The sequence below is a fragment of the Dermacentor variabilis genome, chromosome 8 (genome assembly GCF_050947875.1).
Source record: "Dermacentor variabilis isolate Ectoservices chromosome 8, ASM5094787v1, whole genome shotgun sequence".
Lineage (NCBI taxonomy): Eukaryota > Metazoa > Arthropoda > Arachnida > Ixodida > Ixodidae > Dermacentor > Dermacentor variabilis.
The window spans coordinates 45842990-45915078 of NC_134575.1; the positions used below are offsets into that span (position 1 = coordinate 45842990).

Below are 72089 nucleotides of genomic sequence, written 5' to 3' on the forward strand. Positions count from 1 at the left end.
TACATACTGTAGGAGTATCATTCCTGCTTTCCATCAAAACGGCGTTCTTGTTCCGAGAGACAGGAATTTTCGCCTGGTCTACTATGTGCTAAGAGCAGCTGCTGTAGGTGAGTGTACGAAATGCCACACAACCCCCACAGCGGCAGCGCTGTGACGTTAAGCTTATGCAATAAAAAATATGAGGGAAAGAAGGACCAGTTTGTTAGTCGAGCCGCGGCCGCTCAGCAACGGCTGCCAACGGTACAGCCGAGCATGCAAGAGGCTAAGGTACAGCGACAGCATAAGCGGCGGCTATGAGCTCGCAAGAAAACGAAAACACACACTGACACGCAGGCGTTCCTTTGAGGAGGTGTCAGTCGTCTGGCGCGCGGAATAAATGTTGCGCGCAAGTTAGGCGTGCTGTGGAGAACGCTTGCCAACAGCTGTTTTCTGGCAGACCCTCTCAAGAGTGGAGGGAAGCCAAGAGGCGCGCACGGGCGAGTTCCGAATCGTGCCTCAGAGCTACTGCGATCTGGATTCTGGAGACAAGAGACAGAAAGAGAGCGAGAGAGAGAGGAAAAGAACAGAACATAACGAAGTCCGACAGACGCGGGCAGACGACAAACAAAGTGCGATAAACAAGCGCGAACTATTTGCTTGCTCGCGCGTAGGAATACACACTATAGCAGACGATTCTCGCCTTGAGAAACACGCGAGCAGACGATAGAATTTTTTAAAAATCTCCAGCTGTGTATCCATTTTACGTGGTGCGGCTGCTTTTGGCGAATTCTTCAACTGTTGAAAAATAACTGCGGTCATTCCTGAGCTCGGTTCAGGGCTCAGCGGTGTATTTTGCTACGCCTTCGCTAAAGCCGACCTTTTCTGTTTCCGTAAACTTCCATTTTCCTCGCCTTCTTGCCCACGTAGCATATTTAACCCGTTCTCATTACGCGCTCAAGCCATCGTCACGGTGCCAAGAAGAGTTCTTCGCAATTTACCTCGGCCACAGCGCCTACGCCTTTGCAGTAAATGACGAATTAGTCCCGTTTTTTAAAAAAAACAAGCGCGAACTATATCCCAGCGCGCGCGCACGCGCGCGCTCTCGCGCGGAGGGATACGTTTCGGAGCAGACGATCTCGCACCGTATAAAGCCCTGGCCCGCGGCTCCGCGCGATTCAGCGCCGGGCTCAACGGCTCCCCGCCGGTGCGAGCTAGCGCGCAGCTAGCTGGCGCCATCCGTTAGGAGCTGGGACTCGTTCGCCAAAAAAGCCCACTCGAAGGAACACACAACAGTCTCCGCTGCTGCCCAGACCTCTCTTTTTGTACTCCGGCGACGACGTTCCGCCGTGCTTTCATTTTTTTGCCACCGGTGTTTCGCTGCCACGCCAGTTCGTGTTTGTATTCTTCCCCGTAAGAAACTCTGTTACCGTTCTCTTTTGTACCCCCTTCGTCTGGCTCTATTTACGGTGCGCCCGCGAAGAGAAGACGTCGGTTCATTTGTCTACTCGTGTAAGCCAGTTTATATATCTATATAACGCTAGTCGGGTTCTTCAACCGCCTTGTCTTCTGTCTCTGCTCAACGGCCAAGCAAGCGAATTGCGTCTCATCGCCGCCGCCGCCGCCGACTGCCAGCTGTGTTTCCTGCGACCTCTAGGCAAGCTAGCCGCTGTCGCCGGACTCCTGTGACACACTTCGTCTCTGGATGCATTCCGGTGAGTCGGTGCTCTTCCTTTATTTTTTGATAAAAAATTTGCACGTCGTTTATCTCGGCAGCGCTCGTTCGTTATCGGTGTTTGTAAACAATCCTGTCGTGACAACAATAACCAACCCCTCTTTCCCTCCTTCGCTACCCTTGCTCGCTCGAACCTCCTCGCAACTCGCTCCATATCGGCGTTTCGGAGGGGGGGGGGGGGGTAATGCGGTGACCTTGAATAGTTTTTCCCGCTTCAGGTTATCGGTTTTACCGTGCCACTGACAGATTACGTTGGGTGCCAGGCTGCGTGAGGATTAGGCTTACCGTTTTTATTTGGGACTCTCGGGGAAGTCCGCGGAGAACAACGCATCAGGGGGACTTTAACCATCGTTGGTGTCGTGGCCAACTGATGACGTAGCTCACAGCTCTTATCGCCGAGTGATATTCGTACAGTAGGCCAACGATAGTACCTTTCTTCACTGAGCCTACCATCAAACCTGCAGGACATGAGCAACAAAAAAGAAAAGGGTTACATTAGGGATCAACTGCTTACAGCTGTTAACACTCGAAGCACTTGTTCTGCCATGATCGAGTTGGAGGGGCTTCACGTTCTTTTTCCCTAGTTATTTCGTTAAATAGTCCCCTGTTGGGAGGGGACCTTGAAAATGGAGAGACGCGGGCTGGACGGCGCTCCTTTATACTTCATCTCTTTGCTATCTCGGCTCGCTGGCTCCAATCCTCGACCACATATAGAGCTATCGATCTTGACGTTCCTCCAATGGCAGTTGCCGGGACAAAAACAGAGCGCGGTGGGCGCCGATGCTGCAGTTCTGCCTGTGTTTGGAACGTCCTAAAATAAAGCGAGCAAACAGGGGAGGGGAGCGAAGTAGGATACGACGCCTTCGTCTTATCCCTCTCGCCCTTATCTTTCTCTCGGGATTCTCGTACGCGAGTAGACACTTCGATAGTGCGCTCTCTGCTGCCTGTGTTTTAGGAGCGTTCGACAAAGAAGCAAACATGTGAAGGAAGAGGGCTAGATAGGATAGCGCCTTATCTTACTCATCTCGTTCTTATCTTATCTCTGCGTCTCCATATGATTGTGTGCATGTAAATAGAATAATATTTTGCTGTTACATCTTTCGTTCTGGAAGGTTCAAGAAATAAAAGAAAGCCCCCGCATAAAGGAGGGAAGTGAGCTAGGAGAGCACTTTATCTTCTCTATCTCACTATTTTCTTATCTTTGTGCTTCGGGATGTTCGCGTGCGAGCAGATGCTTCAATATTGTACCCTTGGAGAGTGTGTTTCGGAATGTTGGAGAAAGAAGCAAATAATGGAGAAAGGGAAATAACCAGGACAGCAGCTTATCTTATCTTATCCATGTCATCCTTACTTCTGTGCCTCCGTATGCTCGTGAGCGAGCAAATACTTTAACAACTTGCTCTTGCGACTTTTGTTTAGGGACGTTCGAGAAAGAAACATATAAACAAAAAAAGCGTAGATGGTACTTTATCTTGTCTCTCTCACTCTTATCTTTGTCTCGCGCTTTTTACTGTATATTTGCCTCCTGAGATTCTCATCCGATTACAGGGATACTTTGATAGAGGATTGATAAAAAGCACATCACGGGCTCCTCCTGTCTATGTTTTGGATCATTAAAAACGAACAATTAGAACTCAAACGGTGTTGCAACTTATCTGTATTGTGCTAATTTTATCTTGGTCTTTATAGAAGCTTGTCGGCAAACAGAAATACATTTATTATGGTTTGACAGAAAATTTAGCGTGTTCCTGGAGGCTTTAGTTTTCAACTGGAGAGCAAACGACAAAAAATGAAATGGGAGGCGCTAGTCGCGCTTTATCTTCTCCATCTCTTATATATCTTTCTCAAGATTCCGCTTTGTCAATCGAGAGAGTGGCCGAGAGCTGATAAAAAAGTGGCGTTGGAGCAGCTTATCTTAACCAAACAAGACAAATGAAAACAAAACACGAGTTCTCTTTGTCTTGAAAACAATCGCCTGCAAATCGGACTCGTTTAATTGTGGCTTGATTGGTCAAGGTGTGCTGGTGGAGCACCCATCTGCAACTTTAGAGAACCAAGCAAACACGTGAAACTTGAGAGACAGCTTATGTGATCTTTTTCTTAGCATACTGACCTAATAATCGTCAAACTTCCATTCAGGCTAGGTAAAGACATTGTTCATTCGCCCAATATGTTGTAAAACATTGAAGAACGAAAGAATAAATAAACTAACACGAATGAAGAATCCAGTGTAATCTCTATCGATAAGACTCCTGACCTAGAGCGAAATAAATGTTTACCTCTCTCTCTATCGATATGTTCTTCTCCGAGAATCAAGAGACTGAATGAACTTTGTTGATTGCTTAGGTCATGTGACGGCGTGAATTGAGGAACCGAGCGAATACGCGAAGCGCCGTGACATGCGCTGATTCGGTTCTTATCTTTTTTAGACGTGTTTGCGAATTGTGGGGCTCACTGAGGCTTCACAATGGTGCAAAGTGTAGCGCATACTTTGGTATTGGAACATTCGAAAGCCAAAACGAAAGAAAAAAGAAGGAAAGGAGAGGGGTTGCTTAGGCTTACGTCACTATCTGAATAATTCAAAGTTTTGGATTGACTCTCCATGTATATATATGGACAGACAATATACATGTGATTCTTCAGCCGGAGGATACAATGTCTGGAGACGGAAGGGGAAGCCTAAAGGCAGTTCGCGCTTCTCATATCGCTCCCGAAATTCTCAATCAATCGCCATACGTTCAACGACGCACTACTTCGAAGGCCAACTGTTGTCCGTCATTTTTGCCTATTATCATGATTTTTCTTACACTTAGTTGCAGTTCTCACGTTTCTTATTTTCTCTTCACACTTTATATTTGGTTGTGGTCTTCATTGTTGCCATTGTTACCAGGGCTGTGCCCAAATTCGTACTTGGCCAAACAACCATGCTTTCTGTTTTGTAAAGGAAACGATGTGCACGATAGGGCACTTTAGTGACGTCACTGACTTGGCAGCGTCACCAATAAATCGGCACAAACACGTGAGCTTACACGAAACGACAGCTGCAAACTCCCCTCGACAATATGTAAAGAAAGAACACTTACTGAGAAAACTTAGCATGTCCTGGAGATATCTTTAGGCTGTTGGTGCGTCACTATCCCCATCACCGCTGACGCATTTACAGGTCATCAACCAAGGTAAAAAAAATGGCGCCGCGACGCATCGGAACAGACGTTGATATAACCGACATGCTGTCACTTTTTTTTTTTAAACATTCGTCGGAGGTCTGCTTCTCTCTTAAGCCATAGCTTTCAGAGCTCTCACCCGACCTGGGACAACGTTCCATCGAGCTGCCCTTGGGCCTCAACGCAGCCGCAGGCAGTGGCGTAGCAACAGGGGGGGCCGGGGGGCCGTGGGCCCCGGGTGCAAGGGGCCAGTAGAGGGGGGGGGCAGGGGTGTCATATACGTCTGAAGACACCCCTCTTTCTGCCGGCTACACCCGGGGAGGGGGGTGACAGAAGACCTATGGGCCCCGGGTGCCAGACGACCTAGCTACGCCACTGGCCGCAGGTGTTCGGCAGCCCCTAATCGAGCGAGGGATCGGAGCTCGCTGACGACCGCGAAGGTCGCCCGAGTGAGACCGCGGGGCTCGACTTCGCGGGAACGTGTCACGTGTGTTAACGCTCCGAACGCGAGCGATCGCCTGCACCCCGGGGCCTCTTTTCCCGGCGTCCTGTCGACCGAGCCGCTACGCGGCAGCCTGGGCTGCTATAAATACGCGAGAAAAATAAAACGCCCTCTGCCACGGCGTCGGCGGTCCACAACGGCTCCGTGTCGGGTGTCCCGCAAGAAGGTCTTCAACACGTCCCTGTAAACCCACCCCGGCGAACGCAGCTTTCGAAAAACAACAACAACAAAAGACAGCGTAGTTGCTGTTGTCAGGAGGGCACGTGAGAAGGACCCTGCTGTTATACGCAAATGTGCTCGTCCTTTGTCTGTTTAACGACAGCTGCTGCTCCAACGTAAAAAAAAAGTAAAATAAGATAGACCAGACCAGTCTGTAGACTCTTCGTTGACAACTTTGTGGTCTTTCGGACATCTTCTAGACCTACGTTACTTATTTCGGCTGTACACTGAAACTACGTCATAGAAAGATGTTTAGGCTTCTCTTTGACGATATACTTCGTTTCGGGAAAGGTTACTAGCAGAGTCTATACGGGTTGCTCAAGGAGATGCATGAGCTCATAAGTTTCGCAGGATAACTGTGATGCTGCAGAACAAAGTTTTAAGAGTTCTTTTTTTTTTCACAGCCTGTATAAGTGATCCTTTATGAAGCTTAGCCACGTTACTCACGTCGCCACATAGTTAAAAGGCTCGGCGACGCTAATGTTGGATTTTATATAACAGCTCTTGCACCTTAGTCAAGCCAAAATTAAATCAGTAAATGCATTTCTTTCAGTCGTAGGCTGCTTTGTCATCGACGTCTCTTTAGCATACTTTAGCCATTTTGGACAATTCGCATCGACTGTCATACGAATAAGTCGTTAATGCATCTCCTATCCGTCTACCTACTCGCGGGTCAACAGACGTAGAAAGTTGTTTTCAGAGTCCACAGACTGCTCAAGAAAGCGTGCGAGGTCTTGAGTTCGTAGCCTGTCTCTTGAGAATAAATAGACCACGGAATGACGACTTAGGTGGACTTTCCACCGACCGATTAAATTAAGTGGCGGAAGAGTATAAGATCGTGGCATTGACATCACCGTAGGGAATGTCCCCGAAAACTTGGACTTCGTTGTTTTTTTTTTAATGCGAAAACAATATACGTCCCATCACGCGAAAATACGGCGTCGCAGTCGGCGGCGTGACCGACCGATGGTACCGAAAATGGCCGACGGCACAAACAGTAAGAACACGCTAACAAAATGACCGGATTGACGTGAAATTTCTCAAGGAGGTTGCTGTAAAACGAAGTAAGTTGATGCCTTCGAAAAGAAAATTTCGTAGATTTCGGTCTTTGGTGGGAATCGAACCCGGACCTCCGGGTTGCGAGACGATCCGCGCTTCCCCCTACGCCATGGCAGCTCCACGGTCCAGGTTGACTAAAGGCGTGGCCTAGTGCGCGCGTCATTGAACACGTCACGCCGCAGACATCTGCCTGACTGAAGGCGTGGTCTAGTGCCTGCGTCATCGGGCACGTGACGGCGCAGCCAATGGGGGAGGAGATGGCGCCTCGTCATGAGTGTGTGAAATGAGTGTACGGCCCGAGCTCTATAACTGCCAAGGAGCTGCGAGCCGAAAGCGTGGACGCGGTGAACATTTCCGCGTGGCTCACGTCACTGTCCCCATTTGACTTGGTGCATCGTCGGTTCGTCAGCGTGACGTCACGAGTGTCTAAGAGTGCAAAATTCCTTGTGTATAGCTACGTGATATGTTCCAAGCCGGCGCTTGATTATGTGTACCGGCCGATCATCCCATGTTCTCACCGTAGTGCAGGGCCAATTGGGTCTTGTCAGGCTGTAGATTGTCGGGCAAAGCACTGTTTCTTCTAGGCTGAAGATAAATTCTGCAGGCTGTCCTCATGCTTCTAGATGTAACTTGTCAAACAGTTTTGCCAATGGAGACATGGATACCAATATCATTAATAAAAAATGTTATTGTTACTGTGACCCATGAAAGCTACTAACAAATCCGTCTCTATTCCGAACGCTTAGCGGTTGTGAGACAGACTACCGATATTTCTTGTCAAAAAGGTAAAACTGTTAGCCTATGGCCTTCTTCGAGAGGGCCTATGCAGTCTTCAAAGAAAAACGTTTACACATTTCCTGCAGACTGTCTCGGTGATTACTTCCGAGGGCGCACCCTTTGCAAAAGTTATAACAAAATTTCCTTTGTCATCCTGTCCGACTTTTTGTTGCCTTCCGTAACCATTCTGTCCAGATGCAACTGAATGTCAGGGATATATATACATTGCGAGACAGCAGACGCGATCGAACGAGCTTGAGATGACGAGAGGAGAGGGGAAGGGGAGAAACAGCTGGGCAGGGGCGAGGGTGGTAGCGGTGGTGGGGAGGGGGAGCGAGGTGCGTTGCAGGGCTTCTTAGAGAAATAAGCGGCCGGCCTCGGAGAAGACAGCTGTTCGCAGCCTGCTCTGCTCTTTCAAACGCGCAACGCAGGCTTATTGTGCCTGCTTGGTTTCTTTATTATTTTTTTGTGATATTTTGTTTTCTGCTAATCGTGACCCCACCCATATCTCATTTAGCCTCGCCGTGTGCGTTCTCAGAGTACGCAGAGTTGGCTATCTTGCCTTGCACTGACGCGTGTCAGCGGCAAAGGTAGCCAGCCGTTCGCTGCTCAGCGCTTGCGAGGTTGTGGGTTCGTGCCCCGCCTACGGAGAGGCGTCAGAACTGTGATGGAAGAGGGGTGCAAAAGAAAAAAAGCTTATATGCGAAAAGCGCAGGTTTTTGAAATTTGGCTTTATTTTCAGTTAGACCAGATGGTAGAAAAAGGAGAAATGATCCCGCGCCACTGCGCCAACGCAGAAACATCAAAACACAATCAACCAATCAATCAATCAATCAATCAATCAATCAATCAATCAATCAATCAATCAATCAATCAATCAATCAATCAATCAATCAATCAATCAATCAATCAATCAATCAATCAATCTGTAGTGCTCCAGCCTTGTGTTGACGTAAGTGAAGGCACACTTACACCTTCAAATATCAGAAAGAAAAGAAAGTCATCGGTGTTGGTACAGAGAGGTGTCGGCAATAATTTTAATAATTAATAGGAATTAACGCCCCCAAGTTGTACGCATATGCTGCGATTGGACGCTGCATGAAGTGCACTGGTTCAAATCAAATTGGACATCACGAGTCTTGATGAAGTGTAGTCCGCCTGTTCGAGTAATCCAGCTGATGGGACAGAATTGCGATAACTAATGCAATAGATTTTAATAAGTGTCGTTTCAATAAAATTAATAACCAGGTTTGCGTTACATGTAGCCCACGTCAATTTTTTTTACCTTCGTTTATTTCACTAAAGTCCCTTAATATAACAGGCTAGCACAGTGCATTTTTTCAATACTACGTAGTGAGGCCACTGCCAGTGACTACGTTCAGATGACGTTGCCACAAACCACTACCTATTTCCCAATAGGAGCATTCCAAAGTAAAAACTATTTAATTTTGAAGCGCTCGCTAGGCGCCATTGCCATGTACGAGGGGCTGGTTTCCACTTCCCGTTATTCTCTAGAGAGGTGACGTCATTTGTTTTCTTTATTTTTCTGTTCTTCTTTTCGTTTTCGTGTCTATTACAGAGCGCACTACAACAGACGCTTACTGCCGTAGATACAATACCGCGTTGTGTGCAAAATAGAGAAGTCGTATGCTTATAGAGACTGCGAAAACATCGTGAACAAGTTGCTCTGATGGTGCAGGTGGCTTAGTATTTATACTAAGTCACCTGCACAAAGTCGTTATACCAAGTTGTATTAAGACAAGACGCAGTTACATGTTCACGTATGTACGGCACACGGTGTCAGAGTCTTTTCGGGGGTAAGAAAGCATCCTTGTGCGTGCGAATACGACCCAGAGTACTAGTTTTACGATTGCGCTACGACTTCTTCGCAAAAAATAAGCGTGGTGTTCGCGCACCGACTCAAGATGGCGCCTTTCATGGGCGCGTGTTCTCGCCAGTTCTCGCAGCCTGACGGCAACGTGTCTCGTCTGTCAGGAAACGCGATACGAGTTTTTTTCGCTCTCGACACACGGACGTTTCTTGTTAACGAAGATGACGTCACCCGCTGCGGGGAAGAAAATAAAAATCAAGTTTAATGGTGCAAAAAAATAAGAAATAAGAAGATAAATGAAAGGAAGAGAAAATGCGAATTATTTGCGCGGAGTTTTTCACGCGAAAGTAACGAATAATCTTAGTGAGAGGAGGAAACGGGACAGCTGCTTTAGAGTCGGGACATTGGGGACGCCATAAAACGCGGCCGGAAAAGTCGGAAAAGCAAAATAAAATTCACGACGAGGTTCAACGAGAAAGTTAGCTCTGTCGCGCACCTTGAACGTGGTCCTTTTGACGCGCACGCAGGAAGAAGCCTTTCCGTATGGCATCGCGATGTATGATGCCGTATGTTCTCGTGCGTATTTAGCGTGTAATTAAGGCATTTTGTTTTTTTTTTTGTTTTTTTCCTGTGGAGCCTCGTCCGTAGTTTTCGCTTTGATCTCCGTAGACAGAAATATAGGCGAAAATGTAGAAAGCGAGTAAAATTTGTACCACACCAAGGATTTACCGTAACCGTTCCCAAGTCTGTTAGCCATATTACTTTTGGAGGACGTGAAAGACGGTTTACGATTCTTGGAGGGCTTTGCATATTGGCTTTTTGCTATTTCTGAGGCGAGTGTGGGATCTGAACTACTTCAGTGGCAACGCTAGAAATACTCCGAATGCAGTTCTTAGCCTCATTACACAGAAAGCCGGTATTTCACGGTGCAACATGCCTGTCCCTTTTCGCTGTTCTTTATTGGCTCACAACTCCATCTCACTCATCTTTATTTCGGCCACATAGTTGTAACGTCATAATATACACGGAATAGGTGCCGTCTCACCTTGCAGTAAAAAGAGTTCTTTTTCTTTTACGGTTACCACGTCGAAATAAATGATGGGCACCGTTTGTTATTACACACGTGGAGTTCGGTTATATAGCACCGTCGGAATTCAGCTCTCGAGCGCGGCTGCTGGCAGCTCGCGCAGCTGGATTCAATCACAGAGCCGCTGCCAGAGTCCCAATAAGAGGCCGGCTAACAGCAGGCGACACGTAGCCCCACGCGAGCAGACGAAACCGCATAGTAGCAGACGGCACAACGGGGGGAGCGCCGCGCAGCAAAAGAAAAGGGCGGCAGCAGACGACGCGTGGGCGGAAGCACGCCGTGGCCGATAGGGGCCGCTGCGAGCTGCCCAGCAGAGAGAGAGAGATAATGAGAGAGTAAAACAGGGACAGGTGGGAAAGAGGGGAACGAGAGGAAGATGAGGATGAAGAAGACGAAGGGCGCGATTGATGCGCAGAGGAGAAAAAAAAAAGGAACAGGGCCGAGAAGGGTGTTCTTCCTTCTCTCTTTCTGTGCGGCCGAATGGCGGTTCCCCTCCCGAAAACTAGGGCAAATCGATGCGGGGCTCGCTGTGGAACAAGGTCGCATGGAGGTCAGGCCGCACAGAGCCTGAGCCGCCGCTCTCCGCTGCCTGCGCACTGTGTACTGTCAACATTGTTCCAATCAGCGCGCCCACCGCTCACCGCTATTCTGGTGACGTCAGCAAAAGGAACGCGCCCTGTCGCACGCGCGCTTCGGCGCGTTTGAAGCGTCGCCGCGAAATCGGGGAGCGCGCTTTTTTGCCTTTGGTTGCTCTTTTAACTCCGACCGGTCTGCAGCACCGGTAGCCTTACAAAATTTTATTTAGACGATCTGTATAAAACACCTGGCCCCTTCAGCCGTCCATTAATTCCGCCCATTGAAAACTTAGTTTAAACTCCGCTTCTTGCGTCGTAAGAATGATGTAAAGCTTACGGCTGCAGCTTTTAGGCTGGTGCACTTCGCACTTCCTGCAACAAAAAAAAAAAGTGTGTTGGCTTTGAGAGGTGTTCATTCAGTTCGACCAAGTTAGGTTTAACTGATCCGCATGAAATGAATCAAATTTTGCGTGTCGAAGTGGAAAATTGCAGTAATTTTTGTAGGTGGACCTTGTCACACGACCTGGTTCAGTGGCTCTCGGCATCAGGTTCTCACAAATTGCACAGCAGCTTTTTCACGTTTTGCATGCACTCTCGCTGTTTAAAGTGCTAGCGGTTTTTTTTTTCACAGTTCAGGAGCCCTGGAATGTGAAACTTTCGCCTATCAAAACTTTGCACAAAAGCTTACTTTCTGTGCACCAGAGAGAGAGCGAGATAAACGGGATGGGAAAGGCAGGGAGGTTAACCGGATAAAACTCTGGTTTGCTACCCAAGGATTACCAAGGATACAAGGCAGCTTATGCAATAGAATATAAAACAGCCTTTTCGGCCAAGCGACAGGTTCTGCCAGTTCAAAACCTGCCTTTTATTATTCACTTTTATTTTTTTTCCTCCCTCTGTATGTAGTGCGTAGGCCATATAAAAATAGGCCTGTTCTATAGCACCTTGGTCCCACAGAAGGCGTAACATTGGACGAGAAGCGAGCTGAATATGCGAACCTCAGTGGCTATGGTGTTAGGCTGCTGAGCACGAGGTCGCGGGATCGAATCCCGGCCACGGCGGCTGCATTTCGATGGGGGCGAAATGCGAAAACACCCGTGTACTTAGATTTAGGTGCACGTTAAAGAACCCCAGGTGGTCGAAATTTCCGGAGTCCTCCACTACGGTGTGCCTCATAATCAGAAAGTGGTTTTGGCACGTAAAACCCCATAATTTATTATTTTTAAAATGCGAACGACGAAGGCGCCAAAGCAAAGGGGGGACGCTGGAGTTTTGCATTTCGACGCGCGACGTACTTCTCGTGCAGGGCGTAGAGAACGGCAGGCGGGCTGTAGATTGCGAAACAAGCTGCCAGAGCGCGCGCTGTCCCGGCCAGTGTCAAACTCGATTTGGCCGCATACAGATGCTGGCGTTCGCGCCGCATTAGTTCACATCGTTTCGCATTTTGTAATTATATGCAACGATCCCACCGGGCAACACATAAGAATAGTGGTTGCACTAAACGTGCGCCGGAAGTGCGAAGTGTGACGTCACGAAGATGTGGTGGCGCTTCTGTAGACCGGCAGGCTAGGATTTCCGGATGCGCGCGCTGTAGCGGATAACCACATGGAGCGTATCACGGCGTCGCCCTGCGTCGGCGCGTAAATTTATCGACGCGCACTTTTTAGGCTTTCATTTACATTTATTTGTTTTTTTGTGCCTGCAACTGCCGTGGTACATTATATGGGATTAGTATAAGAACACATCAGTGCAATACTAAAATATGTGACAAAAGAAAAGTCCCCTCCCAGCAGAGAAATAACAAGCAAACAAATAGCAACAATGCTATTGACGAAGAGACAACTTACACAGGACACAGCACTGTCTCCTGTTATCGCTCTGTTTTTCTTTGCCGCGATAAGTCGCCAACTAGCGCACGTATGCACCTTTCCGTGGAAAGGAGCACCGTTAAAATGAACGAGCAGCTGGCAGCATATGCAGAGAAAAAAAATTATAAGAGAAGTAAACGTGCACGCTCTACGCGGTATCTGGGTCCAGCGCTAACTAAATGGAGCACGTTTTGGTGGGGATTACAGTGCGATCGTCGCAGAGTGTATAAAGAGGTCGGGCGGACGCGGGGCGCTTGCGCGCCAGAAATACGCGTGAAATACGCTCCATGTGGTTGCCACTTCGTATTATGCGGACAAGCATAATCTGACCGGCTGCGTGAATTGCACGCACGTGGTTGTGGCACAATTATTTACACGCACCCACCTCATAGGCTCAAAGACGTGTGGCAGGGGTTAAAATCCAAATAGTAGGCCATAACAAAGGCGAACAATAACGGGAACAAGTGCACGAGACTGTCTGCGTGCACTTAACAAGAATACAATACGGACGACCGTAAATGCGTGGTGAGAAAGGCTCCCCAATCGAAGCTGCCGTAATCATCCAATACAACTTGTTTGTGTGTTTGTGAAAATATTTATCTCGGCCATTATCTTTGAATCTAATGTTCCCCTACATTCGGAAGAATTAGCAAGGAGTCTATACACTCCTTGCGAATTATAGAGTATACTCTAGAATCAGCGTTGGCGAATACCTTCGGGCATACCGTCGTTTTGTTTGCGAATTGCTGCGACGTTTGTATTCGATGCGGCGGACAGCGAAAGCGAAGGAGAAGGACAACCTCATCGCATACACGCATATGCCTGCACGCGTACGGACGTTTGTGCGTGTTTACGTGCGTGCGTGCGTGCGGTGTATTTTTTTTTTTTTGCCGGTACATTGAGCTGTACGTCGTCAGCTATAACAAGCAGGAGCAGCATTGAGCAAAACAAGAAGAGACAGGTGTAGCCGACAATATAGTTGAGATTCAACAGGAAGAAGCGGAGCCGGGCAGAACAGGTAATTTAGTTACTTAAGTATTACAGTAAGCAGAATGTTCGCCGAGAGGAGAAAGGCGCAGTCGAGGACCGCCGAGATTTAGGAGGTGTGACGAGATTAGGAAATATGCATGCAGATTAAGCAGTCCGTGAAATAGAGACGAAACGTAGGCTGATGTTGATTATGACGGTGATGATGGCGACGATGTAACTTTACGCCGCTTCGCAGCTGTTACTTGATCTCGTTTGCCTAGTTGGGGAGACAATGCCATTAGGGTTGCAAACTGACAGAGACGGACAGAGAGGCGCTCGCCTTGTCTGTGCTCTTCCTCTAATAGACCTATATATCTTTGTTTACAAACACGCCGATCGTATGCCTCGAAAGAAGGGAACGCGCTATTGAAGGCTCCCTATGAATGCTAAGGGGCGGTGGCAGCAATGCTATCTTCTTTTTTTTTTCGCTCAGCCTCAAGGTCTGGTAGATGTACATACAGGAGGTAACAATTTTCGCGAGAATTCTTATACCGCGGCACCGCATGAAGGAATGCAAGGGGAACCACTGCGAAGGATATCGTTCTGTAGCATTCGCGGCATGCAGAACGCGTTTCGCGATTTCAAGGTGCGGTGACGTGAAAAAACAAAAGATCACTTTGCTTTTGAATGCGAAAGGAGGCGTGAGGAAAACATGAAAGGTTGGCAACGCCGACAGCTCCAAGGCTTTCGTTACACGTAGGGCATTGGCGGAAAGTTCGGCGTAGCTATGGCGTTATGCTCACAAGAAGGAAGTAGCGAGTGAAGAGCGTGCATCACATGTCATAGGCACGTCCATGTTTGCAGCGCTGGAGTAGGATCGAGCTCTCCGTTGAGGTCGCTTTCGTTAGCCCTCTTCCAACATTTGCTCAGGATTCTTACTCGGTCATAAGCTTTCTTCTCCAGATTGTCATCACCATAATCATCATTATCGTGGGAGCATGAAAATGAATCCTAAAGCTCAAAGGACATGATGCTTTGCGTGGGCTGGATGGGTTCTAGTGCGGAATTCCAGAGTGGTGACTTAATGAGTGACTGTTCTGCGATTTCGTGTCTGTTTGTCCCGGGCACGTATCTGTGTATCCGAGGTCAGCCTTTCCTTATAGGTATGTTCGTCCCTCATTATATCCGAAACGCTATTCTCTTTATCAGGGGCGCGGTCAGAGGACCCGGCGAATGGGTTGGATTAAACAAAAACAAAAAATCACCGACGATTACGATACTCCCTAATGCGAAATTTGAGCGCATCTCTGTACGTGTTTTTATTTCGCAATATATTGGCTTGCGCGGACATTCTGTCTTGTGCGGCTGCCTCGCTAATCGGGAGATCACCAGAGGGTGACGCGTGGTCGCCATACACAGCAGTCGCCGCAGACAGACCTCCGTTCATGCAGTGCTTTGTTTCCATACAGACGACGCGCACTACTCTGGCGCCATCTCGGAGCTATCGTCGCCGCATAGCCCGTCTTGCGCGGCACTACACTTTTCTTCTCACGCTTTCGCCATACCCTCCTCCTCCGCTATCCTCCTCGCGCTCTCTTTGCTATCGGCGTCTTTCACCTCCCAATGCGCTCTGCGTTCGCTCGGTTACGAGGGACAACGCCGAGGCAGGAACGGGCGCCTCAGAGCTGTGCTGAAAAAAAAAAAAGTGGCGACATATCGGCTGCGCGTCATTGCTCCAGAGGAATTCAGCCATATGCCGTGGCGACGTCAACACATGTCAGTGTTAGACCGCAAGCGTGAGTTAAACTGCAAGAGGGGACCGCAGTTTTTATTTTGGTTACAATTCTGGCTTACTACTGTCAAATTCTCATCATTGAGCTTTGCTTTTGCTTCAAGTTCATTTGAACCAAACTCGCACTGGGCCTTGCTGCATTGTCATGGAAAGCGTGACGATGGACAGCGTAGAAGGTAATGAGTCTCTGCTAACAGCCTCTGCCTCTTTCGTAGCACAGTGTTCTCATGGCGATCAACAAAATTTTCAGAAGGAGGTCTGATACAGAAACGCCCATGTCTCTCTGACTTGCTACTCGCCTGCCAGAGCACAGGTGAATATGAATGCTGTTTTCAAACAGTCGACCATGCCCCACTTAGCCATACCAATTTTGCACGTCAACCTTGAAGGGGCCTCCAGCTGTGCCGTCGCTAAGATGCGGTTTGGGAAGGATTGGTCAGGTTCGGGTGCAATCCGCAGGACGACTTCTGTGCTGTGCTGTCGCCACTCGGGCCTTCGTACTGTCCGCGGCTCGAAGCCGAACGCGGTGAAAGCCGCCGAATGGGCCGATGAAGCGAATAGGCTGAAGCAGAGAAGTGTACGGAACGGCGTGCTTGGCGTAAGCTTTCAGGCACTTGTATGTATACGTGGCGCGAGACGTAATGAAGCCAGCAGCGTCGTACGATATGCAACGCGCACGCGTGGCTTAGAGTTGCGGTGCCACGTGATCGTTTTGAAAACCGTCCGCTGGGCTGCTTAGGACAAAGAAAGGCAACCCCTGGGGGCAACAGAGATTACAAAATACGACGCTCACTCGTCTACCACTCTCGGAAAGAAGCGTTCGAGGTTGACCGTCAAACGTATCGCCTCTTTCTATCTCCTTACTCGGTAGCTAAAAAAATTGTACACACGTGCTTAACGTTGCACTTCCGTGTGCAGAGTTAGCTTCAAGGCCAGAAAGCTCGAAAGTTGTGTTCGTTACTAGAGCTCTGGAAAATGACTGCTCCATTCCCAAAGGCAGTGAATGGCGGGTCACTTAATGTACGCTAATGTGTAAAGGAAAATGTTCAACTTAATTAGTGGCGTATTTGTATGAGCGCGCCAAACTACGGCAACACACACACACACACACACACACACACACACACACACACACATACACACAAACACACGTGTTGTTTATGTTGCCGTCTTTTTTTCGCGCTGATCCAAAAAATGCATCGATTTCCATTCGCGCAGATTTGCATCTTACTGCGATTCGTGACGCCTGCGTAATCGACGATTGAATATAATTTATCAATTGTTGCCTACAATAAGCTCAAGAAATCACAGGCGCCTTGAGGCATGCTTGCTTCGGTGGGCCTGTCCACAAACTTGCCGCGAGTGACGGGATAATTTGGGGGTCTTGTGACGTCATAACTTATCTGTTTCACGTCACAAGCGATTAGCTTGCTTATTTTGCGACGTCAAACCACTTATTGTTTTTTTTTCTCTGCAGTGGCCGACTCCTCGGAGGCAGGCGCGGCTCCCAGCAGGATGCAGGTTGAGATCCAGGTGGCGCTCAACTTCCTCGTTTCCTTTCTGTACAACAAGCTGCCCCGAAGACGGGTCAACCAGTTCGCCGAGGAGCTGGACCGGGCGCTCAGGCGCAAGTTCCGCGGACACTGGTGCGTTGACAAACGGGACACCAAGGCGGTGACCTCGCGAAACGCGTTTCCAACGTGTACTCGTGATCAAAAGTGCGTGGATCAGGGGTCCTGCGAGTAAACCCAATTTCTCCAACTCCGTTGCGCATGACCTGAAGCTGAAGACTGACGTTCAAAATTGGTATTGGCAAGCACCTCAGCAATTTAGTCACTTTTGGATTGTCACTTTGAGTTGCTGAGAAAATTTTTTAGGTCTTTTTTTTTTCGCAGAGCCTGTGATTTATCTATCTTAGATAACGGGCGTACCTTCGGCGCTACGTAACAGCTGCAGCGTAACAGACGATGCGCAACATCCAAAAGCGCGCTTCTGCGCGTTTTCTTTTTCTGATGTAACAAAAATGGCGGTCCTCGGGCTATAGTTTCGGAATCGCACTAACCACTGTATTGGAAAAATGAGACGTCAGTGTGCAGGGACTGGTGCCACTACCCTTGTCACGCTCCATTTCCCGCGCACCAACCGAACTTTCAAAAGGTGTCTCTCGGCTTTAACAACGTTCGGAACGGAAGAGGTCGTCTTGGTTTGGGCAAGTTAACATCCGTAAATTCGGCCATCTAAGACTGGTCAAGTTAGATCCGTGAAATAAGCCTGCTTATGCACACCCACGTACTGTCTTTTTTTGTGTCAGAACAGTTCTTAAGGGAAGACGGAAAAGCGTGGTGCATCGACGTTGACTATATGTCTGATATATCGCGAATGTCTTTTTTTTTTTCAGGCTATGCGTTTGTTATTACAAAGAACAGAAAAACCTCGAGACGGGATTTTCTTGCGCTCAGTATAGATAACGACGTCGTCTCCCTAAGAGGTGTACAGCCCGGCGGCGGCGCTACGCACACAGCTGGTAGTGATGCCTGAAGGTTGCTTCTTACCCGAGCTTTTCATTCAATACGTTTGCCACGCCTGTACATTCTCTTCGCATATAACGTTAGTTCCTTGCCCTCGTGTAGGAACATTGGGCGTATTTCAACTTCTTATAACTCAAAGAAAATTACGTGGTCTTTACGAATTTGTAGTTATGGCGAGTTTACTTTATTTTTATTTCATTTGCTTCAATGATTTCCCTTAATTAATTACTTCTCTTGCGGGTTTCCGCAAAACTATTACGTCTAACATTTGCATACGGGTTCACAACATGGATATTTACGTAGGTATACGCGCGCGGAGAGGGGCGAATAATGAAATAATTCTGAAATTTACAGTAGACGCACTACAGATGTTAACTATAGTTGTACCAACATCAATATAGATAATGAGTAGCACGTAGGTGTAATAAAGCGCATAGAAGGCGCAATTGAAACAATAGTGCGATGCATTGCCAGTACAAATGTCGTGATAGAATGTAATGATAACGCTAATACTCTGATATAATGATACAATGGAGTGAGTAACACCTGCCATAAAAAGCATTTCTCAGACTTTAGCCAACGTTTTTTACAACCGACGTTGACAAGTTCCATCGTCAAGAAGTTGGCTCCAGCGGTTGTTGTACCACTGTTGATCGCTTTAGGTATCCACGTTCCTGTTCAATCTCTCTTGCTTAAACACTATAAGGTGGCAATGAAGAGCAAAAAAAATAAAAAAAATAAACGAGTGGCATAATATAAAGTGGCCATCCTGAAATACGAAAACAGGATAGCCCAGAACACGACACAGCAGCTCATCGGTTTTGCTCGAGTAACTATAGACACTTACTTGAGACAGTTACTCGATACATCATGCACTGCCAGCTCGACCTAAAGCTCGAGCTTTAAATTACGGGCTTTGTGCTTTTCCTCAAAGCAACACAAAGGCCGTGAGAGACGCCATAATGCGGAAGCTCGGGATTAATTTAGACCACCTAAGGTCTCTTTAACCTCCTGACTCAAAGGCAAGTTGAGCGACCCAATGCCTTTGACAGCAAGTTCTCATTGCCAAATTAACTAGTCTCTTACAAACCTGAAAATCCATTATATGAAGAAATTGCATGGTTACGTGTGCACAGTAGCACTTGAGTGTACGCGGGTCAAGTAAAACGCTTTTCTTCTGTTCAGCTTAAAAACACCCAGACAAAGGTAGCCGCGTTCAGGCTTGTGTTCATGCTTGTGTTCATGCTTCAACTCAGGTAGCAGCACAGTTTCAAGGCTATACAAAGGTACTTCTCAAGCATTCTTTTTTGTCGTCGGCGGTGTGATACAATGGCTTCATACAGATCGACAATATTTTCTTAATAAGAAGTGCAGCCAAGGAAGGAGATGGATTAGTAATTGAAATGTCGTGCACGAAGCCACTCCGCTCCTTGTTACGAGGAAGCTTTAGCTCGGGTCCAACTCCGACGCGGCCTATTCAAATACATGTAAAACGCAAAAAACGTTTTTGTGAGATAACCCCTGGACCAATTTTAATGAAATTTGTTGCATTTCAGAGAGAAAGTTAAATCCTAGTAACTGTTGGAAGCGGAATTTATATTTATGTCCTGAATATTGTTAAATATTTTTTCAAAAATTCGAAAGTTTGAAAGAAATAGAAGAACGAAGTTTACAAATTCATAACTCTGCATCAAAAACAGATATCGCAGTTCTGTAAACGGCATCCATTAGACCATTGAAAGCGGACAAATTCGATATGTCACTTTTTACGCTACGTGAATTTGTTACGTTGTATACAAAGGTTCTTCAAAGCTGTATTTCCATACTACTAAAATTCTTGAGATTCATGTATAGCATATCAATTTTGTCCGCTTTAGATGTACTATTAGTTGCAATTCGAAGAATTGTATTATCCTTTGTTGTTTCTGAGTTAGAGTTGTAAACCTGATAGTTTCGTCTTTTGAAAACTTTCGATTTTCGCCAATTTTTTAATAAAACACTGAGGAGCTAAATCGAAAATTCGCAACAAACAATCACTAGATTCTAAGTTGTTCTTTTAAGTGCAACAAACCTCGTCAAATTTGGTGCAGTGGTTGCCGAGGAAAACGAATTCTCCTCTTACGCGTATTTAGATATAAGCACCCGAGTTAAAGCTTCCTGTAAGGATGGATTTCTTTTCCGATCGTCTCTTCTTGCTCAATTTCGAAAATAACGAAATCCGACGTCCACGTCAACCACTAGGTCAACTAGGTACAGGATGAGAGAGAGAGAGAGAGAGAGAGAGAGAGAGAGAGAGAGAGAGAGAGAGAGAGAGATATGTACTTGTGAACCTTTCGTCCTCTGTCGCGCTACACGAAATTGCGCTGCTTGACGAGATACGCCAACCATCCCGAATGAACACACTGATGTCTGTGGCGATGGACACGGGGTCGCACGAGCGTCAAGCGCATCGAAAGCGCGGTGCACCAGCAGCACTTCGCGTGCCGCTTGCATTCGTTCGGCAGACTACAAGAAGGCGACGGGAACCGCAGGAAGAGGTGTCGCTGCGCACAGCCCAATCAATCCGCCACTCCTGTAATCAAGGCCTCTATTGTTCCTCATGCGCTGATGAGCCTTGCGTTAGCCCACGTATACGGTGCGGTAACGTTGCGCCTTTCATGCCGCGATGACGCCCTTGCGGGCCGATCGATGCGCGGCCGCGGTGTTCTGTTGCCACGTCATCCAGCTTGCACGCCCCTGTACGCGCGCTGGACGACTGCTTGGCTTTATTGTCTTCTTCGTCGCAACCTTGACTGACGAGAGTTCCCGTCTCGGCGTCGTCCTTCGCTGCGTTGGCATCGAGCGAGAAATAGCTCAGGCGCGCGGGGCTTCTAAATAATGCTTAGGTTCGCAGTGCAGTGCTCGGCACATTTTCTTCGTACATCGCGGAGATTTCGCACGAGACCGCTCAAGCTTGGATGACCAACGTACGAAGGATTGGCGCCTCGCCGCCGCTAATGCGAAGAAGAGAAGCCCTGCGTTCGGACTAACGCTCGCATTTTATATACTGTACGCACTTAAGATTCTAGCACCCTGACGTGTGTATCAATGGCGCTTAATTTGCTCCATGGTGGGCACTATCACCGTTAAGAAGTAACCAAGTCGTTGATGGTGACAAAAGGCGCTTTCTTTTTTTGGCAATATTTTTGTGGCAAGTAAGCATGATAATAGATGTGACAGGCGCGAGAAACCTGCGTGAAATAAGCACAATTAGCAATAGCTGTCAAACTCTCCTGTCAGGTGCTCCCCAGTTGGATAAGACATACAGTTTTGAACTACGGATTCTCCGATTACGGATGTAGTTTGACATTGGTGTCGTATAGAACAATTTTTTCATATCATTAAGGGTAAGGAAACAAACCAGCATCTTTAAGTATGTGAAATGTTTTTTACTGTGATAGGAATAATTGGAGGTGGTGGCAGCGCTCTTTTCCGGGAGTAATTTTTTAACTGGTATTTAACACCGTGCTCAACAGTTACGTTAGAGGTGCACAAACGAATAGCGACGTGCAAATGCGTAAGCTCAGAACTCAAACCCTGCTTTTAGGCTTGGTCAATAGCGTTCACACCCTGCATTCTAGAACAAAATTATGGTAACACCTTTCGCGTTGCTTAAGCCGTATTTAATTTTATCTTTGAGGTTCCCTGAACATATTGGCCATGCTTCTGCCAATGCATAGACCGCATTGGATCGATGAGTGTGAAGACTCCCAGAAACACTTCCAGAATAATTTCCGAAAAATGCGGGACAAGCATTTACTGGAGCAAAGGCAGTTGTACTGTTCCATTTCTTTACCGAAGTTTTGAGAGATATGATGCCATCCCTAGGCAGGTTGGTGTCAGGCAAAACGGCAGTGCCTGTCTAAACAAGAGTATTTCGCTGCTAGCCAGCAGGACGCCGTTCACACAGCGTACCTCGTGATCAGAGTTAGTCGATGCAACCGTTTTTCGCTACGCGACAGTTTATAATTGGCTTGGGGAGGTATTCATTGAGAGTCCACATAGTGGACATGTCCATTTCGTCTGCTTCTGAAGTGCTGATTGGCTGTGGCGCCTTGATGCTGCGGACTTGCAGCCCAGCCCAGTCAATCAGAACTTCAACAGCAGACGAAATGGCCATGGACACTAGATGGACTCTTACAGAATACCTCCCCTGGTTGGCGCGTCTTCAAACGCAAGGACCAGTGGCATGCCGTATTGCAGCACACCGTACCGGAACCGGATTTCCGGTTTGCTGAAGCTCTCTCGTGTCTCGTGAAGTGCCCGCTCAGTTAACCTATTACGCACGTGTATTTTTGTTGTTGTTGAAAGGTAGTCTTGACGATGCTTGCACTGGCAGGTATCCGGAGAAGCCATACCGGGGCTCGGCATTTCGCTGCGTGAAGACGTCACCTCCGCTGGACCCGGTGTTCCAAATCGCGGCTCGGGAGAGCGGCGTGGACCTGCGGGACGTCCGGGAGAACCTGCCCCCCGACCTCAGCATCTGGATCGATCCCGGCGAGGTCTCCTACCGGATCGGCGAGAAGGGGGCGGCGCAGGTGCGTGCAGGACGACGAAGTTTTCGCATTCAGAATGCATGGCGGAAACCTATGCTCGGTGGTCAACCTAAGCGTTTGTTTACGTGGTCGGCCCTCAAGAACTGCATTGCTCTTGCCCTCTGTGCCGCCGCGCTGCAAAACCTTCGTGTAGCTTTCCAGAGACGCGTCGATAGTACTAAAAAAAAGTTTCCTTCTGCGGTGTCGTTACGGACATAAGTGGTTGTATTTGGCTTGAACATCCATATATATTCTCTTTGAGCTGGACAGCACTGTGTTTGCCACTGCGTATTTGGGTGGGCACCGACTGTAGGAAGGTGGCTTGCGATGAAGACGTGGCTAAGCCGAGAGACGTATAGGAAGTTTTCATGGCTGGAGTGGGTGCCGAGCTTCGCTTGTACGAAACCCATCTGGCTGAGGGTTACATCGAAGGAGGCGGATAAGAATGTAGCCAGCCATGATGATGAAATAACAGGATAACATCGTGCATTGTGTCACTGTACTTACACATGTGTGCGTGTCACTGGCATCTTCAAACAACTACGAATAATGAATGCCAGTGCTATACAAATAACAGATAACCTGGCCAATGATGTATTAAATATGTTGGCGTCTCGCGAACTCTACACAGCCATTTTGTATAATGAAGCGACCATTACACGATCTCTTACTTATGCTTGAGCCCGAGGGTTCTACAGTGCAGGTTTGTGAACTTGCTTTGAGCTGGCAAACGCATGCATTATGCTTTGAATAATCAAATGTTGGGCACAATGTCTTGCTCAAATGTTTCTTTCATCTCTCCTATTCATCTCGTAGCCCGTGTCTGGCAGTATGAACCACGTATACTGATACTGAGCTTCAGCCTAACCAGACGAGGTTGCGTCGATCTGTCGACTACAGTGTGCATTGAGGCGTTCACGTGACAGAGTTTTTTCCACTTTGAGCAACGCGCTTTATTACATCTTATCAGCTTCGCCCCGGAAAAGCCTGCTGTCTTTATTTCTCGGTATCCTCCAATTTGGCCTGTCACGTTGAAAGAGGATCGTTCAGTTGGCATGTGCACACGGGAGAAGAACAGTTGCAAGTAGGTTGTCAGGCATGCGGCACTTTTTCCTACAGTCCGAGTTCCGATGACCTGCAGGTTTATGGCACTGATGTTGAATTCCAGGGCAAATAGGGAACAACCGAATACAAAAAGACAGAATGCTGTTGTAGATTTATTTGTCCTGTCTTTGCGCTGGAAAATAGCACTATGTCCAGTCAATTTCTTGGATGGTAGAGGCACTTGTTCTGGCACGTAAAACACCGACACCCTTCCTGAAGAGACTAGGTCATTGACAAATCAACATGTCAGAAAGTTGGCACTGGGAAAATGCTTTGCACGCGTCAACCCTGTGGTCCTCCTCCTCCTCCCAATCATCACCGTCATCACCATCGCCATAATCATCGTCATGTTTAACTACACATTAGAATAAAGCCCTCTCTTCACGACCTCTAGTTACCTCTTTGTTGTGTTGCCAGAATATATAAACTTTTTTGTTAAGTCATATAAAATCTTGTTACTCATCTTCGTGTGCAGATTTTCATTCCTCTGCAACTCGCTACTCCCATCAATTTCTGCTTTAGCTTGCACTGCTCTCGCGTCAGAACGGTCTTCGCGAATCGCTCGCAAACCTCCACTGTGTACACATTCTTCGTCCAGGTGCTTCTGGGCGGCCCTCAGACGTCGGCCTCCGAGTCGCGCTGCTGCTCGACGAGCCCCGGCTCTGCCGACGAAGCCCTGGTCGCTCAGCTGGCCGGCCTCGGCCTGGGTCCCGGCGTCAGCATGACGCCCCTGTCGCCCGGCTCGGCCGCCGCCCAGTCGGCCGCCTCGGCCCCCGCGCTGGCCGCCGTCGCAGCCGTGGCCGCCGCCGCCGCGGGTCCCTGCGCCAACGGCGTCCCGGGCGCCGGCGCGCCAGTCGTCAACGGTACGGGCACGCGCTCTCTCACCTTCACCACAGCCAGCTTCGCGCAGACGAAGTTCGGCTCGACCAAGCTCAAGACAAGCTCCAAGCGTGCCCAGAGGCTCTCGCCCACCGAGCTGAGCCTGCGGCGAGAACAGCAGCAGCAACAGCAACAACATCAGCAACAACAGCAGCAACAGCAGCAGCAACAACAACAACACGTGGCCCGGGCAGCGGCGGTGCCACCACCGTCGAGCGGCAACCCCATGTCGCCGCACGACCTCTACGGAACGGCGGCGGCGGCGGCAGCGGCCGCCGCCCTCCCCGTCGATGCGTTCGGCGATGCGGCTGCTGCCGTCGTGGCTTCGCAGGTGGCTGCGGCTGCGGCGGCCGCGTCTTGCCCGCCGCCTCCAACGACCGCGTCACGGTTTGCGGCGGCGGCGTCTCCGTTCTTGGCGGCGGCGGCGGCGGCTGGTGGCTCGCTTCAGGGACATCACCACCACCACCACCACCCGCACCACCACCACCACCCGGCCGTGTCCGGTGCGGCCGCCGAACTCGGAGCTGCGCTCCAACAGCACCTGCTGTTGGCAAACTAGTCGGAGCAGCCGCCACCCGTGTTTTTTCTTTGTGTTGTTTCGTTCTTTTGTAGGAGGGCCCACATCTCGCGTTTGAAAAAAATGAAAAGGTGGGCTGCCGCCTGGTCAACCGAGGGGGTTGGCGGAGGCTGAAACTGCGGCGACACTGGTTCTTTTTTTTGGATGTGATCGTCACAGGGGTAGACGAAACGCGGAAGACCGAGCAAAGATGAGCGGGACCTCTAGACGCCCTGGAGGAGGGGGAGGAAGTTGCGCTTGCCTGGGGATTGCGGTATTGTTGGATAGGTTGGCTCTCCGTGTCACTAGGTCGCAGGCCTAACGGAAACACTCGATAAGACAGCATAGTTTCGGTGACTCCATAAGCCGGGAGCAGCAGGCCGTTTCGTGTTTACCTCTCGTTTAGAGTAATTTCGTACTCCTAAACGGTTGCAGGTCTACTAGGCTTCCGCCCAATCAGAGTGGGTGTTTTTAATGGACAGTTGCAGATGAAGCTAAACACGGTACTGACTGGTTGCTCGCGGATTATGAGTTCCCAGCCGTTTCTGTCATCGCAGAGTGAAAAACAGCAAAAGCGGTCGCTTCTTCATAGACAAAGATGAAAAGGACATCGTACAAAACATGTCTTCACCACTTGCATAACGCTGCATCAAAAAGAGCATTTTAGTGGACTAGAATTTAGGCTTTTCAAGCGAGATTAATATTTGATAACAGCGGCGTATCTATTGATGGCTCAAAATGTAGGGTTGCCTGTTCACACTGGAAACCGTCACGGTGGAGGTGCGACAAAAGACAGTCCTTTTCCTAAGATTCCTTTATTTGTTTTTTTTTCATGGGAAGGACATAATTCGCATGTTGCACTGTGGCCAGCTGGTTTGACGGAGCCGACAATGTTACGGCGTTTTCATGAAAACGATGGAGTTTGCCACTGTTAAATCGCTCTCTCTTCGTCACACGTTGAAGAGGTCACAAAGAAAAAACAAGAAACAGCCCTATCCTGAGTGTCCTGAGAAGGAACATTGTACAAAATAGACGGGTCTGATCTGTTCGATATGTCAGGTTGTAGCTCTGTTGTGAGCACATGTGTCTGTCTTGGCCTGAATTGTGCCCATAGTATTAAAAATGGCGATGGGATCTGCGAATACTGTACGTTAAAGAAAGTCGCATGGGCGGAGTTGGTACAGAACAGAATTGAAGGTCTTAGCTTCTACGGCTGCCAAAACCTTGTTTTCGCAGAAAATAAAGGGTGCATGAAGCGGCAAAAATATATATGCCGTGCAACTTTAACGTTTATAACACAAGCATCGCAAGCTTAGTCCCGTAGAGAAGAGGTTTTTTCTTCTGGTATTGTTTCAGTTCTGGTATTGGATACGCGGGGAAAAAAATGTGGTGACTGTTATGAAAGCTTTGTGAAGAGGAGCATGATGATCACCATTATAAGAATCATGGGTGCCCTCTCCGTCAACGCATGCATCTCCGAGTAGCTAAAAGAAACAGACGCTTTCTTGCGTAACGTAATTTCTTGCTGTAAGTGTACACCTTCGCTATTGTATTAGACACATCGCACAAACTTGCGTTGCAAGGCCAATCCATAGCGCCTGAAATATATATTCGTTAACAGAAAGACCAAGAAAAAAAATGTATATTTTTGACGACGCATATGTTTTCCAGACGTAACGTTTAGAAAACCGTAGTTGCTGTTGATGTTGGAACATAACTGTTGACATTTTGGGCGTCTGGAGGTTCTTATGCAGTATACAGAAACAAGTGCCATCTGCTAGTATAGACGTTTGTCACGGCGTTCTCAGAGCGAGACTGTTCTAGCAACAACAACAAAAAAGCCATATGAGAAAGAGAAAAAGAGCCCACAAAATGTGAAGAGAAACACATCTTTAAAAGTGTAATAAATTAGGCTCCAGTTTGGCGATAAATGTCTGACCGCCGATGAAAGGATGCCTGGAAGCAGATGGCGCCAGTTTCGCCAGTGTGCACTACTATTGCCGTGGTCGGGTCGCAGTGTTGTTGGGTGCTCATCTCGTGGTTAGGGGAGGGGGGCGAATATCATGAAACTGACACTCGCATTGTTATGCAGCTGCTGCAACTATGGCCATTGTAGCGAGCAGACGATATGATACAAACGTGCACCTGGCCTCAGGGATGCAAGCAGACGGTCGCTTTCTATATTCACGCCGACGAGCGGGTTTTCCTGTCGTTTGCGGCATTCGTCCTTGCAGAAGCTCGCACAATAATGTGCTAACCGTCAACCGTTTTAGAGCTTTGAACCTCTTCGGTGTAGCTATTTTTCTGCGACGCAACATTTCAGAGAGGTGTTCGGCTATAATTGTTACAAGACGAAAAGAAAGAGGCAATCGAGATTAGCACCCATTTAGACTAGCGAGCCAAGAAAGCCTAGTCATCTGCGGAAAACCACCCTCGTTCAATTATTCCGGTGGCTTGACGTTTTGAGAAGTGAGCCAGTGATCCTGTTTCTTTTATATGGTATAATAGCGATCGGCACCAGCACCATGCGACTGGGACAGAGTCTGAGCATGCCATTTCTGACGTCATGCACTGCCTCTGAGGTGACTGTGACGTCGCATCCGGTGCAGCGAACTGTTGAAGTCTGGTGTGACGAGGCACATTACGCCATGATGGTTTCGTTCAACGCTTCCTCGGGCACTCGCTGCCATCACGTCACCAAATCTATAAGCCAGCAAATCAAATGACTGAAGGTGGCGCTGTGACTTCACGCCATCTCGGAGGACAGAGCTGATGAAGGCGACGCGTTGTGAAGTTGAGGTCTAGTCGAGTGCAAAGTTACGACTAGTTCATTACTGCCGTGACGCCACTCCGCTTAGTCCCGGCAAAGCCGGCGGCGTCATTACGTCGCAGCGACTTGTCATGCGAGCTTTGACCCTTGCAGCCAATGGCACGCCAGGGTACTCAGCGGAAGTGACGTAGGTGCCCAGACTCTGTTTCTCTCGAATAATTAGCCGCATTGCAGTTGCCTGGTTTCCCATTTCCCCCTTTTTTAATTTGAGATATATATTGTGGACAACCTTTCTGACTTGCCTTTTTCCATGTCGTTTTTTCTGTACATGTTTTTTCTACTACGAGGTGTGTCGGTGTGTTTGATACAGAATGACCGCGTCATGACCGGGTTGTATGTACTTCTCTATACACGCATTGCCGCTGGGGGCGCTGTAGGGCGCGTTCGTTTCTCAGGCCCGCGTTAGTTACAGCGGGCAGACTATATACTCATTACGTTGCCTAGAGCCCAAGTAGCACAAGTGTGGCCCACCGAAAATTGCGTTGGCTTCGTCCGCGGGAGAGCCACATTGTTGCACGTCAGCAATTGCAGACGACAGTGGCTGTTCCTCAGAGCCGACGACAGTGACCGGAATACTGAGCATCGTCTGAAACCGCTAGAGAAAACGCAATCATCGTTGATTTCTGTTTGGAACCATTGATGAGTCTAATATTTTATATTTGCAAAAAAGAAAAAAAAAAGAAAAGATAACGAGTGCATTTGAAGATTGATAACCAGATTGCGATATATAAACGGCAAGGGGCATTAGGCCTAACACGAAGTAAGACTGCGCTTAAGCCACGGTGCGCGCAGACCGCATCTTTCGAGGCCCCTTTTAGTTTTCTCCAGACGACGGGTTCCGGCACTTGATTATTTATTTTTCAGTTTTTGTTTTGCCAGACGCGCTTTGCAGCAAACCGGGTGGCATTGCACGTAGCGTATACCATCGTTGTCGTCAAGCTTCGTCGTTGTAATCGTCATATTTTTTATATCTACGAGAGAATAAGAGTTTTTTAGGTTGTCGTTTTTTAGTTCGTTCGGGTCCGCTGCATTTTTCGGGCAGAGGGAGCGTCAGTACAAAGGTTGGATTTCGGTAGGCACGGCGCAGGGCGCGCTTAGTCGGAGGTGAGCTGCCCGCGATGGAATGTTTTATGTCAGGGCGGGAAGAAGGGGAGCGAGACACCGAAAGGAGAGTGCAGTGAAACGGCAGTGAGATCGACGGCAAATGGAGAGAATCTATTTTGTGTGCGGCGCAATAAGCGTGGGGGTGCGCCCTCTGCACCCCCACCCCCCTAACAATTTTGCTTCTGGGTCCGTAAATATGTACATGCCTATATTACATATATCTACTATATCTATCTACGCTCCATCGTAACACGACGGACTCACCAACAAACCCACGACCTCCCAAAGAAATCCTTGACGCGGTAAGAAGGAACGAGGGGAAGGAATAAAAAAAAAATCGGAACTCGTTTGTCGCACAAGTTGTTGAACTCCGCTTTCGATAATCCTGCCTCAGATGGTTAACCACTTGGAGTGCTGCTTTGGACCACTGTCACCATCTTCTCGGCTCTGACTGGCTCACGAGGCAGCTGTGATTCCTGTGATACGCGCAGAACACCAACAGAGCAGAATTTGACAGAATAACATTCATGGTATTGGGACGATAAGGATGGGGATGCCATGTGGCCAAAGTTGATGGCGTAAGGGGTGTATATGACACTCGAGGCCAAGCCTTAGCCGGGAAAACGAGATAGAACAAATTGATTTAAGAAGGACGATGACTTGGTCTGCGTGGGGAGAAAAAATGTCGCGAAAGCCGACAAGAAAGAAACGAACTCGCAGACGTACGCCCGATTTGTGAGCGAAAACAAAACAAGCCGCTCGCACCAGAACTCAAGATATTGTTGGCTCTTTAAGGTCTATATGTCAACTATTAGGGGTGCGGAGGCTTGTATATATGTCCAAATTGCGTGTGCGGAGGCTTGTATATATGTCCAAATTGCGAGCGAAAAACATTGCGCCGCTGGTCAGAAAACGCAGTAAGCATAGAGAGTTTTGCAACTGGTGCGATTCAAGAGCTCCGATCAAAAATAGTTCTAACACCTTCCTTCAGAATCCGATGTAACCGCCACACGGCTGCCCGTCCGCGCGAGCTGCCCCGCCAAATCACCACGGCTGGCAGCAGACGACAGCGTCGGAAAGTTGGCAGGCGACGTCACTGCTGGCAGACGGCGACAAGCTCTGGCGTTCTTTAAGCGCTGGGTATGCCGACAATGTTTTTCTTTTTCGAGACTTTGCTGTTTCTTTGAAGAAAGGGAGGCGTCGTGTCCTGGAAGCTATTTTCGTACGCCAGTGGATAAAGCTAGGCTTAAGAGCGAGCTGGGACCGTTATACCATAGGGGCTGAGCGTCGAGCGGGTCGGGTCGGGTCGGTGTGGTTGTGTTTGCGGCGGTTCCGTTGTTGTTGCTGCAGCAGCTCCTGTTGTTGCGCGTGGAGTAGAGTAGGTGGCGCTACGAGGCGAGGTCCTCGCGTTGCGATGAGAGTGCTGGTGACCTGGGTGTGCTTTGGAAAGCATTCATTTAGCGCAGTGCGCAGTGGTACGAGGCGGTGCCAAGACGAAATGGGAACGCAAACAAAGCAAATGGTTGTACATCAGCCTGGCCGTTCATTGGAAGCTCCTGGAAATTTACGAACGTGCAGGCCACACTCCTGCCGAACAGATATATGCGAAGCAGCAGACTAAAGGCATGTGGTCGAAGGTTATGCAAGTCGCAAGATACGACAGCCTGTGTTCTAAAGGTCCTCATGGAGCATGAACAGTTGTTTAAAAATCTGGCACGAGCCATTCTGGCTCTTCGTCTGTTAACTGTCTTGACGTCTGTTTCACTTTCATGTCCTGCGTTTCTCGTCGTCTTGTCGGCGCCGCCTCTTTGGGCCTTGCGCAAAATGAAAGAAAGGAGAAAGGGTGGAAGAGATGAGAGTGTGATATAGAAGGAAGCGCAGTGATATCCACGTCCTAAGATTCCAAAGGAGAAAAAAAAGATGCATATAATACAACAGGAAGTCCCTTTTATCTTTTGTACTTTGACTTAGTGCAGACGACGCGTCCGTCGCGTTCGTCTGCAGATGAGGCAGCCACACATTGTCTGCACTGTTTCTTCACATCTTGTTACATTTTAATAAGTTTTTAATAAATGTTGGACAAAAGCGTCACAAACGTGTCTCTGGTGTTTTTGTTGGCGTGGCACGGAGCTCGAATAGCTCGAAGAGCTCTCATCGCCAAAATTGGAAGCATGTATTTAGGCAGCACGGAGATAGTGCTCTGATAAAGAGAGAATAAGGAGCACACTAAATGAAGTCGAACTGGTAAAGCGTTCATTAGAAACTCTCTTTTCCGTCATTTTGGAAAAAGACGTATTGAATATCACTGCAGAAAATGCAGGTCAAACTTACTCAATTTTGCGTCGAAATGTCCGACATCGACACGTCCGGGTGGCGACACAGATTTCAAGATACTTACGCTTATTTAGGCCGTTTCGGTACAGGATAAGCCCTCCGAACTTGCTATGTTGAGCGCATGGTTCTTTTAGAATTCACTGTATTCTTTCTTGAGCTATAAACAATTGAATAGGCCCGCGCACACGCTGTCAGAATTTATGACGTCACTACGGGCTGTCTGGGAACATCAGTGTGGCGTCGCCACCTGTCTATCACTCTCGCCATCTTATCCGGCTATCGAACACCCTCTAATGGTGCAAGCGGCAGTTTTGCTGCTGAAGAAGCGAAATTTTTATATCGCAACCTAATTTTATGTTCACATGTAGTGACTCTTTCAAGAGACATGAAAGCGAGACGTCACATTAGGGAGTTTTAGAATGAATGTACCGCTATTTTTGGAACGCTATCGGCTGAGTGTGAAAAGGAAGACTAGAAAACACAAACCAGCCCAAGCAGTATGTGAATTAGGCGCATGCGCAGTGTTAGGGACATTTTTTGGGGCACGCTAAGTCGCTTTTGTACGGCGTCTCCAGAACTCGCTAATTAACGAATCGCGTGCGTTGAGGAGCCTTTTTAACCGGCCTTCACAGCTGTTCGGCGCAAACATTATTAGTTCTTGGTATCTATCTATCTATCTATCTATCTATCTATCTATCTATCTATCTATCTATATATATATATATATATATATATATATATATATATATATATATATATATATATATATATATATATATACATGTGTGTGTGTGTGTGTGTGTGTGTGGGTACGAAAATAATCCCTTAGTTTTAACGTGTCCTGAGCGAGGAACGCGGGGCATTCCAATATCTGTTGTTTAAGTGGCCCGCAGGAACTGGAAAAAGTCGCACAACACGAGTCTTTGCTCGCGTCCTTCATGGTGTGAACGTTCAGACACCGGAGCACGGCCAACTCATAGTTTCAAAGCCCTAAAGTCCTAACGCAACGAGGCAAGCATTGGTCAAGAACAAGAGCGGTGGTTATCCACTTGCGACACTTCGGTCGGGGCGCTTCTTGATGACGTAGTGACAATGGGGCAGACACGCGCCTCATCAAACTTAAGAAACTTTTTTGGGCAGACCTGCTCGCGGGCACAATTGAAAGACAGTCGACCAGACTTTTCATTCCCGCCATACCTACTTGCGAAGGTATCCACTGGCAAATGAGGTGCATCTCACAAGATGTAATTTTGATTGCAGAGTCGATTACTATACGTTCAATTGAACCACGACCGCCACTTTATAGCCTGCTAAGGCGAGCCCGGGATTCGGTAAGGATCAGTTGCTGCCAGCTGTGCAATTGTGAAAGAGGTTTGATGCGGTATGAAAGAAAGAAAGAAAAAAAAAAGAAAGGAAGGAAGGAAAAAAGAAAGAAAGGAAGGAAGGAAGAAAAAAAAGAAAGCATATGTTAATTATTGTGCTTCTCGTTGTGACAGAAATAGCAGCAGGAGCAAAATTCATTGAGACATGACAGAGGCTCCTGCTCTGTTTGGATTTTGGCAACGTTTGCTTACATTCAGTAGGGAAAATAAGCACATCATGGTTTAGTTACATCGTTATAGAAAAAAACAAAGCATCTTTAACTTACATTGTCACAATGAACTATAGAATTTAGTAAAGCAATGAAGGGGGCTAGTTGGTGAACGTTCATGGTTATACTGCGCTCAGTTTTACAAACACGATACTAAGGAAGGACAGGACGTGGACGGACGAAGCGCTTCGTCCGTCCACGTCCTGTCCTTCCTTAGTATCGTGTTTGTAAAACTGAGCGCAGTATAACCATGAACTATAGAATGTTTGAATATAAATAAAATAAAGATTCATAGCACATACGACGCACCCACTATATTACATACGCTCATGACGAAAAAATATATCAGTACAATATTGCAAGGAAATATCGACAGGTCAAACATTCGTAGAATTTCAGTTCACGCAAAAAAAGGAAGACCAGATTTTCTTTTTTTTTAGTTTTCACTTCAAAGCCCGACACCAACGAGATGGCGTCATATGACGTCACGTCATGAACGAAGCAGCGCTTTTGTACATGCTATCCTCTCTTGCTTTTGTCTAAACAGCAAGAAAAATTGGCATGCTTTTTATTTAGCTTATAAAGTATTGAACCTCTTGTTGATGAAGACTTATTTAGGGTCAGACGTTGGCACAGTTTATGATCAGGGCACGGCGAGCCTGTGTGAGAATTTTACAACGGTGTCCCCCATCCGCCTTTAACTTTTACGTCTTTTTCTGGGATACGTGATAGAGTTACATTGGCACAAGAGAAGCATTTGGCCCATCAGAAATGAAATATACCGCTCTAGCTTACTCAATACTTCATGCTTTTCATATACATTTAACTGCAAAGTAGAACGACAACGTCCTGCCTCTCACGCAGTGACTAATAAGTCCTTGCCTTGCCAAGCTGCCTTGACCGTTGGAATCGAATCCATGCTACATCAGTAAGTAAAACATCGAAAGTAGTTTGCGAAGTATCCAAATAGCTTGTCTAATAAGTACATGTATTGGTTTAGTTCTCTCAGACTGAGTTCATGCTCACGTTGATGTGTGTCAGCAACACGCAGAGGCGCTGCAGTCGTAGAGGCCAGTATTAAACCACGCGTAACCAAGCAACCTGCTTTCTATATTGCGAACTATTAAAGAGAGAGGTACTTATTATGGTAGAAAAGCTGAGAGGTCGGCCTTAATCCATTTTCTGACCTGCTACTCGACGTTTGGTGAAGGGGAAAGGGTGTAGACAGAAAGAATAGAGAAGACGTTGATTATGAGGGTGAAGATGGTGGGGAAAATCTTGCGGGCTCCAAGAATCTTCAGAGTCTTTTTTCCAGTCCGCTCTCATACAAAAATTCGTTGAGAGCCTTCAGACTATCAGGCTGAGGGCGAGGATCAGCCGAAGGTCCCAATAGAATCTTTTCAGTCAATAGTCCTATGACCAACTTGGACAAGATGTCTGTCACACATTTTCTCTGTACATCAAATCGCGGGCAGATGCACAACAGGTGTTCTGTCGCCTCAGGAATATCGCATTCCTCATTATTCCGAATGTCCGCCCGGCCGATGAGGTGTAGATAGCGCCCGGTGAAGGCCACACCTAGTCGTAATCTGTGTAGCAAGCTTGCATTACACCTTTTCATGTTTGGTGGTATTCTTATTTTCATCTCTGGGTCGAGTGCGTGAAGGCGGTGATGACGATGACCTGGCGAGGCTCAATACACGGCGGTGTTATCGCGCAGAAGTCTGTACACCAGGGCATTAGTGTCTGATCGTGAAAATAGGATGGACACTGGTGTGGCATTAATGCGGGCCATCTTTGCCTCCGCGTTGGCGAGCTCACTTTCCTGTAAGCGACAGGGTCCCGGAATCCACTGAAACCGTATGCAATGGCGCCAGCTCTTAGGGCGACATCGTGTGACTCGATCACCTGTTGAGCAAGGACACAGTAGGGTTCTCGTCTAAGGGCATTATTGATCACCCGTAGTGCCGGCTTGGAATCGCAAAATATAGTCCAAGTCTGATGCGGCTCCATCGATATATAACGAATTACCTCCCGACTGCAAGGTGCGCTGCAGTGACCATAGGATGGTAAGAACTCGAATTAGCCTAGATCTGAGGAGGGAACGGAAGAAGCTGGCACATAAGAAGCCGATCAATGAGTTAGTGGTAAGAGGGAAAATAGAGGAATTCCAGATCAAGCTACAGAACAGGTATTCGGCTTTAACTCAGGAAGAGGACCTTAGTGTTGAAGCAATGAACGACAATCTTGTGGACATCATTAAGGAGTGTGCAATAGAAGTCGGTGGTAACTCCGTTAGACAGGATACCAGTAAGCTATCGCAGGAGACGAAAGATCTGATCAAGAAACGCCAATGTATGAAAGCCTCTAACCCTACAGCTAGAATAGAACTGGCAGAACTTTCGAAGTTAATCAACAAGCGTAAGACAGCTGAGATAAGGAAGTATAATATGGATAGAATTGTACATGCTCTCAGGAACGGAGGAAGCCTAAAAGCAGTGAAGAAGATACTAGGAATTGGCAAGAAGCAGATGTATGCGTTAAGAGACAAAGCCGGCAATATCATTACTAATATGGATGAGATAGTTCAAGTGGCTGAGGAGTTCTGTAGAGATTTATACAATACCATTGGCACCCACGACGATAATGGAAGAGAGAATAGTCTAGAGGAATTCGAAATCCCACAGGTAACGCCGGAAGAAGTAAAGAAAGCCTTGGGAGCTATGAAAAGGGGGAAGGCAGCTGGGGAGGATCAGGTAACAGCAGATTTGTTGAAGGATGGTGGGCAGATTCTTCTAGAGAAACTGGCCACCCTGTATACGCAATGCCTCAGGACTTCGAGCGTACCGGAATCTTGGAAAAACGCGAACATTATCCTAATCCATAAGAAAGGGGATGCCAAAGACTTGAAAAATTATAGACCGATCAGCTTACTGTCCGTTGCTCACAAAGTATTTACTAAGGTAATTGCAAATAGAATCAGGAACATCTTAGACTTCCGTCAACCAAACGACCAGCCGGGATTCCTTAAAGGCTACTCAACAATGGACCATATTCACACTATCAATCAGTTGATAGAAAAATGTGCGGAATATAACGAACCTTTTGTATAGCTTTCATTGATTACGAGAAAGCGTTTGATTCAGTCGGAACCTCAACAGTCATGGAAGCATTGCGGAATCAGGGTGTAGACGAGCCGTATGTAAAAATACTGAAAAATATCTATACCGGCTCCACAGCCACCGTAGTCCTCCACAAAGAAAGCAACAAAATCCCAATAAAGAAAGGCGTCAGACAGGGAGATACGATCTCTCCAATGCTATTCACAGCATGTCTACAGAGGTATTCAGAGACCTGGAGTGGGAAGAATTGGGGATAAAAGTTGATGGAGAATACCTTAGCAACTTGCGATTCGCTGATGATATTGCCTTGCTTAGTAATTCAGGAGACCAATTGCAATGCATGCTCACTGACCTGGAGAGGCAAAGCAGAAGGGTGGGTCTGAAAATTAATCTGCAGAAAACTAAAGTAATGTTTAACAGTCTCGGAAGAGAACAGCAGTTTACGATAGGTAGCGAGGCACTGGAAGTGGTAAGGGAATACATCTACTTAGGACAGGTAGTGAGTGCGAATCCGGATCATGAGACTGAAATAATCAGAAGAATAAGAATGCGCTGGGGTGCGTTTGGCTGGCATTCTCAGATCATGAACAGCAGGTTGCCATTATCCCTCAAGAGAAAAATTTATAACAGCTGCGTCTTACCAGTAGTCATGTACGGTGCAGAAACCTGGAGGCTTACGAAAAGGCTTCTAGTTAAATTGAGGACGACGCAGCGAGCTATGGAAAGAAGAATGATAGGTGTAACGTTAAGGGATAAGAAAAGAGCTGATTGGGTGACGGAACAAACGCGAGTTAATGATATCTTAGTTGAAATCAAGAAAGAGAAATAGGCATGGGCAGGACACGTAATGAGGAGGGAAGATAACCGATCGTCATTAAGAGTTACGGAATGGATTCCAAGGGTAGGGAAGCGTAGCAGAGGGCGGCAGAAAGTTTGGTGGGCGGATGAGATTAAGAAGTTTGCAGGGACGACATGGCCACAATTAGTACATGAACGGGGTAGTTGGAGAAGTATGGGAGAGGGCTTTGCCCTGCAGTGGGCGTAACCAGGCTTATGATGGTGATGATGATGATGATGACCTCCGGAATGGAAACAAACTCTGAGGTAGTTTGGTGGTCGAGATGGAGGCCCTTTCTGACCTTCACATTCAGTATTACAAATGCCGCGGTTGAAGTGCTTCTTGACACCGACCCGTCTGTATATATATATATATATATATATATATATATATATATATATATATATATATATATATATATATATATATTGAAGCGGCGTATTCTTCAGGGAGATGGGTTAAAGTAAGTTGTTCAAGTCCACATGAAGGTATACGTGATCTTTTTGCGACTCCGGGGATTCATAGACCTTGACAAAGTCCACGCTGGTGCGGCCGCTGTTTTTGCCTTAGTAAAGAATGAGGGAAGGACGGTCTCATGACGCGAAAGCGATTCCGAGAAAGTGAGAAAGAATGAGAATAGTAGGTAGAGGGCGACGTTCATGGCGGGTCAATAGTCAAAGATACACCTTTAAAGGTTCGCATGAGAGATAAGCGTCTATAGGAGGTACACGCAGCTTCCGCAATCACGCCCTTTGTCGAAGTACAGCGTGGCAGACCAAGACATGTTCTCAGTGTCTGAGCTTGTAAGCTCTCCAGTGTACGCAGGCAGGAGGGGCGAATGTATGTAATAATTGGTGAACTGTATCGTAGGTAGCCTTATAAAAGTGTTTCATATAGCTGGAGCAATGATCTCTCTGGCGGGCCCCACTTCATGACTGCTATATATTTAAGCATATGTATGAAGCTGCTTAATTTGGACTTGAGCATCGACACTTGCTTCGACCACGACAAGGTTCGGTAAATCATCCCTCCTAGAAATCTGTGTTGCGTCACGTATGGTATGGCTGCGCTCTTAATCGTAATCTGGTAGTGGTACATCGCCTTGCGGGTAAAAGCAAGGCCGCACACTTCGCAGGTGCCAATTGTACACCTCGCTGCTGCAAGTACTTCGAGGTGACCGACACTGCACCTTGCAGTCTTGCACGAAGTTGTGGCCGGGGAACACCAGTAGCCCATATGCAGATATCGTCAGCGTGTAGGCTCACGGTTGTAGTCTCTGGCACTATATCAGCGAGTCCAATAAGGGTTATATTGAACAGCGTAGGGCTGAGTACGCCTCCTTGAGGGACACCACGGCTGATTTGATGACGACGTGTCTCCCCATCTGTCGTCGACATAAATATGGTTCAGCCTGTAAGGTAGTCCGTTAACCTTTGAAACATCCTACCTCCAATTCCTAGCTCCTCAAGAGCGTCAAGAATGGCGTCGTGCAACAGATTGTCATATGCACCTTTGACGTCCGAAAACAGGGCTCCTGACAAGCGTCGACGCTTCTTATACTGTTGGACGGTGGACGCCAAGTCGATCAAGCTATCAATGGACGATCTTCCTTTGCGGAAACCCGTCAAAATCTTTGCGTAAAGGCTGTACTTTTCGAGAAACGACTCCAGCCTCGTCAGCCCCATTCTCTCCATAATCTTGCCCACGCAGCTTGCCAGTACAATCGGTTTGTAGGAAGATATTGCACGGGGTGTCTTGCCAGGCTTCAGAAGCGTTACAATACGACTGCCTTTACATTTCTCCGGCACATTGCCTGAGCTCCACAATGCATTGAAGAGGGAGAGGAGCACAGTGCGTGCGTCTTACCCCAGAGAAGGCAGCGTAGCGTATGTGATGCCCTCTGGTCCAGCGGCTGATGATCTTCGAGATGAAGCTAGTGCAGTGTCTAAATCTTGTATTGTGAACGTAATGTCAAGACAGTCGTATGTGGATGGTGGGGCTTGTCGGACGATTGTTGAATGGGGACCAGAAGCTACAGCCGCAATCATTTTGCAGTATTCCTCGCCAACCTCCACCTCGCTTCTGAATTGTACCACTTCTAGAGCCCGGAACGGGTACATTCCTTGAGGGGGAAATCGTAAGCTGAGGATTACCTGCCATCACCCATCAACTTATGTATGAGCGTGCGGTTCCCTGCGGAGGTTATCGACTCTGACGAGATGGCGAAATTCGGCACTGTCGAAATTCAGAACTGAGTTAGGAACAAAGGCCTAACCTGGGAGCTAGTCAAGGATAGCTGGAAGCCCGAGCGGCGATGGTCTAGTGCACGTATTATCTGGACAAACTTCATCCTGTAGCCCTTAACTCTCCCAGGTCTTGTATCTTACGTGTTGTAGAGTTCTGTGGAGCATTGAGTAATTAGAGAAGAATCGAGAGTAGGACTAGTTTCGATGTTCAAACCGATTCAAATTAGTGTTCTTGGAATACTTTAGAGAGATGCAGCAATGCGAAAGGCTGCAGCGTGTAACTTGACCGGTGCCAAACGTTTTCCCTATCTGCCCGCGAGATTCTGCCTTTAGCGTGATTCTGCAAGCCACCTGTGATTTGTTGAGCACGACGACCCGATGTATGCCGCGGTTTGGGCCAGTGGCCAACACGATGGCATCCACTTCACGACACACTTCACGACACAGTCAGTGTCGTGAACGGACACCGACTGTGTCTGTTCACGACACTGACACCACGGCGATCTACCGAAGCTCTTGGTCTACGACGCTGACGGGGTGGAGCGCAGCTGTCTGGGTACCTGTCCGCATCCATGAACGTCGACGTGATCGTCTTGTGCTCTCGCGTTGACAGTAGTGGAGCTTTTTTTTGCTCTTGTTATTGTGCTTTTCGACGTAGTTTGATGACCACCGATTTCTCAGGGGCACCCTAGAGGCCGCACGACTCGACGTAGGCCGGCGCTTGTAAGGCGTCCTGCTGTCGTCCCAGGGAGCCCTCGTCCGCCGATACTGCGATGTCGTTCGCCTGCGTGGAGGGACACGTACACGGTACGACCTCGGGACCTGCTGGGAATCCGATCATCGCTATTGATTAACGTGTACCGGAGAGATAAGCGCGCTCTGCGGCGCGGATTTCGGTGGGACGTTACACCCTTTGGACCTGAGGTGGACAAGCCCTATGCTGTCCGCCCACACACCGAGGAAGGATCGCACGCATTTGTTAAGTCTGCTGCCCGCAGGGCGTATCACCGAGTCTCTCGAGAATCGCTGCGTGTGAGACGTTGTCGAAGGCCGCCTGTACGTCGAGCGGGCGAGTACGGTGCCGACTATGTCTGGTGTGATGTCGTCGTCGAGTGTATCTTCTTTTAGCTGAAGGAGAGCTCCCCACCAGAAGACTCGGAAGCCAGCTCCCCCGACACCAGCTCCTCCGTACTGCCGCCAAAGGCTTGCCCATGTGTCGCAGCAGACGTACTCTGGCACAGCTTTCAACGAGAAGACTTTGGAACCACGACCCACTACCAAGAGCTTGCTTTGTCTCGGAGAACGCAGTGGCTTTGGCAGAGCTTTCAACAAGAAGAGTTGAAAACCGCCACCGAGGGCTTGTCGTTGTGGTGTAGTGGACGAGAACATTACAGAGCTTTCAAAAAAAGACGAGCTATGACGTCGGCATCCTGAGCGCCGCATACTGGCCGTATCATTTCCAGCAATATAACTGTGCTTTCTTTAGAAGAAGAAGAAGAAGAAGAAGTAGTAGTAGAAGAAGAAGAAGAAGAAGAAGAAGAAGAAGAAGAAGAAGAAGAAGCTTTTTCTTTATTTCAAAATACAAAAGACAGTGAAGCAAGAGCTAAAGGCATATGGCCTGACAAAAGCTCTTGCTCGAGATAGCATTTCAAGCGGAGAAAGCGCACATACGCAAATGAAATGGGATGCCATTCCATCGTATATATAGATACAATTTGCACAGTTAACTACAAACTAGCAATGTAAATAAAGATAGTAACTATTCAACGGAAATTCACAAATGTAAAGCAATATTCACGCACACGATGTAAATTAACTCTGATACATAAAAATACCGAGAACGATAATTTTCGCTCAAGGTAACTCAGACAATAAGTTAAAACAGTTTTCTTTTACATATACTGCATTCACGATTACACTTAAATTATTCAAAACTCACAAAAATGAGATTTAAGTAACGTTCCCATGAAAACAGAGAAGAAAACCTCAATTTTACACAGTATCATATTCTGAAAGACTAACCTTCTGGTATGTATTTTTTATTGGTGTGCTCATCAAAGTTATTTTCTTGCACTATTCCATTTAACGAAATGGGAATTTGACAGTTTATATGTTGTCTACCACAATTCGTTCTAATTTTCGGTGTCGTTATGATGTTTTCTTCTCAATACTGTGGTGCAGGTTTAATTGACGCATTTCTGTATAATTGATTTTTTATATGCTGTATTAATTTTAATATATGCAGTGGATCTCAAACAAGTACGCCAAGCATAGCATGCAGCTCGCAACTAAATTGAGACTCTGCTGTAGCGCGACGTCTGCTGTCGCAAACCATGTGTAACACGAGCGTAACACGAACGTGGTGCGACCTTTCAATTTCCAGGCTCTTGGAAAGAACACTCCGAAACCAAGCCTGCCGTCGAAGCTAACCTTTTCTGGCACGGACAAAAGGTGGCCGCGTGTTCAAAGCCGCGTTGTCGCAATAAGTGCTTTTTTTGGAAACCTCAAAACGGTGCTCATTCAGCGTGTAACAATCGTGTGTGGCTGGTCGCAAGGACTGTGTTCATCGGCGAGCTATTTTAGCTGCACGCGAGGACTTGCACGTGGGTAATCCGTACGTTCAACTTTGCGAAAATTTACATACCCTGCTGAACATACGCCCACTACCCTCTCTGTGGCTCTGCCGTCTCCGAACGCTAAATCAGATCAACTGGTTTCGTAACCATTTCGACGGTGGCGATATAGGCGGCCACGCGAACGCGCGTTTGACGCTAACTTGAACCGAGATACACTGCTTGCTTTCGTCGAAGGTGACGCCAGTGCGTACTGTACCTATCTACAGAGCTGAACAGAGGTATTGCTGCCGTAGGAGCCAGTATGCAACCGCTCGTAACCAAGCAACCTGCTTTCCATATCGCGAACTAACAAACGAGCGTTGGGTCACCTGTGGAGTTTCTCGGCTCAGATTAGGATGGCGAAATTCGGCAGTGTCGAAACTCCGGACTGAGTTGGCAACAAAGGGCTAACCTGGACGCTAGTCAAGAGCGGTGACGGTCTAGCGCACGGGCCTGCATAACCTCCATCCGGTAGCCCTTGGCGCCCCCGGGTCTTGTTGCGTCGTACGTTTTGTAGAGTATTTCACGTCGCCATTTCATTGCACGATATTCACCCTAGGCTTCGCAGGACGTAGCAGAGAAAAATAATTACGCAGAACTTCGAAAGTAACGTATATACATGTAAATTGCTACTGTTCAAACAGCGTATGCACTTTGTTAATTGCATACCATATGGAGTTATTGTTTGTTTATGAGCTCAAATTAATTGAAAACTTCCAATAAACGTTAGTGCTTAAGTCACAAAGGAATGTTTGCGAGGTATGAATGAAAGCGCGCAGCAAACTTTTGAGAAAGAAAAGTTGCGAAACCAATTAACGATGGGTGCAGCCAGCAGCTGGTCCATGTAGTAGCGTCATGGTGGCGGATTTTTCACTTGATCTAACGGATTTTTGGTTTTTATTCAGGCAAACATAGAATAGATAAAAGGCAGTGCATTTTCAGTGGAGAATCGAAAACCTCGCAAACATAGCTAGCAGATCTTAGAGGACTTTGGACAGTTTTTCTTTGCCAAATCATTCCTGTCGAAAAGAAAATAATGCAAAACTACCTTGAATAAAGCAGCGTGCCAAAAGTCTTAAAACCGAGATGAAATCTGTGTTCACAGAACTCATGGACAAGACATTGTTTCTTAAAACCTGAAGGCTATTTCAAGGGTTTGGAGTAATTTTTTTTTGCCGTCTATGTAAGCAAATATTATTATCCGTAAAGTAACATGCTTTAGAGGTCTCTCTCAATACTTGTTTAGTTCAGTCTCAACTCCAACTGGCACTTTCGATAAATAAAGAATTCCTGCTTGCTATCTCTGATTGTACTTTTCTTTTAACGATTTTAACGATTCTTTTTTCAATTTTCAACCGACTTCCTGCATTACTTACAGGCTTCCATTTGATTTTCGGCATTGTATTAGCTGAATATTCGCGCGAGTGAATGGAAACACTTGCACTTAGCCACAGAAAAGTCCAAATAATGTTCCTGGCTCGCATGGTTTCCGTACGTTTTCAGAGTCCGGATTTGTTCTTTGGCAAGGTTTGCGGAAATCGCCGTGGAAGGTTTTCATTTAGGTTTAAAGGGTCCAATAGAGCACATGGGAAATAATTTTTTCTTTAAATATAAGCGTAGCATTATAAGCGGGTGAGGACTATATCTGCGATAAAAAGAACATTTTGAACAAGGAAATAAAATTACAGCGAAGCTGGAATATAAAGGCAATTGTGCCACCCGTTGTAGTCGAACTCTCAACCTCCTCATGACAAGTGTGTGGTGAGGCATGAGCCCACGTTAAGCCTACGGCTCTCCTTCCATTCGCTATCTTGAGTACGTATACATGCGTTTGTGTGCGATTTACTATGAACCTAACTCCTAAAGTGTTCGCCAGTGCTCCTCGCGGTCATGGCAGTGAAGAGGCTGCGGCAGAACGTGACAAGCCTAAATCGGCACAGGTATCCTACCGGCGGTATTCCCAGCGTTTCCACAGACGACGAAGTTGTCTCTTCCTTCTCTTGCGATTACGCTTTCCTTTACTACAAAATGTATATTCAGTGACAAATACGATTCTCATCTACCTGTAAACAAAAAATTAGTGAACAAAAAATACGAGTAGGAGCGCATGTATGGCAGGCAGAGCCAAGTCATGACCGGCAGCTTGCCGTCATCCTCGAAAAAAAAAAAAAGATGTCTACATTAATTGCTTCGTAGAGGCGCTGACGCAGGTGACATAAACTTGGAGGTGAAGAAAGAAACTTGAGAAGAAGTTCAGAACTGCGCAACGAGTGATAGAGGTATATATGTTAAGCGTAACGTTAAGACACAGGAAGAGAGCGGTGGGTAATTAGCAAACAAGGGTTATCCCGTACTCCAGTTGACATTGAGAGCAACAAACGAATTTGGGCCGGCCACGTGACGCGTGGGGCCGATGACCGGTGGCCACTTAGACTTACAGACTGGGTACCGAGACAACGTTAAGCGCAGTTTTGCACGGCTGACAATCAGGTGGTGTGATGAAATTGCGAAATCGGTCGGCTTAACATACTGCCAGCTATAGCGCGATACAGGGGTAGCTGTAAGCACGTATTTCACTCTAGGGGACGTAAATTAGGCCCAGTGCGACTAATAATTGTATACATGAATAAAAGAAATCCGATAAATTATCGTCCGGTTTTCTTGTGGCTTCCATATCTGTGAATAGAGAGACACTACAAATGAAAATGACTTAGGCTGTTTGGGTATATCTCCACTCTTCAATATTGAAAAATAAATTATTGGTCCTGCCTCGACAGGAAGCCCGATAAGCCAGAAATGACGCCAAGACCGGCGGCGACGCCACCTTCATGTTGCCGCACCAGCCAGCCATGGCGTCATGAGTTCTTGTAAAGGCGTCGCCTCGGACTTGGTTTATCGTCTTTTGATCGGTGAAGGCGGACTACATTGTATTCTAAAAGAGCCAAAGGTTGAACTTGGCAACTTTCGAGAACCTTTTACAGTGGGCCACAATGATCCAAATACGAGAGAATGTTTCGAAACCAGTGACGTAACGTTGACGCACCTGGCGCCAGTATTCCGGAACCAAAGGATGTACAAACGGAAATTTGGCTGCCCTTTCTTCCTTCAGTGATCAAGCTTTTCCTGCAAACTGAACGAAAATGGAGTTCTCTCTTTGAAAAAAAAAAAAAAAAAGAACTACCGACTTCGTTCTTCTGAACTGATTGTAGTGTTTCTTTTTTAGGATGCCCCCTTGAGAGCCGAGGAGCCCAACCGTCCCCTTCCTTCTTCTCGCTCGTATTACAGGGAGAGGAATAACAGCCGATACGTGACGATCGCATACGCGCAGCAGCAGCGATGCGCATAGATCAGTATACCAGTGAGCAGGCGTGTAACCGACAGAGAGAGAGAGAGAGAGAGAGAGAGAGAGAGAGAGAGAGAGCTAGAGGAGGCCCGTAAACACGGACAAGGTCTACATCCATCTTTTCGCCTAGTCGCGACGCTCCGAGTGTCGTCAGTGATCAATCGACTCGAGTGCGATCGACGCACGCGAGCCGCGGCACTGATCGATACGAGCTGGGCGAAGCGGAGTCGAACGGCTCTGAGCTTCGAGTACCCCGCGGGATATTTTGTTGCGCTCCGAGAGCGGACGTCACACCATTGCAAGACGGTATCGCTTAACGTCTCGCATCAACGAGACAGTACACGCATAAAAGTCCTTGTACGCGCGTCTGCGAAGTCCCAGGGGAAGTCTGTACGTAGCACGTCGAGCTATGGTCTCACGACGCTTGGCGAACCGCTTCTATATTAGTTAGAGCTTCTTCGAGCAACCAGTTGGGAAGGGCTCCTATTCCTCGAGGCCTAACAAGAATTAGGCAGCCTGCAGAAGGCCTATGGCCGATTTACCCGTGAATCCTGTGGATAGTCCGCATGTAAATATTTCTTAAATAATGTTTGCGCGTACTTTCCGCAAACACTTCTCTAATAAGTATATGAATTGCTTGCGCTGCAACAAAAGTTAGTGTTCAGTATGAATGTACGTATGAACCACACTGGTTCATATGTACCACTGGTATGTGTACCTGTGGTCGTCTATAGGTTGTACAGTTATAGCCTGCGGACTTGAGGCCTCGCACATTTTGTCGACTAACGTCTGCGTAGACTTAACAACCCGCTCGTAAGAGTACCGGTTGTTCAAGGACTGTTAAAGTTTAGTTAGACAGTCAGAAGAATGGCTATAGATGTTTATCTGCAAAGTAAATATATCGACTATGAGAGCACGCTGACTTACTGCCTCACAAGTTTCACGACCTAGTGTTCGTAGATACTTCTAAAGAAACATTTGTTTACAAAACAAAATTCAATGGAAAGCTCTAGACCATGAGAAATTAACAATTTTTGATTCTGCACGGGTACGCGGGCTTTAGAACAATAAATGACAAGTCCAGACGAAGGCAAGACCGATTAGGAGCAGTCTGTGACGACAGCCTGTTGATTTTGTAAGTTTGTCTCTATAAGTAATCGTGATTATGCTACATTTCACAAAGCAAAACATTATTAATCACAGTCGCCATAATCGTTGGCACTGCACGTGGAAGGTACACTACACTTGGGAGTATCTTAAAAAAAATCTGAAGTAAACATTGTGTAGTTTTACCCCTTTCAGGAAACCGCTTGTAGGCTTTCGCAGGTGATTTCTCCATGCCAGATCAGCTTGGCAGAGCCAAAAAAAGCAAAAAGAAAACAAAAGGAAAGCGAACTACAGACTGCGTCCATAGTTTTGATGCGTGTAAATCAGCGATTCTCCCTTCCTTGTCTGGTTGAATCTTTCAGTCTATATTTGCACTGATTTGGCATTAAAGTGTTGCACATTAGCGGCGAAAACAAGGGAGATGTTTTCGCCCAAAGAGCCTCGCCAGTACGTCACAGTGACCTCACAGATGCGACAGATTCAGACACATTTTGGAGTGTTTCAGCACGTTGCTGAGTTACAAGAAGGCGTGAAACCTCATTGGTTGTCTTTCTTGTTTCTATAGAACGCCAGAGCAATCCATGTTTTGTAAAGGACTAGCTCGTTCCGGGCAGACCTGATTCATGACGTCACAGCCGCTAATGCGAGAACGTCAGGGTGGTGTCACCTCACACCCCTTGCCTTGTAGACTTCCCTGGCTTTCGAAGCCTCCGATTATGAGAGGAAAGGTCTTCCCTGTATTCCTCAAACGTAATGTATCAATGAAGCCTTACTTGATAGTTACATGCAGTGATAATTTACGGTGATAGGGTTTACTAGGGGCTTATTAAAGCACGTGGTTTGCAACGCATGTGTAGTATAGTCATATGGCAGGAGGGTCGCCTGGGTGACCTCAGAAACGGCACCTGAGCCTGTCCATTTGTCATGACTTAGGAGCGGGCTAGTCATTCTATTTATATTCGAGTTACATATAATGTTATAACGTTTAGGTTGAACCTAAGTGTCTGCATACACCGTGGTTACGCATTGTCAAAGGATGCAGTTAACTTGGTTAAAGAAATGCCCAGACTATATATATATATATATATATATATATATATATATATATACATATATATATATATATTATTCTTCTAAAAACTTCGTCGTGTCGTTCCTGCATATGTTACGTAGGGGCCTGCGTGCTGAACTTTAATTCCACCCCCCCCCCCCCCATATATATATATGGCAAAGGGTTTCACTGAAACTGAATATCTCATCACTGCTAAACACAGAATTTGCTATTGCAGATGTGGTGTTTCAAATGGCATAAGAAGGTTGGTACGCCATGGTTGGCATGGGCGTGTGACTATAGGGCATCGGTCACCTCCGTATTTGGAGCGTCAGCCTAAAATATGCTGGCTTACGGTTTATTCGCATTGGTGCACTTCTCCTCTGCTATCTTTTTCACCGTTAACAATTCCGTAAGCTCTAGCGCCCCGCGGCTCTCTGAAGATTTTTCGTTAACATCTGCAGAAGAAGAAGAAGAAGAAGAAGAAAATTACACATATCTGTCGAGATCAGTTTTCCGCGGCAGATAACGCCAACTGACAACACCGGCGTAATTAAGGAGCAAAAATAATTGTGACGCAATTCCGTGGAGACAAAGAACAGCGAATCTCCATCCCGCAGATGGCGCTCGAAAAAGACTGAAGGATTGGAGCGCGAATGCCGCTGGAAATGAGGAGCAGTATCGAGCGACGTGTTCCGTTGCCTTAGCATCAACGTTACAAGCCGTATAGTAACAGTCCGCCGGCGCCTCTGACGCAACGTGTAGAGGTAAGGAAACGAATGAGGACCGGGAACAGACAGGACGCATAAAGGGGGAGAGAAAGAAAGGCAGAAGGAGGCATGGCAACCAAACTTTACTTAACAATGTTTACTAACACAATGTTCTAAGCGAAGAACAGGAATAAGGTTGGCGAGGAAAGAAGGAAGGACCATTCGGTAGCGCCACTCGATTTCCCGCTTACCTGTTTAACGAGCGCTGCTGTTTTTGTTTCCTTCAGGAAGGTAGAAAAAAAAATGGGGCACGGTAGCGAAAATGGGCATGTCAGCATGAATATTTACTAATGGTCGCTCGCTTCTGTAACGACCGCCGATAATAAACAGTCCCGGAGAGCTACCCAGTATCGCGAACTATACGAACGCCGAAGAGAGGAAAAAAAAAGCGGTTCCTAAATAAAAATAATAAGAAATAGGGAAAGAAAGGGGAGAGAGAGAGCTGGGGAGGAGTTGGAAGGAGGAACTAAGGAAGGAGAAATGTCGTTAATCCCGTGCGCGGCCGACACAAGCGCACATTGCGCAAAACTGTATCACAATTCCAAAACAAGCCATCTCACTCGCTGCCGTCGCTGCTGACGGGAGGCCCGGGCGCTCGCGCTAGGGAGATGGGGAGAGAGGGGAGCGGACGAAAGAGGGAGGCAGGGGATAGGCGCGATCACAAACTAAAACGAACACACCCTTCGGGGCTGCCGCTATAGCTAACGCGCTCGAAGAGATGCTGGCGCTCTCTCTCCCCGTTCCCTCTCTCGCGTCTTTCTTTTCCTTTATGCCTCCTATTTTGAAGATCGGTCCCGGGCGCAGCGCCGCCCCCGGGAAGAGGGGAAGAAAAGAGCTCCGACGCTAGTGCGCATGCGCCGTGCCGGGGCGGTAGAGGGAGCCGCGCCTGCGCGTCGCGGCCAACCTTGACCCCGCCGCGGCACTGCTTTGGGAACGGATCGATAGCCGGTCCGCATAGGCGACCCCGTGGCATTTCGGCGACCCACTGGCCCTTGGCGAACGCTTCACTCTTCGGTCGCCGCACAGAAAGACTCCCCCTTCTTTTTTTTTTTGGCGAGCGCGCCTCGAGCCCGTAAGCACGGGCGCAGTGCTGCCTCAACCCCGTCTGTCCCTTTATTCTTGCTCTGCTTGGCGCGCACTTAGGGAATGGACGGCACCGCGAAAGCTGTTAGAGGATGTCGGAGATCATACTGGGATATATACGTATACGTTAGGGAAGTCATTCATCCTGCTTCCCTAAATGCCGCGCCCTAGGGTTATGGTCACAGAGGTGCAACCTGTGCTACCGCGCCTATAGTTCGCCGGAGCGGGGAATGTTAACCTGTCCCGAGCGCTCCTTGACGTTTTCCTACGTCAGCTCCCCATTTTCCCCGCCGTTCGTCGGCACGCTGAGCGTAAGCGCGACCACACAAGTTCCCTAACTCTTTCCGTTAGGGAACTTAAACTGCCGCCTTTTCGTTTCCCCCTAATTATTCACCGGTGCTCAGAAAGTTAGCATGGTCAAATAAGCGCTTTATTCTCCCCATTTACCATATCTGTCACCCACTTCCTTAACGCTGGCCACGTTTCTTTAGTACTTCCTGCTCCCGCAGCATCCCAAACCTTTCCCTCCGTTTTCAGAGGCTCGATGCGTTGTCATTAGACCTCTAAAACATCTAAAGAAAGCGGAAGGAAACATACCGAAAATTCCAGCGTAAAAATTTAATTACATTAGTTACGAAATTAAAATCTGAAGTTGCTCCACGGAAAAAAAAGAAGACAACACGGAGAATGAGCAAATGTTCTAGAGCAAGTGGCGCTGCTCAAGAGGTTTCTTTGTGTGCTATACGCACATTTCATGTTTACCGTCATATTATATAGATGAACGCGATATACTTTGCAACCACCTATAACCTTATACTATATATATACTGTAATTTACACCCCTAAAAGTGAAAAAGGTGCAAAATAAATTGTCTAAAACTACTCCCTAACCGTGTGAGTTAGACACATGCCCACCCTTTCCCACTTTAAGGGTGTAAATTATATATATATATATATATATATATATATATATATATATATAAGCGAACAGTCTTGCGAAATCCACTGCGTCGCAGTGGAATTGAGTGCACATTGTTTCCGGAGCGAAAGACAGAGTGAAAGAAAGAGACACTGTGGGCGGCCTCAATCCCAGACACGTAGAAAAGTAATTCGCTTTGTCGTCCGCCTACTTTACGATCGACTATCTCGATCGAACAAAAAAAGAAAAACATAAGTGCACGAAGCGCATCTTTCGTATGAAGCTGCTCGCCGATACGGAATAGCTTTTTCGTCGCCGCATAAAAAGGACTCTGGGACGAGATCGGCCCGATCAAAAATAGCCGTACGCGAAACGATGGTGCGGGACTCATCTGCTCCGCTAAGCGAATCGCTGCGCCATCTGCGGCGACATTTGGAAACCTCGCCGCTCAGGAAGACCGCGGGCTGCTTCCAGGATGTGCCTATGCCGTCGCGTTTCGTTAGCAAGGTTAATATGGTCAAGTAATTTTCTCTTTGATAGTTAAACAATGGGGGATTCGTTTTCTTTTTTTGTGTGTGTCTGGCGCAGAACGGCTGACTCAGATTCTTCTGTGCGGCGCAGACGACAAGGGCGCCGGCGTAGGTAAACACACGATTTGTCGTCTGCTGCCGTTGTCTGCGTGTCCTTGTCGTGGGTTCCAAAAATGATTTGAAATAAACATTGAACCAACTGGCGTCGATTGTCTTACTTCGGCGGAAAGGTTACTCAAGCTTCTAACGCTGCTGCCTATACCTCTTTTTATTTGTTTGTTAATTTGTTTTCTCGCTTGTTTTTTAATTAAGACGTAGCTCCTCAGGACGGAAAACAATGACTGTGAAAGTGAATCGCCATGCTGTGCCAGCGTGTACGTTCAAGCGACTCGTGAGATTCTTTTAAATTTATGTGGAATTATTAAGACAAGTCCGTTCAATTTATAAACGGCGCTTCATTACTGAAAAAAAAAACATATTACAAAAAGAGTCTGAATTTATTAAGCGATACAGCTGGACGCACGAAGAATCTTTCGACCCGCCAGCAAATATGAGCTGAAATTTGCGCCTAGAACATTACATGTAACCTCATTGCACCTTTAATCATGCACCGGGACAAATTAACTCTTTACACACGAACAACAAGAAGTTGAAGTACAACTCCATAACAGCTAATGGAAGGAAGCGAGGGAGATGTCAGATGGCAGCCCACAAACTGATGAGCGCTTCAAACACTGAAAGATAAGTACCTGACTTTACGTTTTCTTTTTCCGGTGGAACAAAACGAGCGGGCACAATTTCTGAAAAAGACATTCTTCCTACTAGTTTTTTTCGTATATCGTGTACCTTTTATTTGACTACCTTGTCATTTACGTTCCTTTCATTGAAGTTAGCTGGCGTAAAGGTAGCCAAGTTGACTGCTTTCACCAGCATTAAAGGTTGGCTAGTATTTAAATACCTCGACGCGGTTGGACACATCTACACCACACCCTATAGTTCACCACACTGCGGACCACTCGATTTAAGAAGGAAGTAGTATGCGCCGAATTTAGGGGTTCGCGTTTCAGGCACACGTCGTTTGAATACGTGTATCTTAAGTTGGAGGCCAATCCCAAAGCAATCGAGAGAAATGGAACAGAAATCCACAGACTTCAATGCTGGATCTCTGTTAGTTCGGTTCAATAACGACCAAATTTCTTCCAAAACATTACACTGTGACAGCCGTAGAGTCTTCGGCACGCTTGTACAGAACGCTCGAACGCCACATTGCATGGGCGCCGTCTACCGACAACACCTGGTACGAGGTGGCTTACATCCGAGCATGCGCGATCACGTGGAATGGCACGGCAATGACGCTTGCGTTTTCCCGGAAGGACGCAACAAGACTGGGCCGGTTCCATCAGCGTGACGGCGCATGCTCAGTATGCAAGCTATCTAGAACCACGGGTTGTCGGCAGACGGCGCTAGTGGACACTTCAAAGCAAGGTGTTCAAGCGCTCCATATACAAGTGTGCTAGCTGACAGCGGCTGTATACGTGAAGCGAAGTGAGACATCTTGTTTTGCGTTTGCGGACAGTCTTTTTTTTTCCTGCTCCATCGTGCAGATTATCGATTTCATTTTTTCTCGGTTGTATCTTGGACGACGACCGCACTTTAAATTTTCGCAACACCCCCCCCCCCACCCACCCACGTGACACTATTATACGTTTGTTTGAGCAACCAGGTGACCAGATGTTTAGGTTTCGCCAAATTCCGCTCTAACTCACAATGCAGTCTCCCCGTGGGGCTCTGATATACTATACGGCCCCAGTTACTGTGAGGCTAATTGCTGAGCCAAAATACAGTCTGTGTGCTTTGTCGTGTTGATAACAGAGTTTTTAAATATCACCCGTCGCATGTACCTTAATCTCACTTCAAGAGCTGTGTTACTGTAAAGGTTGCAGGTTATCTTCACGAGAAATCGAAATGCGTAATTGGACTAAATAGCAATTTTTTCGCTAAATAAAATTTTAATACCGTGACCACTTTACGGCAGAATTTGCTCTTAACAAATTGTAGCCACTCAGTTCGCAGAGCATATATATATATATATATATATATATATATATATATATAAGGAAGAAGTTTTGTCAGGAAAGTAAGTGGCAAGATGCATTCCTTAGTGCAAGTCTGACAGCGCTTATCTCAAAACTGGTGCTCGTCACAAAAAGTCGTTCCCCGTGAAATCACTGGCTTTCATTCGCGAATTCCAATATGTGCGTTAGACTAACTAGTTAAAAAATTTGGTTCGCGAAATGTGGTAATGCCACGCGAATGAGGCGATGTGGGTAAGAAATAAATAAAATAAATTACATAATCTGCTACGCAAACCTATTTCTCGTGCAAGAAATGCCTAACTCTTCGAGTAATCCAGCTCCATGCGCAAATTGGCGATATATTCTTAAGGCACACTGTACGTTATATCGCAGATTGTCTTCAAACATTTTAATGATTGACTCTGAAGCAATTACGCGAAACGTTCATCGCTGATATGAATTCAGACGCATGCGGAACTGTATAAAAGCGGTTTAGTCATATAGTTGCCAACAGGTTTCGGGAAAAATTGATTATGTAACTAATAATAACAAATATGTCTACATGCGGACCGCTGTGTGGCGGCAGTCAACGAAAAACGCCAACGAAGTTCGTTTGACATGCTGCGAGATGACATGATTATCTAGGATGCAGAATGAGCATGCTAATCTCCCTAAAAAAAAGAAAAGGAAAACATGCCTGCTAATTCTCCTATGCAGCAATCCTATATGAAACATTTTGGATTCCATACGCAAACCCCTACGTTCTCACACGTGGTATGAAATAACTGGATGTGGGAGTTATAAGGGCTATCAGGTTAGGTATATGGAAGTTATGAGGGCTATAAAGTTATGTTACGTCTTAGTCTCTTTGTTTAGGCAAAGAAGAGCGGTTTTTGTTTACGAAGAGAAACGAGGAAATACGGCGAATTTGTCCACAAACATAGGGGAATACTCACATTTCAGCACCTATATATCCGTGATGTGTAAAGCAAGAAATTGGTGTTTATTTTCGCTTTCCGGCAACGTACAGATCAGTAACAAGAACTGACATGAAAAGCCATTATGTCCGCGGTCTCTTTCCGGGTCTGAGGAGGATATATGTCACCGGCTATATTAAAAAAACAAAGAGAGAGAGAGAAATCGGTTGACCAGAAAAAAATAAAAGAGCGCCCGGTTGAATACTCGTTTATAGGAACGAACGAAGTCGACGAAAATGGGCGTAAGTGAGGTTGGTCGGCTAAGCGGGAAGCGTTTGTGTTACTCAACCGGGGGCGATTTGTTCACTGTGCGAGGCGGGCGGGCCGCTGACGGATGAACCGCTGCGTTGCGGGAAAGAAGCCCGCCAGTGTGGGTGCGCGCACGCAGCCGCACAAAAAGGGGATTCGCTTCCGCTTTCGAGGAAGGATAAGAAGAGGAAGACAGAAAGAAAGAAAGAAAGGAAGGAAGAAAGAAAGAAAGAAAGAAAGAAAGAGAGAAAGAAAGGCAAGACATGAGCGATTGAGAAACCACCTCTGCAGGGAACTATTTCAAATAAGCCACTAAAAAATCAATGGGGAGGCAACTTCCGGGCATTTGAGGCGCACGAAATTAACCGTTCTCGCTTGGGCAGATTAATAAGAATACTAATAAGAATACTAATAATAAGTGTTATCGTCATCATTATGACGAATGGCTGAGGAGTTCTATAGAGATCTATACAGTACTAGTGGCACCCACGACGCTAATGGAAGGGAGAAAAGTACAGAGGAATTTGACATCCCACAAGTAACGCCGGAAGAAGTAAAGAAAGCCTTGGGAGCTATGCAAAGGGCGAGGGTAGCTGGGGAGGATCAGGTAACAGCAGATTTGTTGAAGGATGGGGGGCAGATTGTTCAAGAAAAACTGGCTACCCTGTATACGCAATGCCTCATGACCTCGAGCGTACCGGAATCTTGGAAGAACGCCAACACAATCTTAATCCATAAGAAAAGGGACGCCAAAGACTTGAAAAATTATAGACCGATCATTTTACTCTCCGTTGCATACTAAGCAGTTACTAAGGTAATCGCAAATAGAATCAGGTAAACCTTAGACCTCTGTCAACCAAATGGCCAGGTAGGATTTCGTAAAGGCTACTCAACGATAGACCATATTGACACTTTCAATCAGGTGAGAGAGAAATGTGCGGAATATAACCAACCCTTATATATAGCTTTCATTGAGTACGACAAAGCGTTTGATTCAGTCGAAACCTCAGCAGTCATGCAGGCATTACGGAATCAGAGTGTAAACGAGCCGTATGTAAAGGTACTGAAATATATCTATAGCGGCTTCACAGCTACCCAATGCTCCCAATAAAGAAGGGCGTCAGGCAGGGAGATATGATCTCTCCAATACTATTCCCAGCGTGTTTACAGGAGGTATTCAGAGAGCTGGATTGAGAAGAACTGGGGATAAGAGTTAATAGAGAATGCCTTATTAACTTGCAATTCGCTGATGGTATTGCCTTGCTTAGTAACTCAGGGGACCAATTGCACTGCATGCTCACTGACCTGGAGAGGCAAAGCAGAAGAGTTGGTCTAAAAATCAATCTGCATAAAACTAAAGTAATATTTAACAGTCTTGGAAGAGAACAGCAATTTACAATAGGTAGCGAGGCACTGGATGTGGTAAGGGAATACATCTACTTAGGGCAGGTCGGTAGTGACCTCGGATCCGGCTCATGAGACTGAAATAATCAGAAGAATAAGAATGGGGTGGGGTTCGTTTGGCAGACATTCTCAGATCATGAACAGCAGGTTGCCATTATCCTTCAAAAGAAAAATGTATAACGGATGTGTCCTACCAGTACTCACCTACGGAGCAGAAACCTGTAGGCTTACGAAAAGGGTTCTACTTAAATCGAGGACGAAGCAACGAGCTATTTAAAGAAGAATGACGGGTGTAACGTTAAAGGATAAGAAAAGAGCAGATTGGGTGAGGGAATAAACGCGAGTTAATGACATCTTAGTTGAAATCAAGAAAAAGAAATGGGCATGGGCAGGACATGTAATGAGGAGGGAAGGTAACCGATGGTCATTAAGAGTTACGGACTAAATTCCAAGATAAGGGAAGCGTAGCAGAGGGTGGAAGAAAGTTGGGTGTGCGGATGAGATTAAGAAGTTTGCAGGGACAACATGGCCACAATTAGCACATGACCGGGGTAGTTGGAGAAGTATGGGAGAGGCCTTTGCCCTGCAGTGGGCTTAGCCAGGATGATGATGATGATGATGATGATGATGATGATGATGATGATGAAATCACAGGCCAAGAAGTGCACTACGTGAAGACGGACGTAAGAGTGATCTTGTCAAGGTCTCTACACGTAATACAACCGTAAGAGCTTTTTATTGACGAGAAAAGTCTATGCCAGAGAACAAGGCTAGAGACACGCGCACGATAATACCAACAAAGGACAATCCCACACATACAACTCGCAACGAAACCCAAACAAATTTCGCACAACCAACTACCAGTGAAGAGTTTTCACAGAAGCCAAAGAAAGAAAGGAAAAGAAAGAAACAAACGTAAGAAAGTTGCACTATATGTACTACAAGTGGTTCGTCTAAGCCATAGCGTTGACAGTGCGGGCGACTTGGTGGTAGGTGCTCTGGTGTTGTGAGTGCTCATGTAAGTGATCCCTTCCTAATATTTCTCTTCATGATCCAGTGTTCACTTACAAGAGGCAAGCACCGCTTCCCACAAATGGTTCGAGATATCAATACGCACAGCACAGCCTGTACAACTTTCGCGACGCAATATTGCTAATCGATTGCATGGTCAGAGCTGATGCGTACCAGACGCCCAGAAACTGCTTATGAATATTTTTGCGCTAGGTTTAAGGATACATCTGGTAAATGCTTTAAATACAGACTGGTTAAACCAGTTTGTAAGGGCAGAAAACAATGGATAAATAAAAATTGTATCAGTGAACTTCGCGCCACGATTCGCCTGTATAACAATTTTATTGACACCAGAACTGAAGATGCATTGCACAATGTTAATGTACAAAGGAACAAAGCAAATAGCCTTTTGCGCAGAGACAAGAGACAGTATTTACGTAATTTGTTCAATAACCACGTCATAAAAAAATCCGATGTTGCCTGGAGGCATCGTTTTCTCGGGCGACGAGATGGGAACACGACTATAAGAGAAATGACATTAGGTGATAAACGAGAAGAAAGGGGGTTAACCGAGGGGCCCGATTTTTATTAGTCATATCATAAGAAGCCAACAAACACTGACACTAAGGACAACATAGGGGAAATTACTTGTGCTTAATAAATGAAATAAAGAAACGATAAAGTAATGGAAATTAAAGTGGATGAAAAAACAACTTGCCGCAGGTGGGAACCAAACTCACAACCTTCGCATTTCGCGTGCGATGCTCTACCAATTGAGCTACCGCGGCGTCGTTTTCCCATCCACTTTCTTGAGTATTTATGTGTCCTAGTAGAACTCTGGGAGTGTTAGCCAGCGCCACCACTCACAGACCTTGGCGGCGGACGTGGAACGTCTTTTTTGCCGCAGGCGTCACGAGAACGTGATCTTTTAGGGTGGAAAGCAACTGGTCAATAAACCCACATATGCTACCTGAAGGCATCAATGTTGCCGGATTCGAGACCCTCGTTATGTAATGAACGAGAAGAAAGGGGGTTAACCGAGGGGCCCGATTTTTATTAGTCATATCATAAGAAGCCAACACACACTGACACCAAGGACAACATAGGGGAAATTACTTGTGCTTAATAAATGAAATAAAGAAACGATAAAGTAATGGAAATTAATAATAATAATAATATTTGGGGTTTTACGTGCCAAAACCACTTTCTGATTATGAGGCACGCCGTAGTGGAGGACTCCGGAAATTTTGACCACCTGGGGTTCTTTAACGTGCGCCTAAATCTAAGCACACGGGTGTTTTCGCATTTCGCCCCCATCGAAATGCGGCCGCCGTGGCCGGGATTCGATCCCGCGACCTCGTGCTCAGCAGCCCAACACCATAGCCACTGAGCAACCACGGCGGGTAAAGTAATGGAAATTAAAGTGGATGAAAAAACAACTTGCCGCAGGTGGGAACCGAACCCACAACCTTCGCATTTCGCTGTCTCGAATCCGGCAACATTGATGCCTTCAGGTAGCATATGTGGGTTTATTGACCAGTTGCCTTCCACCCTAAAAGATCACGTTCTCGTGACGCCTGCGGCAAAAAAGACGTTCCACGTCCGCCGCCAAGGTCTGTGAGTGGTGGCGCTGGCTAACACTCCCAGGGTTCTACTAGGACACATAAATACCCAAGAAAGTGGATGGGAAAACGACGCCGCGGTAGCTCAATTGGTAGAGCATCGCACGCGAAATGCGAAGACTGTGGGTTCGGTTCCCACCTGCGGCAAGTTGTTTTTTCATCCACTTTAATTTCCATTACCTTATCGTTTCTTCATTTCATTTATTAAGCACAAGTAATTTCCCCTATGTTGTCCTTGGTGTCAGTGTTTGTTGGCTTCTTATGATTAGGTGATAAAGTTTTATCTGATGAAGCGATTGGAAACACTTTCAAAGACTATTTTACAAGCTTACTAAACAGTACTCATGATTATAATTCCTTGAATTACTTTGGCTGCCGGACTAATCAATCTACGTTTTTAGCGCAGACGGCCGAAAATTAGGTACTGACTACTTTCATGTCTATCAAGAACAGCAGATGTTGTGGTGTCGACGGATTTGCAATCATGCCAATTAAGCATGTCTTGGACTTAATTCTGCTTGCATTAGTACACATCGTTACCTTAATATTCTCCAGCGGTACGTTCCCGAAAGGACTGCAGATTGCGAAGGTAATAGTGTTGCACAAAGGCGGTGATAAAAACAACTACCGACCAATATCGGTGTTGCCCATTCTTTTTTAAAGGTATAGAAAAAAACTAGTACATGGCCGCATGACATCATTTCTAATCAAACACAAATTGATCACTGTTATGCAGCATGGCTTTGTGAAAGGGCAGTCAACAGAAACTGCCTTACTCAAAAGGAAATTATATTGCAGTCACTTGAACAGCGGTTATCTAACTCTGAGTACCTTTGTTGATTATTCCAAGGCGTTCGATTGTATCAACCATACTACACTACTAAACAAACTAGAACATTATGGTTTTCGTGGCGTCTTTCTTGAACTAAAGCGATCCTCTCTTCAACACCGAACGCAACAAGTGATCATAGACGGGTACATGTAAAATTTAAGGACAGTTCACGCTGGAGAGCCACAAGGAAGTATCTTGGGGCCTCTGCTTTTTTTGTGTGTACATTAATGGCTTGGTTACTATTGATAATGATGTAAAATTTATTATGTAAGCGGACGACACAACTATTCTGGTTACTTCACAGCGTTTCACCGAGGCAATCGGAATCGCAAATCAAGTACTAATACAGCTGTCCTCTTGGTCTGCGCTCGCTATAGATACTAAGAAAAGGACAGCTGTACTGTTCACACCAAAAAAGTCGTAATGTCGCTGCAGGCTTAACCTTACAACTCAGTAATTCGATTATTCCAATTATCCCTACTGTTAGATGCCTTGGGGTTGTATTCGAGCAAAATATGTTGTGGAACACACATGTAGATTTTAGTCGCTGCTTCAATATCCCGTGTGAGTGGAATTTTGTGCAGGTAAAATTTCTTTTTCTTCCTGAGAGCATCAAGCTTCTCCTATACAAGTCCTCACTTGTCAGTCAAATTACCTATTGCCATTTTGTTTGGGCTACTACTACTCCTACTAATATCACCACGCTATATAGAATAAAAAAGAAGGCCTCCCGTAGTATTCTGGATGTTCTCTACGACGTCCATACTGAACGTCGTGGTTAAAAAGAAGAAAAAAAAATTGAATTTGCTTCCTATTCCTGATATTTTTGAGTAAACACCAGTTCACCGGTATAAAACAGATATTAACAGATGTAATAACAAGTTAAATACTATCGCGCACTGAAAACGTAGTGATAGGAAGCTAAATACGCTGCAGTTGCGATCTCTGGCAGATGCCACGGGCAAGGACTAATTACACCTACCAAATGTAGGGCTTTAGATTACCGTCTTGTTTAAACAAAATTTACATTGCATAAAGATTCGTTATTGTGGTTTTTTATTTCTTTTCTTTGTTTGAGCAAAAATAAAAAAAAAACAAGATAATTGCATTCTTTGTTAGAGTGTATTTACCGAATTGTGCATTGCAGTATGTATCGGGTTACACATTTGTTAATTTCATATATGTATAACGTGCATGCGTAATTGGCGTTCCCCTTTTTCTTTCCGTTTCAGTTGTATCACGACATACGTTCACTTTATATACGCTATACATGCATTATGTTTCACTTGTATTCATTCTATGTATGCGCGTTATGTTTGTCACTCATCCTATTGGGACTTTTTCTCCCTTTTCCTCAGCACAGAGTAGCCAGCCGGTATTTACACCGGCTGACCTCCCTGTCTTTCCTTCCCTTTTTGTCTCTCTCTCTATTGGGACTCAGTTGACTCTTATCGAATATGTAATACTTCACCTTATGCTCTGCCACTGCCTGTAAGAAAGGGCTGCGGACCACGTCAGGCCATAAAAAGGGCTTTTTGTTCACGGTCCTTAACATTTTGTTGTTGAAATAAAGTGAATTTAATTGAATTGACTAGAACATTACGTGCAGGTATGATGCAGCGTGACCTAGTGATAAAATTGCACTTCGGTCATTCATCTCTTCCTTTATATCAGCTTTTACGATCGCACGGTTAATAATCGCACTTGAAATACTCACTGCTAACGGGCACAAAAAAAGAGGTGATGCGATGTCGATGCTTGGGCCTCTTACGTGCATGGACACAGAAATCACCGAAGGTCCTTCGTACTTGTTGGAATCAACGTTAAGCAAGGGTGCCTTGAAAACATTTCACTCAAATGCAACGCAAAGGGTCACGTGAGGCCTCCATAGCAATTTTATTTCCGAGTACGCGCAAGCAACTATTACCTTTCCCCTCCATCGCAGAAGTTTCCTTTCAAAAGATGTAGCGCCAACAGTGACGGCACACTAAGAATGAACAAAAACAGGACAAGACGCCTTGTCCTGTCTTTGTTCCTTCTTATTGTGCTGTCAGTGTTGGCGGTTCATTTCTTTTAAAGCTATGCACCAACCAGCCCCACAACGTGTTTTACTGCAGAAGTTTCATCTCGTCTGGCTTCGCGGTAACGCGTATGTTAACGCGTTTTACGGCGTGGCGAACATGTGCCTTCCTTGCGAAACGTAAAGTCACGATTGGATACAATATTCAGCGTTTGCAGGCGACCGCTGAACGTGATTGTAAAAAATTTGCTATCTCCGCGCACGCGAATAACGATTACAAATCGTGGCTCGGAATTCGCCGCCGACCCAGTAATTGAATTTTCAAACTCGGCGGACGTCTTGGATGTCATCCAAGAGAGTTGGAACGCTGCGTAGCGTTCACGACAGCGTTCCGCGGGCCTATCTCCCGAGCGCATCTGCAAGGCTTACTTTCAACGATTACATTGGTTACGAGGTTTTCTTTTGTACCCTGACAACTTTGTCAGCGCTCGCTTCGCATCGACTATAAAGAGAGAGAGAGAGAAAGAGAGAGAGATAGAGGCATTGTGGGATTTCCGCGCTAGCGAAGCAATGAAATAAATTTGAACAATGCAGTGTCGATGTTTGTCTGTTTTGACAACATCTAAAGCACAACAACAACAGCAAGAAGTTTATGTATCAGTAAAATTAAATCCTTGATTGACCGCTGGGTATCTTTAGCTTTGCTCGTCGAAAAGCGTTACAAGCCTGTCCACTACACATTTTCCCACGTGTACTTATTCATCTTTCCCGGCGACCGTCTTTCACCGGCGAACAAATGTTCAACGAAATGCGAAAACACCCGTGGTACTTAGATTTAGGTGCACGCTAAAGAACCACAGGGGGTCGAAATTTCCGTAGTCCCCCACAAAGGCGTGCCTCATAACCGGAAAGTGGTTTTGGCGCGCAAAACCCCACAATTTTTAAACAAATGTCCAAAGCTGTCGCACCGCGCAGGACGCGCTTTGCTGTATCGGGAGTCCCTGGAAATGTTATCGCTGCCTCTATCTGTTGTTTAAATTGTCGCCGAGCCTTGCGCAATCAGGCAGCGTGCACGACGATAATTGTTGATGTGCATTTTGGCACTTTACGCCTGCACCGCTGATCACGCTGGAAGGTTCTGTGATTCGTGCGCTGGCTTCGATGGCCACCACCGCCGAGAGCGGCGCTGCCGTCGCTATGACGTATTAAGAGACGTCACGTGACTCGCGTTCGCGCCTTTGCCGCAGCCAACGCAGCTTGCCATCCGGGGGCGATTGAAGCCTTGAACGTAGGGTTGCAGGTCACGTGTTTTCATTCCCGAGGCAGCACTTCAGTTGTCCACTCGTACAGCATTGTTTATACTGCTCGGAGCCGCAGTGCCGGACGTATTCGACCGAGGCCCGGTGCGAGTTTTTTTTTTTTTTTCACGCGTGCCCCGAAACGGAGCAGCAGCGAGGTGCTTGGCTGTAATAAGGTCGCTGAAAACGAAATAGTGTGGCGATCGCGTAAGAGTCGAGCAAGGGATGCATGCAGTGCTTGTAGCGTGCTTACTCGGTATGACGTCAACCAAAATACGCTGCGCAGAGGTGCGTGCGGCTTGCATGCGTGCACACGGCGGAAGCATGGAGTGTATAAGCAGTTGAAGTTCCACGTATCAAAACAGACCGGTAACAAATCATCGTCCCGTGTCAATTCTGGCGAAAGTGGCATAGCCGCACTAGCTGCCCGAAGCGAATGCTGCGAACGGTGCGTTTATCACGGCAAATGTGCGTATAGCTAGTCTTATGAAAGATCACGCGAACAGAAGGACCGGCACAAAAGCTTGAGGTGCCTGTAAACTCTTGGATGCTAAAACTGACATCTCCGGCCACTAAACACTGAATAACCACAAGCGAAGAGAAGAATTTTCTCATAGGAGTCTAGAGGAATTCGAAATCCCGAAGGTAACGCCGGAAGAAGTAAAGAAAGCCTTAGGAGATATGCAAAGGGGGAAGGCAGCTGGGGAGGATCAGGTAACAGCAGATTTGTTGAAGGATGGTGGACAGATTGTTCTAGAGAAACTGGCCACCCTGTATACGCAATGTCTCATGACCTCGAGCGTACCGGAATCTTGGAAGAACGCTAACATAATCCTAATCCATAAGAAAGGGGACGCCAAAGACTTGAAAAATTATAGACCGATCAGCTTACTGTCCGTTGCCTACAAAGTATTTACTAAGGTAATTGCAAATAGAATCAGGAACACCTTAGACTTCTGTCAACCAAAGGACCAGGCAGGATTCCGTAAAGGCTACTCAACAATAGACCATATTCACACTATCAATCAAGTGATAGAGATATGTGCAGAATATAAGCAACCGTTGTATATAGCTTTCATTGATTACGAGAAAGCGTTTGATTCAGTCGAAACCTCAGCAGTCATGGAGGCATTACGGAGTCAGGGTGTAGATGAGCCATATGTAAAAATACTGGAAGATATCAATAGCGGCTCCACAGCCACCGTAGTCCTCCATAAAGCAAGCAACAAAATCCCAATAAAGAAAGGCGTCAGGCAGGGAGATACGATATCTCCAATGCTATTCACAGCGTGTTTACAGGAGGTATTCAGAGACCTGGATTGGGAAGAATTGGGGATAAAAGTTAATGGAGAATACCTTAGTAACTTGCGATTCGCTGATGATATTGCCTTGCTTAGTAACTCAGGGGACCAATTACAATGCATGCTCACTGACCTGGAGAGGCAAAGCAGAAGAGTGGGTCTAAAAATTAATATGCAGAAAACTAAAGTAATGCTTAACAGTCTCGGGAGAGAACAGCAATTTACAATAGGCAGCGAGGCACTGGAAGTCGTAAGGGAATACATCTACTTAGGGCAGGTAGTGACGGCGGATCCGGATCATGAGACGGAAATAATCAGAAGAATAAGAATGGGCTGGAGTGCGTTTGGCAGGCATTCCCAAATCATGAACAGCAGGTTGCCGTTATCCCTCAAGAGAAAAGTATATAATAGCTGTGTCTTACCAGTACTCACCTACGGGGCAGAAACCTGGAGGCTTACGAAAAGGGTTCTACTCAAATTGAGGACGACACAACGAGCTATGGAAAGAATGATAGGTGTAACGTTAAGGGATAAGAAAAGAGCAGATTGGGTGAGGGAACAAACGCGAGTTAATGACATCTTAGTTGAAATCAAGAAAAAGAAATGGGCATGGGCAGGACATGTAATGAGGAGGGAAGATAACCGATGGTCATTAAGGGTTACGGACTGGATGCCAAGGGAAGGGAAGCGTAGCAGGGGGCGGCAGAAAGTCAGGTGGGCGGATGAGATTAAGAAGTTTGCAGGGACGGCATGGCCACAATTAGTACATGACCGGGGTTGTTGGAGAAGTATGGGAGAGGCCTTTGCCCTGCAGTGGGCGTAACCAGGCTGATGATGATGATGATGATGAAGAGAAGAATGATGAAAAGTTTTGGTGCGTAAGCCTTGCGGCACCGGCTTCCAGGATATTAGGTTTCGGTAAAACGTAAGGATGTCAAGGATACATGCGGCTTGCTTGCTTTCTTTTTTTTAATTTTAGGTCACGGTAATGACTTGGACAACTGGATTTGCTTTACCGATTATGCGCTAAAGAGATCTTGATTTTATAAGCGAGTTGTTTATTTACTGGAGTAAAGGAAATAACGCTGACCATGGGTGGCTATAAACATGCGAAAACACCCGTGCACCTAGATTTAGGTGCACGTTAAAGAACCCCCGGTGGTCAAAATTTCCGGAGTCATCCTCTACGGCGTGCCTCATAATGAGGAAGTGGTTTTGGCACGTAAAACCCCCATAACTATTTTAAAGTTCTCAGATCAGCTCGGTGTGACGTCATATATCTCGACCTCGTCTGCTTCGTCATAGCTCACTTATTTTTTTTTTTTTTTTGCTGGCAAAGACGGACGACTATGTTGTGTTCTAAAGCAGCCGAAGACTGGGCTTAGCAGGTTTCAAGAACTTCACCGAGCTAAAACAGGCAATATACTAAATCCGCGAGGTTGCACTGACGTGCTGGAGCTGGAGTATCGGTGTTACAATGAAAGAAGAAAAAAAAATCATTGCGGCCTTTATTTTTATTCTAATAATCAACCCATTACAGCGAAATTTGCGAGAAGACAATTTTGAAAAACCGTGCTTTATCAGACTGAGATAATTCAGTGTTTCTCTTTAGTATCCGGGTAAAAATCGCGGCATTTTACAGAGTAAATGCTCGATAGTAACCGAGTAAACCGGAACATGCTCGACAGTTTCAGCGCTATTTCCAGACATTCCAGACGAGTAGTTGTCATGGCCATTTCTTTTTTCTTCTAAAGCACCATGTTCGGAGGATCGTGTACCCGCATGTGAGTTCGAACTGCAGTGCTGCAGCACTTTGAAGTGTGATGAAACGTCTCTCTTTCCGATTGGTGTTCGGTACAGCTCTATAGCTGGCTTCCTCTCCGTCTTCCCAATATCCACTGTGCGGTTTCCCGCTCCCGGATTTTCTGCCATTGTCGGCGCGTCCGTTTACGTAATACTTACTGGTTAGATTCGGGACAGGTTTGGGCGCGTTTTCTGCACCCTGAGTGGATTTCATTCAGAAGCTTCGGACATTTTCGGACATTTTCCTTTTCCAATGCTCCTTAATGGGAACGAGAAAGATGAGCCTCTTTCCAAATGCGGGCGATCGCCGAGTTCTGCCGTACCCGTTTCCGGGCGTATTTTTGGAAGCTTCTAACGAAAACCTGAGCTGTGCTTATGAAAGCCGGCATGCCTTACAGTAATGAACATTATCTGCTGCTGCATGATCTACCTCGTCCTCGTCTGACTGGCACAAAGCCAAATTAAGACACGCATTTTGCAAGACTGTCATCAGCGGTGTATGGTGCTCCAACTTGAACTTCTTCAGCCTTTGCTTAAAGGAATTGACAACAGATTTTTAAGGACTGAGCTTTCTTTATGATGCAAGGAAAAAGCTAAGCTTAGGTATTGTTTGCTACTTCAGCGGTTACTTCCAAAAACGGGTAGATATTTTGCAAGCAGATTGTTTTTTTAGATCTGAGAAGCCTCCAAAAACGAAAGAGTCCCTCCTCCAGCAACGCTGAGAAGTGCGAGCGATGCCGATATAGCTCGCCTCGCAAACTGTGAAAGATGCCCATCGTTCTGTTTTCGTAGGAATGAGTGCATCCGTGGCGAACGACTTAACATTTTGACCATTTCAAGCTCTACAGGAAAAACAAAAACCTGATACAATAAGTTTGCCGTTGTCGTACAGGCCTTTCTTTTCTTTGTACCGCGTTTTTCTCCAAGGACACGCCCACTTTATGGCTGGCTGGTTCCCGGCGTCATTATCCTGTCGATAGACGAGTCAAGCCAACTCGTGCACATAGACAGCCCCATAATACACCAACATACCCTAATGAGCAATGAGGCATGGCTTGCGGACGACGGTCGGGAGAGCCAATTGGCTCTTCTGGACCAAGTCCAGCGAGCCGCTCGTGCCAGTTGGGCCCTGGATTAGGGGCCCCAACAATCGTGCCTTATTTGATTTATGTTCAATAAATTTTCACTCACTCACTCACTCACTCACTCACTCACTCACTCACTCACTCACTCACTCACTCACTCACTCACTCACTCACTCACTCACTCACTCACTCACTCACTCAATCACTCACTCACTCATTCACTCACTCACTCACTCAATCACTCACTCACTCATTCGCCCACTCACTCACTCACTCACTAACTCACTCTATCACTCACTCACTCACTCACTCACTCACTCACTCACTCACTCACTCACTCACTCACTCACTCACTCACTCACTCACTCACTCACTCACTCATTCACTCACTCAATCACTCACTCACTCACTCACTCACTCACTCACTCACTCACTCACTCACTCACTCACTCACTCACTCACTCACTCACTCACTCACTCACTCACTCACTCACTCACTCGAAAACAACGGCGCAGACAGCGCCACTTTTCTACTATACACACGCGAAGGCTTATCTGCACATCGTAAGTTAGAAATAACTTGTAATATGAAAAAAGTGTACTGCATTTCAGTACTAATAAAAAGTCCAGGAACTGAGTACACAAGTAGAAGGTCCCACAGTAGGTCGCTTATGAATCTTCATTTTTCTTTTGCTGCGTGGGGTGCCAAAGGCAATTTTGCGCGACTTTTAGTGAGGTATTAACAACATAAATTCACGTTCAATGAGAAAAACAGGGCTAGTTTTGATCACTACGACAGGCAATCTTTCCATTAGCGGGATTATCTCGATTCGCGTTCTGAGCGGTTGTCTCTCCCTCTGATGCTACAAAAAGTTTGCACATCGTGGGAAAACCGTTATGCAATTATGATAACGAACCTGATTATGTGAGCATCCCCTTTAAAACTGGGTGAAGATAAATTTCACTAAGTTTATTTCTTTAACTTTCTAGTGTGGCTGCGTTATTCAACACCCTCGTACCCAAAGGTATATTTACTGCCGTTTACTGAACCCTAGAAACAAAATCTATACAATGCGGCTAATTAGTTATAAACATTGTCATCGCCGTATAACGCGTGCAACCAATGGATTGCGTAATATGCAAATTACGCACCGAAGCTTAATGTAGTACAATTACGAAACTTTACAAACAAACAAACACGCATCGACATAAGACACTGACCCGCTTTACGAATTGACCACAAAGCAGTGCATCATACCGATAACAAAGGCCGCATGAAAACAATTTCTGATTGGACAGCATATATGGATTGACGGCGGCATGTCCAAAGGGCCCTGCAGATTGTTGCGTCATTAATAGCGTTATAGATAATCGTTATGACTTGGAAAAAAGTTTCGTACTAACGCGTCAGTATAGGAAATTTGAAAGTAAGAATGCTTGGCCTGCGGGAGATAAGAAATTCCCTCTCAAGCACGTGACAGCTTTCAGAGGGCTCTCTAGTGCGGCTATATCGACAAGCTAACTAATGTATCGAAGTATCTTAAGAGCGGAAGGTACCTCATCGGATAAAAGTCATCCGCTTGTATCTTGCATCTCTAATACCTATCGCCCAAGTATCTCGTGTCTATATCATGACACCTCTGCAAAGTATCTTCGCCCAACGCTGCTAGGAGGGAAGCAAACGCAAAATTTTCACGGAACTGCTTTATGTTCTGAAAAAGGCAATTGTGGACACCGCAAGGATCACGTAGAGGCGTTTTGGTTGAAGTAGCTTCGCGTTTTAATCTGACCCATCGAAGGAGCTTTAGGTTCCCCGTAACTGGGGTGCTGCAGTTAAGTGAAATGCCGGATCATCTATGGAACTGACATGTCCATCGATATCGGCTGAGCCATCTTGTTTCATTGTCGAAAAGTACTGCAACCAGAAAATGCGTGATGGCGACGAGTGCGTTCTACCTATCTGCGCACACAGAGGGGTACGCAGAAACATTCGTTGACGCGTGGTGGATTTTTTTTTTCGCCGAGAACAATGAAGCAGCACAAGGTAACGTTTTTCTAACGCGTTGTCGTTTAAGAAAACGTCAGAAGATGGCACTACAAGCGCGCCTTCATCCTCTTTCACCAATTCCGCAACCAGTGCAGTGCAAAACGTTCGTTTTGCACTGCATCGACGTTCAGTGCAGGGGGAACAGGGGGAACTGAAAAAACTAAAAATACTTGACGTTGTTACCATTAGGGCAAATTTAGCGATACAATCATGGAGGAAGGCAAAATATAGGAGGGAGCATAACGTCACGCGGCCAGCTTTTGAAAGCGAACCTTCAGTGAAGCCAAAATGGTGGCTCAACACGTGATCTCTTGCGTCGAGATCACGGAGCAAGAACCGAGATTTGCTGAGACGTTTGGTTCCCAGTAGCTATACCAGTAGTTCGTATTTGGTACCCGTTTGTTCGGCTGCCCTGCCGCGACTCTGCCTGCAGAGCTGGAACACTAAAACCAACCGCGCACTTTAACGTGCGATCACGTGTTGGGGCACCAGGTTTGGCTTCAATTGTGATGTGGTATGCCCCTTTCTATATTTTTTCCTTTCTTCGCCGATAGAATTCCGAAATGTGCCTAGCATGCTCAGATTAGTTTTCGTATGCTCGTTCTGCAATTCAAAAAGTTTACTGCTCCTACATCAACAAGCCCCATCTGATGGATACCTATATCAGACACCCCCCCCCCCCCCACCTTAAAAAAGAGACGGAAGAAGAAATTGCGCATTGTTTGGCTCGAACAGCATCCAAAGCGCAAATGGCTGGAACTGACTCTGAAACCAGCTCATGCAGTCTTCCCCACATTTGAAACAGCATTCACCGCACAGCAACGCAGAATTTACGTCACAGTACAATGTTTTGAAATGAGGAATAAATTTGCCTTTCGGAGAACTACGCGCATGTTAATCCTATCGGTAAATACGCCACCTCGTATTCCTTCTTTCTCTCTATTACTCTGCCAGAACGCCGGCAGCAGATGTTTCGATGGCGAAATTGAAATTCGCACGATGACCACTTGAGAGGACCCGCATGCGACAGTGGTCGATACGCCTTTGTTCATTGTGTTCATTCAACATTCGGCGCTAATCGACGTTCATAGTTTCCATAGTAACGTTTTCGAGTGCACGTGCGCATAATTACTTGCGGTACACGAGTACTGAGCAAATCCGTAAAACGAAGGGAATCAGCGAAGCAGGCTTCTCCGTAGTATAACTCTTAGTGCAGAGAAGCCAGCTTGGCGCGTGTTCCTTTCGACAACGATTCCAATCTTACGTGCAACTCAAACTAGTCGGCAGGGACATCAGTTTCAGGACCGCCGTCGGGGTCATACACTAGGTTTGGTTTACAAGAGAGAGAGAGAGATAAATAAGCCGTCAGGGTGTTTAAAAACACCCGGGCGGCCTAGTTAAGGTTAGACCCCCTCAGCGTCATCTGGTTGTGCCTAAGATTCTTTTTCGTTTCCTTCCAGCTCTATCGTAGCTCTTCAATAAGGCACCCGTGAGCCTCTACACAGTCATAAACAGTAGTGAGAATAGAATAGCGCGCATTTACCCTTATATTAGTTGCGTAGTTGTGAGGTTGGCGCGCTTGGCTCAGAAGTAATACGCTGCACTCATGTGATGACACACACACACACACACACACACACACACACACACACACACACACACACACACACACACACACACACACACACACACACACACACACACACACACGCAGAGAGAGAGGGAGAGAGAAACGAACAGAGTGCGCCCTCTCGTGCGCCCAAATACCGCGAGAAAGAAAACGAAAAGAGCCAAATAAGCGATTCCGCGATGGAAGGTAGTCGGGCCACTGCTACCCGGGCCCAACAATATCCATCAAAGATGGCGGAGAACGCGCGAGCGAGCGTGCCGTTCTCAAGGTCAGCGTCGCCTTTCTCCGACCCCCTTTCCCACTGTTACCCTTTCCCTCTTTCTCTCAACAGCGCTCTCCCTCTCTTTATATCCGACACACTGCGTGTTTCCAATTCCGCGCAGCTGCGCGTCCCCCGAGAAAGGTGCGCGCTCGCGCGCGGGCGCGCGCTCTACGCGCCGACGGGCACGATTCTTCCGCTAGGCGAAGTAGTCCGGTGTCCCAGCTTTTTGCGGCTGCAACGGCGGTCCAATCAGACGCGTGGCGCCCCTGCAACGCGCTGGCACGACTGTCATATCGGCCTCCAACTTAGAAAAAAATATTAGACGTCTTTGGGGGAGCTCTTCTGGAGAGAAGCACTTTTGACGGCGGAGTGACACAAGGTTACCACGGTTTCTGCTACCCTCACCCCCCGCCCGCTCGCTTCCACCTCTCTTGCCGAAAACTGGCACGCTTGATTCTTGCGGCAACACCGTCTGCACCGAACTACAGCGGCGGCAACCACCACGTTCGAGGTGGCGCGGGAGCGGAGACAGAGAAGGAGATCCAGGATTCGGAATCGACTCTCGACTTGTCGTATGTGTTAGGGCGCGTGTCTTGGATTGCATCGGCGAACCTTCTCGACTTCTTCCTGCGCCCCAGCGCCTCTGCCAAAAAAAACCTCCTCGCCCGCCTGCTCCTTCTCTCTCGCGTTTGTTGCCCGCGCGAAACGCCGCGGCACCGTCTATGGAAAAGTTTGTTTACTCTCGGGGATGGCGCGGGTAGGAAATAGCGTTCTGGCAGACTCGCTTGCGCGCCGCCTGGAGGAGTGCGGCGGACTGCGGTGTGCCGGACTCGTCTCCCGTGTCGGACGCGCGTTGCGTCGTCCGGCGGCAGTCGATCGATAAACTACGCGTACAGCGCGGCCAGCCTTTTCCCTAAATAAGAGAACGCGTAGAAATGGTCAGATAAAAAAGAAAACGCGTTCGGGGGGGAAGCACGCGTCGAGCCGCCCGTCAACAAAGATGCAGACGCAGAAAACGTGTTGCGTTTCGCGTCTCCCGTTTCTGTCGCAGCATCCCCACTCCCCCTTCTCTTCCCTTCTGGACGCCTCTCTCACGTGATCCCGAGCGTCAGAAGAGCGGCATTACGCAATGGCTGGGGAAAGTTTCCAGTCTCGCCGGCTGAAGGTTGCGCGTAATGCACCACAGGTACTTCGCGAGGGCTTCATAACGTTTGTTAAATGACATCTTGTAAGACGCGAGAGAACAGATGGCCAGAAGCAGAGGCCTGGTGCTGCGGCACCTTTCTGTTTGTAATAGTCTGTTCCTTTAAGCCTACAGGCATATCTATATTTTGCCTCATTCACTATCGTTCTTCACCAGCTGTCTCCTCCTTCTCTGCTTTTGAACCCTCTTTCCCAGTGTGGGGTAGCAAACTCATTGACCTTCACGCACTTCCTCCCCGAACAATATCACTATCTTGTTTCTTTACCTTTGTTGTTTATTCCGTTGTCCATTCTTTCATTCAATTCTCTGGGATTCTATTTTGTTTGTTTTTGTCACTTCGTAGCAGTACTTGCTCCAAATTACTCTGTATTCCTGCTTGAAAAAAAGAAAAGAAAAAGGAAACACTGCTTGAACATGGGAAACACAAAACAGACGAACCACGGAAACCTTGCGGAAAAGACAACACAGACCGAATAGGCGGCCATAGAGCACATGTCAGCGCAGGAAAACGCAACTGTGACCTTCGAAATACCGTTTACCGGCACCGTGTGGCTCTTACGCTTGTCAACCACGACTATGTGAAAGTAATAT

The 72089-nt window shown here is 46.8% G+C and overlaps 1 protein-coding gene across 1 annotated transcript; it reads left to right on the forward strand.

Moving 5' to 3' along the window:
• Positions 1 to 1139: 1139 nt before the first annotated feature.
• LOC142590196 (protein Tob1-like) lies at positions 1140 to 31224 on the forward strand. Its single transcript, XM_075702102.1, has 5 exons — positions 1140 to 1691; positions 17032 to 17200; positions 22461 to 22659; positions 24359 to 29954; positions 29988 to 31224. The coding sequence occupies exons 1-4, from the start codon at positions 1682 to 1684 to the stop codon at positions 25196 to 25198; spliced, it is 1218 nt and encodes a 405-aa protein (XP_075558217.1). The 5' UTR covers positions 1140 to 1681; the 3' UTR covers positions 25199 to 29954; positions 29988 to 31224.
• Positions 31225 to 72089: the final 40865 nt, after the last annotated feature.

Excerpts from the sequence above, each read along its gene's own strand:
- LOC142590196 (XM_075702102.1), top strand. Across the intron at positions 17,201-22,460 it reads CGCAAGTTCCGCGGACACTG|GTATCCGGAGAAGCCATACC; the intron begins GTGCGTTGACAA and ends TTGCACTGGCAG. Across the intron at positions 22,660-24,358 it reads GCGAGAAGGGGGCGGCGCAG|GTGCTTCTGGGCGGCCCTCA; the intron begins GTGCGTGCAGGA and ends TTCTTCGTCCAG.